The sequence below is a fragment of the Nicotiana tabacum genome, chromosome 18 (assembly GCF_000715075.1).
Source record: "Nicotiana tabacum cultivar K326 chromosome 18, ASM71507v2, whole genome shotgun sequence".
NCBI lineage: Eukaryota > Viridiplantae > Streptophyta > Magnoliopsida > Solanales > Solanaceae > Nicotiana > Nicotiana tabacum.
In genome coordinates this window covers 120135420-120207508 of record NC_134097.1, presented here as the reverse complement: position 1 = coordinate 120207508, position 72089 = coordinate 120135420, and the positions used below count along the sequence as shown (strand labels likewise).

Here is a 72089-nt window from a genome sequence, read left to right as displayed (position 1 = left end):
AACTGCCATCATTTCTTTACCCGAAAACTCTTTCATCCTTCCCGGGTAGAGAGGGGCAGTTGTTGATACCAATTTTTCCTTCATATATATTTAAATTTGCATACATACTTTAAAAATATTGTATACGCATTTACAAACATGCACAAGTATTTTGATAATTTTTCTATAATTTTAAAAGCCTTAAAAATATTTACTTCTGTATTTTTATTTATACAAATATTCAACAATTATTTCTCATATTATTTTTATGAATATTTAATCGTCTTAATTGATCATTTATGCCCATATAATGCTTAAATATTTTAATTGTATTTTTTTACAATCACATTTGTATTTTTAGGCTAAAATTGCATATTTTTGCACCAATAGCCTACATATATGCACAATTATATTATCCATATGGAAATGACTTTTCATATTTTTACAATATTAAGTAAGTATTTTAAAGCATTTTAATACACAAATTAAATTTTTATCATTTATAAATTATTTTATAAAATTAATTTACTAAATTAATTGGGTATTTAAAATCTAGACCCTAGAAAATACCCAATTTCAAGCCTAGCCTAGTCTAATTACCCCATACCCGTCCAACCCAAACCCAAATACCCAGTTAGTTAAACCCGCCCTACCTAAACATCTAATCCTGGCCATTGATCTCAGAAGATCAACGACCCTAAATCAACCTACCCTTTTTAATATATCAAAAACCCCTAACCCTACCCATTTTTTCAAACCCGCCGCCCTCATATGTTCTCGTCTCTCACCCCTCCCTAACCCTAGCGCATCACCTTTATCTTCTCCTATTCTGACCCAAAATGGATTCCCTTACATTATCGGTCTCTCTTCATCGCTGGTTACTCGTTTACGACCCTATTTAGTTGCTTCCTAATATGGCACATCAAATCTGTCCAAGCTCGAGCCAGATCTGGTTCAAAATCTTTCTTGTCTTGACTATTTCCATCTATATTCATCCCAATACCTGTGAGTACGAATATCTTCGTATTTTAGGGTTTCAAATTTTTGGTTTAAACCAGAATTGTTCAACCTCTGTTTATTTTATGAATCTTGCTAATTTTTGGTTGAATCTGTTTAGATCTTCTCAGGTATGAAACGATTTCATATTTATTTTGGTATCTCTTCTTTAAAATTTTCAGTACTTCCACCTTGATATTTCCTGATCTTTCCCTATTATTGTTCTGTATATGGCAAAAATTGACGGCTCGATTTCACGAGCATCACAGCACCTCAGGGGCTTCCGGTGATCAATTTTGAGAATTCTTGACAGTCCGACTTCGAGACAGTATAAATAATGACCGACCTCGAGGCAATGTGAATTACCGATCTCGGCGGATCAAGGTGGAGTTCCCAAGGCACGTGCGTATGGCAGGTCAAGTCTAGTAGACTAGCCCAAAAGGCGAATCAAGGCATTAATTGGTTGCACCATCTCCATATCTTTGTAATTAATGTATTTGTACTATGTTGGGATTCCCCCTCATATATAAAGAGGATCCTTGTCGTTTTGTAAGGTCCTGTTGCTCAATACTAAATATACAAGAACATTCTCTCAACTTTCTAACACATTCTCTTGATATTATTGCTTCCATTTATTGTCTTCATTCATTGATCTTCATTTATTGCTTATTATTGGCCATAAAGATATATCATTGATTTTATCGTAACTATTAGTCGTACATCATTCGCCCTCGATAGCTCCTAGTCGAGCATCAGAACCGACCTTGAGACTCCGAATCGACAAGCTTGAGGCCCCGATTGTAACCCGAATCGGTTTGGTTATCCCCTCGTTCTCAGACCCTTATCTCGTCTCTAAGTATTTCACATAGCATCAACTGCCTAACAACTAGCATAAAAAATAGATCACATATTTTTAGAATCCCATAATCAAATTTAATTGTTATTACAATTTTCACAGTAAATAGTTTGGCGCCCACCGTGGGTCTAAAAATAATTGTGATTATTTTCTTGTCGGTTTTACTACACAACGCAAGTTATCTTTCACATTTTTTCTTGCCCTAGATCTTTGATTTCAGGTCAAAATGTCTGATTCAGTAAACAATAATCACGAGAACCACAGAGAGAATGGTGTGGCTATTCCGGGTGTTGGTATGCCACCACGAAACCTTGAGAACGCACCAGGGCCAATTCTAGTGGACGCGGTCTCACGCGATGCCCAACATATCGATATAAGATCCCACACTAATAGGAGTGTGAACTAAGCAGACCAATAAGAAGCTCAAAAAACCCCGACTAGGGAAGAATGGGAGGTTAGACTTCATGTTATTTTCAAAATGTTGCAGGCACAATAGCTAGCTATTGATCAACTACAAAGTCACCAAAAATCTCCTAGCACGGTAGCAGCGGGGACAGCTCCCCCAGCCAAGCAGGTACCAGAGAGATCAAGCAACAACAAGTCAGCAGCTGATCCCGCCATCATAAAGATGCTCGAGGATTTCACAAGAAGGATCGAATAGGGCGAGAAAATGATAGAAGCCAATGACAAGAAGGTTGAGACCTACAACTCCAGGGTCGACCCAATTTCGGGCGCACCCCTAATCTTGAAAGATGTGGATTCAAAGAAGTTCGTGCAGAAGCCGTTCCTATAAAAAGCGGCCCCGAAGTCCATTCCAAAGAAGTTCAGAATGCCAAACCTTTCGAAGTATAATGGGACCTCGGACCCCAATGAGCACGTTACCGCTTACACTTGTGCAGCAAAGGGAAACAACCTGAAACACGACGAGATCGAGTCTGTTTTGCTGAAAAGGTTCAGAGAAACACTTTCTAAAGGGGCAATGATGTGGTATCACAACCTGTCCCCAAACTCTATGGACTCATTTGCCATGCTGGTAGATTCCTTCATAAAGTCACATGTCGGGGCCATCAAGGTGGCCATAAGGAAATCCGACGTCTTCAAAATCAAGCAAAGGGAGAACGAGATGCTGCGAGAATTCATGTCTTGCTTTCAAATGAACGAATGGAACTGCCACCAGTCTCCGGCGACTAGGCAGTGCATGCCTTCACTCAAGGTCTGAATGAACAAAGCTCGATGGTTTCGAAGCAGCTGAAGCAGAAACTGGTTAAATACCCCGTCATGACCTGGTCGGACATTCACAACCAATATCAATCAAAAATTAGGGTCGAGGACGACCAACTAGGAGCCCCATCGGGCTCGGTATATCCCAACAGGCTTCCGGAAAAAGAGCCGAAGCCAAATAGGGAAAGATATCAACCATATGATGAAGACAAAAGAAATGCCTCGAGGTGCAACATACCCCGCAACGATCAAAGGATAGATCGAGGCTAGAATCCTCGGGGACTTGTTAGCAAAGCCGAGTTTGATAGGTACGAAGGGCCGACGGAGGTACAAACCTCGATTATGAGTCGTTATGTGGCGATGATCGAGCACCTCGGGAGATTTGGCTCGGTGGCTGAGTATCTTGAAGCCTGTAATTTGGAGATGACATGGTCGAAGCTCTTTTGCCTATGTCGAGGGTAGCCTATTTAACCGGTTCTTTTCGAATTATATTCGAAGTAATTGAAGGCTTGTGATTTTGTAGCAACAGTCTGGCGTCCCCGAGTCGCATTAGTTTGGCTGGTACAACCTTGTTTTCGTAGTCATTTGTGTTTGGTTGAAGCCTTTTAGTCCAGAGTGAAGTGGTTTTGGCGTTTATTTCAAGGGTATGCCTTTTTAGGGGTCTTACAAGTTCGATATATAGCCTTAACTTTGAGATCGGATTTATGCCTTTAGTAAGGTCTTACAAGTTTAACATGTCTTTGATGTCTTACAGTTTTGGATACTTGGTACAAGTATGGTTCATGCCTTGCTTGAGGTCTTATAGATATTGTCACTTGGTACGAGTGTGGTTCATGCCTTGCTTGAGTTCTTACAGATATTGTCACTTGGTAGAAGTGTGGTTCATGCCTTGCTTGAGGTCTTACAGTATTGTTGTTGCCTTATGGCCTCGGGTTTTTAATAAGTGGTGATTGGCGATAGTCCCCGAGTCATCAAGGATTTCTCGGCTCGAGAGCCATTATTTGTAAACATGGTATTGCCCTTGAGGGCTTACGATTTTGGAGTTCCGACCCGGAGGTCATGCGGTTTTTTAGATTTTACCGCCTGTCCCCGAGTGTCCGGGACGCTTTCGGCTTTGGAGACGTTTTGTGACTTTGATGTTGCCTCATTGAGGACTTATGAGTTTGGAACTCCAGTCCGGAGGTCATTCAGTCTTTGAATTGTTGACACCAGTCCCCGAGTGTCTGGGACGTTTTTTGGCTCTAGAGCTGTTTTGTAAAAAAAGCCGAGCTCCTTTAAAACGCGAAATGCTTTGGAAAGTATTCTTTTGATTACTTGGCATAAGTATACATGTTTTTGCTATTAAGGGCTCGGTTACTCTATGTGGATATGGCTCGTTCGACCGTTTGGCCCGGTACATTATCTTCCTATCGAGGCCCTGTTCAGCATATCTTGGCTTCTTCGAGGAGGCGATCTTCCGGGGGGATGCCCCCCAGTATTCGAGATTAATTGAAAGGATGCCTTTAATACTTTGTTGATTCCTTCTTAGGTAGCATATAGATGTTGCCTCATTAAAAACCTTGTCGATAAAACCCTTCTTGGTATAAAACCCGATCGAAGGAAAAGAGTGCAATGTATGCTTTTTGGGACCTAAGGCCGTCGAGTTGGAAAGTGCTTTGTCCATTTCGCCCGGATACCTACACTCAGGTTGTTGTTGAATGTAATTGAAAGAAATAAAGAGACAGTCATACCTTAGCACTGGCGGTGTTTCGAGCCCTAATTTATTTCAGTCATTTGTTGTGAGGATACGGTACGGTTCTTTGCTTCGTTTAGTCGGGCATAGCTGAAGGTGTAGTTCGTTATCGCTATTTTGCTGTTCGACTACCCTTTGGCTCCTTCAAGGGTGGAGGTACTGGTGTCACATCGTGCATTGCAAACATTTCTCTTGTCGCATGTTGTTCCCCGCAGACGGTTTTAATCCCATCCTTTATTTGGAATATCATCATTTGATGGAGGGTGGATGGTGATGTTCTCACGCAGTGTATCCACGGCCTCCCAAGCAAGGCGTTGTACCTCATGTCTCCATCGATGATGTGGAATTTGGCATTTTGGATTATGCCGGCCACGTTGATCGGGATGGTGATTTCCCCTTTCGTTGTTACGCTCACCATGTTGAATCCGTTGAGGACTTGAGAGGAGGGCACGATTTGGTCAAGCAGTACGAGCTTCTCTACCACCCTCGACCTGATAATGTTGGTCGAGCTACCTGGATCCACAAGTACACATTTAATTTGAAATGTATTCACGAGGAAAGAGATTACCAATGTTTTGTGAGGCTGAGACAAGGTCTCGATATCCTCGTCGTTGAATGTGATAGCATCCTAAGGTACGTAACTCTAAGTTCGCTTTTCTCTAGTGATGGATATTTTTTTTCTTCTCATCATGGTCTCCTTCGGGGAATCGATGCCTCCCAAGATTATGTTGATGACATGTTGTGGCTCATTTGTTTCATTCTTCTTGGTTGCCTCTCTTTCCCGGAACTGATTTTTATCCCGGTCGTTGAGGAATTCTCAGAGGTGACCTTTGTTGAGCAGTCGGGCTTCTTCTTCTCAGAGCTGGTGGAAATCCTCGGTCATGTGGCCATGCGTGTTGTAAATTCACACATTACGTTATAATTTCTTTGTGAAGGGTCTGATTGCACAAGCCTTGGCCACCTGGTGTCTCTGATTTTGCTGATGGCAAACACGAAGTCTGATACATCGACGTTGAAGTTGTATTCTGACAAGCGAGGTGCCTCCGTCGGCCCTATGTACCTATCAAACCCAGCTCTGCTGACAAGTCCCCGAGGATTCTGGCCTCGGTCCATCCTCCAATCATTGCGAGGTATGTTGCGCCTCAGGGCATTTCTTCTATCTTCAGTGTATGGTTGGTATCTTTCCTTATTTGGCTTTGGCTCTTTTGTCGAAAGCCTGCTGGGATATACTGAGCCCGAGAGGGCTCCTAGTTGGTCATCCTCGACCATGATTTTTGATTGATATCGGTTGTGAATGTTCGACCAAGTCACGGCGGGATATTCAACCAGATTCTATCTCAGCTGCTTCGAAGCTACCAAGCTTCATTCATTCAGACCTTGAGTGAGGGCATGTACTGCCTAGTCGTCGGAGATTGGTGGTAGTCCTATTCGCTCCATTTGAAAGTGATATACGAACTCTCGCAGCATCTCGTTCTCCCTTTGCTTGATTTTGAAGACGTCAGATTTCCTTGTGGCCACCTTGATGGCCCCGACATGTGCCTTTATGAAAGAATCTGCCAGCATGGCAAATGAGTCTATAGAGTTAGGATCTAGGTTGTGATACCACATCATGGCCCCTTTAGAGAGTGTTTCCCCGAACTTTTTTAGTAGGACAAACTCGATCTCGTCGTCCCTTAGGTCGTTGCCCTTTACTGCACAAGTGTAGGCAGTGACGTGCTCGTTGGGGTCCGAGGTTCCATTATACTTCGGAAGGTCGGTCATTCTGAACTTCTTTGGAATGGTTTTTGGAGCAGCTTCCTACAGGAATGGCTTTTGCACAAACTTCTTTGAATCTATACCCTTCAGGACCGGGGGCGCGCTCGGAATTTGGTCGACTCTAGAATTGTAGGTCTCTACCTTCTTATCATTAGCTTTTATCTTTTTCTCGCCTGATTCGATCCTCTTTATAAGATCCTCGAGCATCCTTATGAGGGTGGGGATCGGTTGTCGACCCGTTGTTGCTTGATATCTTGGGTACCTGCCCGGATGGGGGGGTCATCCCCGATGCTACTGTGCTGGGAGTTTTCTGGTGATTTTGCAGCTGAGCAATCGCCAACTATTGTGCATGTAACATTTCAAAAATAACGTGAAGGCTAACCTCCCATTCTTCCCTAATCGGTATTTTTTGGACTTCTTGTTGCTCTTTTTGGTGTACGCTCCTGTTGGTATGGGAGCTTATATCGACGTGTTGGGCATCGCGTGAGACCGCGTCCATGGGAATTGGTTCTGGTGCATTCCCAGGGTTTCGTGGTGGTATACCAACATCTGGAACATTCACACCATTCTCTCTGTGGTCCTCAAAATTGTTGTTTTCACCTCCATTTACTGAGTTAGACATTTTGACCTGAAATCGAAGATCTTGGACAAAAAAAAGCGTGAAAGATAACTTGTGTTATGTAGCAAACCAAGCAAGAAAATAATCACTATTATTTTTAGCCCCACGGTGGGCGCTAAACTGTTTACCGTGAAAATGGTAATAATAATTAAATTTGATTATGAGGTTCTAAAAATACGTAATCTATTTTTATGCTAGTTGTTAAGCAATGGATGCTAAGTAAAATGTTAGAAATTAGGATTATGGCTTAGGGATGGTAAGATAATCGAACCAAACGATTGTAGATCGGAGGCCTCGAGCTGTTGATTATAAAACCTCGGGTTCGAGATGGATGGTTGATTCGGGGAAGTCGAGGGGGAGATAACAGTGGAGAGATATGATATGACTGTTTATGATCAATGATAAGCAATAAATGAAGTAATGAAATCAAGAGAATATGTTAGAGAGCAGAGAGAATGTTCGTGTGTTTCTTAGTATTGAGCATTGGATCCTTACAAAATGACAAGGATCCCCTTTATATATGAGAGTGAATCCCAACATAGTACAAGTGCATTAATTGCAAAGATATGGGCTGGTACAACCATTTAATGTCTTGATTCGCTTTTGGAATAGTCCACTAGGCTTTATCAGCCCTATTTACGCGCCTTGGGAACTCCCTACTCTTCCATCGTAACCGCTAAGCTGTATTGCCTCGAGGTCGAGTGTCGGTAGCCCTTCGGTGGTCAGCCTCGACCATAGCCTCAAGCTCTCAAGATGTGCCCACGAGCCATCGTAACGACAAAAGATTGGACCCTATGATTTTACCGTATACATGTTGAAAATAATTTAGTTTCAGTAGGTGTCGCATAATAGGTTTGAAATTAGGATTTTGAGTCTAATTACTTGTTGGCTTGTAACTGTATTTATAATTCCTCCCCCTCCCCCCAATTTAGGTGGATCTGCTTTTATAATTCCAAGGCCCAAGGATAAATTTAATGCTTTTATTATTTTTAAACTCAATATATAAATATTTCACAAGTAAATTTATTGGAGTGGATCTGTTTTTATAATTCCAAGGCCCAAGGATAAATTTAATGCTTTTATTATTTTTAAACTCAATATATAAATATTTCACAAGTAAATTTATTGGAATAAAAACTTACGATTTTATTATTAAAAGAAACCTAAAAAGTCAGTTGGATACGATATGGTTGGGCCGGTTTAATAGGTTTTTAAAGTAAAAATTGCAAGCGCGCCCCTTTTTAACCTGTAGCTCCTTTGTCTTTCTATTTGCACCCATACCCGTTTTTTTGTAAAAAGGCTATTTTGCCCTTCTTCATTAAAAGACTACTTTCTCTCCAAGTATACGCTAGTCCTTTACTATCTCTATCTCTCTTTCCCGTTATTCGCGTTTTTTGATTTGTTCTTTTCTGAAATAAAAGGGTTTTTGTCGTTGTTTTGATTTTTCAACTGCTATTCGTCGTTGTTCCCACATTACGATTTAATCACAGGTACATTGCATTAATTTTCTGGGTTTTATTTACGATTTTTTGGTTTTTTTTTCTGGTTTTGGTTTTGATAGTCATGTATTTATGATTAAATAGTTTCTTAGTATTTAGTTTGATAAGTGCATTAGTTTTACTTTTACGATTGTGTTTTTAGATTTTTTGAACGAGTTTTTATGTTGTTGATGAAAATTCTATAAATTCTTCAGTGATTAGACGTCCAAATTTTTAAAAATTTTGAGAGTTAAATAGATGATACTATTAAAGTGATGATAACTTAGATATGAGATGAAGTTTTTTTTCATGTTTTGGCATTATTTTTAGATTTGAATTTGTGTTTTGTTTTTTGTAAAAACTACAGCATGGGGCTGAATGTTTTGTGTTTTGTAACTGGTGAGCTGAAGTTTTGTGTTTTGTTACTGGTGAACTTCAGCTCTAGAGCCGAAGGTTTTGTTTATGTAACTGTCGAGTTTCAGCTCTAGAGCTGAAGTTTTTATTTTTATAACTGGCGAACTTCAGCTTTGGAGCTGAAGTTTTGTTTTGTAACTGTCGAACTTCAGCCTTCTTAGAGATTTAATTGAAGTTTTAACTGATCTTTTTGATAATGTCCTGATGTTATTTTTTGTATGTTTTACTTTTTTTTTATTAGATGGCACCTAAACCACCTAAAGATCCTAATGCAGCTAAAGTACACAAAGCAGCTAATGCACCTAAAGCACCTAGACTACCTATAATACCCCTAGGTCCTTATGTCCCTGCTCCTCCACCTACAAGACCAGGTCAAAGATATTTTGAGTTTCGAGATTGATTTAACTCTAAGGGTTACTGGAAGGGGAACCACGATTTGAAGAAATTAATTGCAACTTTCTTGACTCCTACACAATGGGATAAGCTTCATAATGGTACATTTCGATACATTATGGCTACGGAGAATTTCAAATGCAGCATGAAGTTGGTTCATTGTTTGTGTCTTTCTCGAATATTCACGAATGATCGAGACTCGATTAGTTTCAAGATTTTTGGTCATGATGTTTCCTTCACCCTTGAATACTTTCACATTATGTGTGGTTTGCGGATCACAACACATAATGTTAAAAACCAACTAATCGAGAGAGCAATATTCTGAAACGCTATTTTGGTAAGTCCAAGGGTGTGACTTTGAAGAATATTCGAGATTTTATGACTCGGAATGAAATTCCAAAGAATGCTGTGAATCACATACACGTATGCGAGAGCGATGATGATGTTGTGAAGCTTATGAAAATTCTTGTTGTAGAGTCTATTTTGTTTGGGAAAAAGACTGAGTCATTTGTGATGAAGGAGTATGCATCTATTGTTGAAGATGATAGGGTTTGTGCTGAATATCATTGGGGTAATGTGGCTTATGAGAAGCTCATTTACTCACTGAAACATGCATTGGACAAGCAGAACAAATTCCATGCAACTGAGTATAAACTTGGTGGATTTCCTTATCCGTTATGTGCTTGGTTCTATGAGCACTTCCCAGATATTCGGGAGAAGTATATAAGAGAGGATAAGTACCTTGATACCCTTCAGGTTCCCAGGATGTTACGTTATGTATGTGTGGGAGAGCCTAAATTTCCCGAACTTTTTGAGATGTTCAGTAATCATGAAGTAAGTTACTTTTTTTTGACTTTTTGTTAATATGTTGGCGTATTAGTTTTCTTATTCTCATAATATACTTTTTTGTATTAAACAGAAATATAGCAGCTTTAGGGTATTGGATATAATTTCTACAGAAGAGGAATTGAATTCAATGCCTTTAATTGGTTAATTACCATGCAGCAGGATTCGTTCAAAGGTACTTAACACGGGTCTTCAACTGGTGAATCACCACGTACTCTGAGTTGATCGAAAGAATCGAATCGATCTCCTGTTATTGGTGAATCACCACATAGTCGGAGTCGATCAAAAGAAGCGAATCGAACTCCTTTTATTGGCGAATCATCTCGTACCCAAAGTCGTTCTAACCATTCTACAAGTGACTTTGATGACAATGAATTACTCGACACAATATGTTCTGTAAGTTTTGATCTGAAGTTTTTTGGTTTTGTGTTTTGTAAAAGTACAACATGTTTTTGAGCTGAAGTTTTCTTCAATATCTGAATTTTTGTTGTGTGTCTATTCTAGAGATTAACGATGGAGGTTCAAAGGCATGTAGAAAAAGAAAGAAGCACAATCGTGAAAGAAGTTTTCGATAAGTTTAAAAAGGAGGAGCGAACTGCTTTTGTGGATGCGATTTTTGTAAAAGTGAAGGTAAGCTAATTTATAGAGAATTCTTTCTATTTCTGCTAATGTTATTCAGATTAATCATTGTTAATAATTTTTTTCTAGGAATATTTAGATGAGAAGTTTGAACAGTTGTTTAAGATTGTCAACAAATCAAATGGAATGGACGATGGCAATTTTGATTTGAGTAACCATCGAGAATATGATAGGGGGAACGACTGTTACGAACATCCATTGGATATTAATGTTGTTGATGATGCATCAGATAAAGTCGCATATATAAATGCCACTTGAGGAACCGGCTTTGTAGGCGATCAACATGTTCAAGAACAATTTGAAGAGGAACGTCCCAGTGCTAATAGATTGAGAAGAGATAGAAATGATGAAGCACAATTATCAACTGAGAATATTGGAAGCAAGCAAGGTGCAGATAATCAAGTTGTTGAGACTGAAGAACATAATGCTCATGATGCATTGCGTAAAGTCGCAGATGATAATGCTACACATAAGGAAGCAGCTGTTGAAGGCGATGAACATGTTCAACAACAAGGTAGAGAGGAACAATCCAGTATTTGTAGACAGAGTAAAGATGGAAATGATGAAGAGTTAACAACTGAGAAAGGTTCAGATGATCAAGTTGTTGGCACTGAAAAACATGCACCGAGTTGTGATTTGGAAAGTGATATTGGAAAAGGCAATTTGTTTGGCGATGAAGATCAAGCACATGTTTGTACTTTAGAACTGAAAGCGAGTGATGTGTCTCGCACTATTGGGAAAGACGACCGGTATGCAGGATTACTAACTATTTGCAAAGAACTTCTAGGTGATGATACACATGAAATTGTTACTACAGGTACAAAGTGTGAAGTTTATAATATTTCAATGATACCTTAGATTGGAGCTGAAGTTTTTTTTCATGTGTTTGTGTTTTTTGTAAAAACTACAGCATGTTTTTTTGCTGAATGTTTTGTTTTGTAACTGGTGAACTTCAACTCTAGAGCTGAAGTTTTTATTTTTGTAACTGTCGAACTTCAGCTCTAGAGCTGAAGTTTTTTTTTGTTACTGTTGAAGTTTTTGTTTGTGACTGTCTAACTTCAGCCTTCTTAGAGTTGAAGTTTTAACTATTTTTTTTATAATATCATGTAGTGAAATTTTCACTACAGGTATAAATTTTTTCTATGTTATATATATAGAAAAACTAGTTGATCTATTCACCCTCTTTATGAATATGCAGTGGAAGTTGAAACTAGTTGTGCTTTAATTGACACAACTCAAAAACTCTCTGATGATGCTGAATTGAATGAAGGTAGAGTTGAGAAAAACCTTCCAGAGAATACTCCAATGCTCCTCGACATTGGTTCATAATTGAATGAAGTTGTAAATGCTGATATTGACAAAGGCATACAGCCTGGGAAAACCACAGCGGAAGACAAACGTCAAGGTATTCTATAGATCATGAATTTATTATATTTGATTGAAGTATATTTTTTACAGTTTGAAATTTTACATACTTTATTTTCTTTTTTATGTTTTTGAATGATTTTTCAGAAAGACTCGAGGCAGCTCAAAAAGAATTTGGTGAGCTTATGCAGCTATATGAAAAAGGATAAATACATATATTCACACTTGTTGCCTCACAGACAGGTGTGAAGTGTGTTGGTATTATTTTATTAAATTTATTCAGTATTATTTAGTTTTTTTTTTTTGCATGAAGATACAGGATCTGTTGGAATGCAAACACATTTTGTGTCGCAACACTTAGACCAGGTAGTTATATTATGCAATTCAATTACAAGCTGTTTTTTTGCCTAATGTGTGTTTTCTATCAGTTTTATTTATGTTTATATATTCCTTGCTTTTGCAGATCTCATCTGATGCATCGGAACTTCTTCCAAAACCTAAGAGAAGGAAGATTTTCAGTTCTCCTATGTGTCACACCAGTGATATCCCCAACTTCAATTTATGTTCATTTTCACTTGGTAGTATACAAGGGACTGATTCAAAAGGTAATTCTGTTGTTGTTGTTGTTGTTCGTGAAGAGACACAAGAACGTCATGAACATCAGGGAGTTGGTCAAGCATCTGCCATGATGGCTGTAGTTTTTCCCCCTGCTGCTGAACAACAGCAGTTAGTTGTGACGGAACAGCAGGAAGAGCAAGCAAAAGGAAAACCAGATAAAAATGGGAAAAGGATTTGCATGGAGAGTATTTGGTTGAGATCTCCTTATGTAGTTTATAAATAAAAAAAAAAGTAAAGGGGGCAAGATTGGAAAGAAGGAAAGAATACAAGAAGGTGTCCCTTCCATTATGTTAATCAAGACAGTGGATTGATCCAAAGATTTACAGAGTGGTTGGAGATGGATGCCAGTGAATATGATTCCAATCGATTCAGATTAGCTGGATTTGATATTGCAAAATCATTCTTTACCGAGCTTATGGATCCTGACTCTGATCTTGCGGATGAAGTAAGTTATTAAGTTTGTTTTTTGAATTGGTTTTCAACTGTATTTCCCAAAACTTCAGCTTATTTTTTATAGTAAAGTTTTTGCACTGTAATTTGGAAAACTTCAGCTTTATTCATAGTAAAGTGCTGAAGTTTTTTAGCTTATTTGCTAAAACTTCAGCTTAACACTTCAAACTGAATATTCTTAAGTTTTTTGTCATGCTGTTTGTAGTTTTGTAATGCGTTTTTCCTAAACTTCATAGTGGTAATTTCACATGTTATCATTTGTTGTTGTTCATTTGCAGCATATTGATGTGGGCATATATTACTTGCACAAAAAATATTGCTATCACCTTCCACGTTATCCAAAATCAAGATGTGCAGTAACAGATTTACTTTTTGATCAGTATATGACTAAGTTGGATGGTATTCATCCTTCAGAAGAAACGATGAAGATAATTAACAAAAGGAAGCAAAAGAGAATGCAGGATCAAAAAAAGAGCAAATCAAAGAGAAAGAGGATATCCAAACAACAGGCTGAAGAAGAAGAAGCGGTTATTCAGCCACTTACGAACTTTAGTTGGTTTGAGGAAGAATCAACGAATGAAAAGGTGGCCAACTACGTAAAAGGCCTCAACCTTTCCTATTGTATCTCATGGGCATCTGCTAGAAAAGTATTCTTTCCATTTCTACTTAAGCCAAGGACTGGCCAGACATTTACGCACTACTTTTTTGGAATTTTGGACTTTAAAGATAAAATTATATATATGTATGATTCCATGGGCAGTGTAACATACGATCGAGTGCTTGAACATGTCAAAAATTATGCCCGGTTGATCCCACACTGTTTTAAATGCTTGGATTTTGGGGCACACAATAAATTTTATGGGGAAACTCCTGTGAAAAAATTTCAAATTATGTGGATGAAGACACCGCAACAGACTAACAAGTACGTGTTTCGCATATGTTTTACCATGCATCTTATGTTTATTATTTTTTGCCCTTGTGTTAACTATTCTTCAATTTCTTTTTCATGTGTTTTTTGTAGTATTGATTGTGGTATATTTGCTACTAAGTTTATTGATATGCGGTTGAAGAAATAAGATGTCTTCAATTTCGATCAAAGTCAGTTATTGACATTCAAGAGAGAATTGGTTGTCAATCTTTGGGCTCATGGAAAATGTTGGCTAAGACATGCTTATTGGGTGTAGCAGGGAGTTCGTGGGAAATAAAGATAGTAAAGGAGAAGTCGAAATACTTCATATGTGAAGGAGAGTGGCTAGATCAAAAACTCGAGCTCCAGGACAATTTGCTCTTTTTACTAGTTGATAAATTTAACTTTTAGGAAAAAGTGCAAATTTCCTGGGGCTCGAGTTTTTGATGTGGCCACTCTCCGTCACATATGAAGTATTCTGGACTTCTCCTTCACTATCTTTGCTTGCCACGAATTCCCAGATGCACACCAGTAAGCATGTCTTTGGCCAATATTTTCTTATTTTTTCTTATGAAAGAAGACGGTAGTTGCTAAAAAAATTATAGTACTAAACTTCGTCAACCTGTGTCAGGTGCTTGTATTGCCGCTTCTGTGAATCAGTTGAAGACATAGTGAAGGTTCATGGAATGTGATTAAGAAAACCAAGAAGAGCAACTAGGATATGACTATGGAGAATATGAAGACACTCTGTGAATTTTTTGAATAGAGAATAACTTGTAAACAAAAAACTAATTTTTTCTTTTTTTTCAAGAATGTAAGTGAAAACAAAATTGGATTTTGTGAATATACATTATTTTGTGTGAATTATGTGACTTGGATTGATTCAAATATGTTTGTGTGTTTTTCCATGAATTTCAAGTATATTTTTGTTGAAATTCAGCATGCTAAACTTGAGCATGAAGTAAATAACTTTTGTTTTTTAAGCTGAAGTTTTGGTTAAAAGTCATAACAAAAGTGTCAAATGTACGACAAAAACTTCAGCTCATCAGTAAATACACTAAATAACTTCAGTTGTTTCTGCGTAAGTTATTTGAAAAAGCTTTACGACAAAAATTATCGATTCCAGGAAAATAACTTCAGCTTATCAAGTGCTGAAGTTTTTAGAAATGTACTAGATAACTTCAGCACATTGGGCTGAAGTTATTAAAAAACCTTTACGACAAAACTATTGAATCCACGATGAAAAAATTCAGCTTATGATGTGCTGAAGTTTTTAGAAATGAACTAAATAACTTCAGCACATTGGGCTGAAGATTTTGAAAAGCTTATGACAAAAACTTCAACATGTTTTTGGTATTTTTTTAAGTTGATACTTATCTTTTTTGTATTTACTATCTACTTTTTGTCTTTTGTCGCCTATTTCATCTTTCATTTACATTGTTTGACTATATAGTAAATGATCCGAAAAGATATTTTTAAGGCTGGAGTTATTTTTTTAGTATAGAAAAACTGTGGGCTTTATTAGGGCTGAAGATACATTTATTATTGAATTTACCACATACTTATTTTTACCACCTACTTATCTTGTTTCATTCAATTTCTCTGAACGTAAAACAGTAAAAACATCTGAAAAGTTACTTTTACATTTATAGATATTAAATTGATTAGGTGAACTCTTTGTCTATATTAACAATCTCTTCACTTGAAAATTTAATAGTCATTCATAGACTTCCATCATATTTCTTTAAATATATATTCATCCTTAGTCTTTCAGCTTTTGTTAAAGAAAAATATCTGGTGCAAGCAGAAGTAGGAAGCCTAATATGGATGAAATTATGCAGAAGTGGGAGAGTTTGAAGTGTGAGTGGTACACTAACAAACCGATGGCTAATCTTATGCTTTTGTGGGATCAAATAAAGGTTGATTGGGAGAGAATCAGACCAAAGCTCTTTGCCAATGAATCATTCCAGAACAGGCTTAACCTGGAACGTAGTTGTGGAGGTTATTCAACCTCGTTCGACAAGGTTGTGCAACAGTTTGATAGTTTTCAGTTTCCTAGCTGGAACGACTATTCCAAGATGCAAAACAACCTGAAGACTCTTCTTCCTCTTATGTACAGGGTAATCGTCGAACAAAGTCAACTGCGTGATGAATTCAACAAGTTGAAGATTGATCTTCTTGGATTCAATGGTCTTTTGCCCGACTACCCTATAGTTATCTCTGATACTGATGATGATGAGATATTTAGAGAAATTGAGGAGTACTGTGATGATAATGATGATGGTGATGATTGTTAGTGTTTGTAATCCCTCTTTTATGTTTTAATGCTATGCTTTTTTGTTTACTTCAGCCCATAGAGCTGAAGTTTTTAGGTTCATTTTGTATAACTTCAGCCCAGAGAGCTGAAGTTTTGTTTGTACTTTGTTTGTTATTCTCATCTCTTTTTATATCAATGTAATTGTCATCCTCTTTATTCTTAGCTTTCTATTGCATTATCTATGTTATTTGTTGGTATTTGCTTTATATTTCTTAGTTGCAGTATGGTTCTTAGTTTTTATTAAGTTCTTTTTCTATAACTTCACCTTAGAGATGTTACAGCTTTTGTTTGTACATGTTTTTTTTGTGTGTTGTACGTGTATGTGTGTGTGTATGTGTGAGTGTGTGTGTGTGTGTGTGTGTGTGTTTGTTTAAGGATATGTATTTCACATACTGTAAGCTGATGTTTCGTAGAAGTCATTGCGTACTTTTTAAAAATGCAACCAAACATGTAAGCCTACGCAAGAAAAATGAGTGATTTGTACTTTAGCAGTATATAAAATAGTCTAAGAGCTTATTTTTTATATTCCTATGAAAAGAATCACATTTCAATTATGTCATACAATAAAGAAAGTCTAAATTCAGACAAAGGATTATTGAAGGTTGGAGTATTTTTCAATGTGTTTCTTGGAATATGGATGAGGTGCTGGAGAAGGCAAGCAAGTTGTTCTGTTATGCCCAGCTTGTTTACATCGACTGCATTTGGTAGACTTGAATGGTACTGATTCAGTCGCGGGTATATGCCTCTTCTTTTGTCTTCTTCCTTGTAAAATCTCCACATCGGGAGGTTTCGTGATCTCAGATTGTACATTTTGTGGTATATCCCATGATTTTTGATCTCCCACAGTATTCACATGTCCTTCATATGTTTTCAACCATGTTTCCCTTGAATACCAATTTGAGCAGTAATTAGATTTCTGCAAATATCTCTTATTTATAGCAGCAATTGCATGTGGACAGGGCAATTCATCAAGTTGGAATTCCAAGCAGTCACAAGTTCTCTTCTTTAAGTCCACAATGAATTCGATTCCTTCACTATTTATTCTAAACAATATTGAGTCAAGGTTGAACACCTAACAAGGAATAAAAAATTAAGAAAAACTATATTAGTATATTTTTGCTTCAAAAAGAAAAAGTATGAAATTTTTTAAATATAAGCAGTGAATCACTGCAACAGATATAAAAAGTTGAAGTTAATAAATATACTCACAAATATTTTGCAAGACAAGTCCATCTTCTTAGTCATCTCTTCTTCTGCCCATATTGATACTCTCTGAAAAGTTTCATTTGCCTTTTTTCTCCGTTCGTAAAACCACTCTCCCAAATTTTCTTGGATGAAATCTAACATTCTTAAAATAGGCATTTCTCTCCCTTTTAGTAAAATGGAATTCATTGATTCTACCATGTTTGTTGTTAGCATAGCATATCATAATGTCGTCGTGGGAACTATGATCGAGCCCATCTCTCGGGGGCTCTTCAATTATGTAATTGTATGTTTTCTTGTCAATACTTTTGAGTTCGGATATTAACTGATTAAAATCTTTACGTTTGTATGACCTTGCAGCACTTTGAAAAAGATTTATTACCGTGACTTTTGCATGTCTTTGCTTTAAATTTTTCTCAAAGTGATAGAGGCAGATACCATGGTGAGCTTCAGGAAAAACTTTTCTAATCTCATTTGCGATAGATTGGTTTATATCTGACAAGAAAACTAGTTCACGGCGGACTTGAATTACTTTTCTCATTTCCCCGAAGAACCAAATGTATGCCTCATTATTTTCTGAATCTGCTACACCAAAACATAGGGGAAAGATTTGATTATTTGCATCCTTTGATACAACAACAAATAGAACACCACGATATTTTGACTTTAAAAACGGTGCATCTACTGCAATAACGGGTCTACAGTAGGACCAACCAGCTACTGATGCCACAGGAGCAAAGAACATGTAAGCAAATCTGTACAGTGAAACACAAAAAAACAAATCATAAGGTGTGAAGTTTTTCAAATAGGAACATTTGAAACTTCAGGCTGATGGTTAGTATTGTTTTGCTTACCTATTCTGCGCATCTCTTTTAATGCTTGTGTATGTTCCTGGGTTTTTGCCCACCATCATGTGTAGGTATGAAGGAAGAATCTAGTAGTTCTCTTCAGGTATTCCCCTTATGCAAGCAACAACTTTTTGAATAGATGTCATGCCTTATGATAACCAATGTCAATTCCAAATTTCTTTTTCATTTCATTTTCTACAAACGTTGGTGTAACCTCTATCTTTTTGTCTCGAACATGTTCTATAATTTGTGCACTTATAAAATTTGATGTAGTATGTTTCTGATCTGATTTTCTTGCATCAACCGAGCATTCATGGATGTTATGTGATGACCCAAAGGGTCATCACCGTAATTCTTCCTTGTTCCATGCTTCCGAGGCCTTGAAAACCTCGCTTTTAGTTGCCTCGATATTTCGTGCGCAGTCCGGGCGCGTAGCCAGAAAGCTTTTATGTTAGAATATGTGAATTTTGTGAAAAATTGTTTTCTGAAATTAATTAAGGAAAATGAAGAAGAAAATTGATTAGAAAACTGTGGTATCGGGCTAGTATTTTGGTTTCGATGCCCAGTACGAGTCTTAAATATGTTTTAAGCACTCTCTGTAATGTTTGGCTAAAAACGGACGTCATATGACGTGTTTCGGACTTAAAATGGGAAATTTGAGTTTTTATGAAAGTTGAAAGAAAACCATGTATTTTGAGGCTTGATCCTATGTATATGATGTTATCTTGGCGATTTGACCGCACGAATAAGTACGTAAGATGTTTTAAGGTTGTGAGCATGTTCGGTTTGGAGCCCCGAGGGCTTGGGTGAGTTTCGAGTGGGGCCCGGGAGGGTCTTAGAATTTAAAAGTGCAGGTTCAGGTGTTGCAGGCCCAGCGCGGCCGCGGTCATTTCCGCACGGTCCGCACTGGCAGCCACGCGGCCGCAGTTCTTTTCTGTGCGGTCTGCGTGGTGGAGTTCTGAGGGTCGGTAGTTCAGGTCGACCAGCGTGGCCGCGCACCAAATCAGTGTGGTCCGCGTTGGGTGGGTTCAGAGAGAGCCCACTACTTCCCTCCCTTGGCGGGGCCGCGGACATTTCCGCACGGTCCGCGCTGGCAGTCACGCGATCGCGGTACATTTCTGCGGGGTCTGCGCCAGCTCCCTAGCAAAATATATAAAAATTGGGATTTTCAGTCATTTTTCCACTTTTCAAAAACCCAAAACCTAAAAGGCGATTTTCCAAACAACTTTTCTTCTTCAAAACGATTGGTAAGTGATTTCTAACTCATTTTCTTCACTTCTTAACATCTTTTAACATGATTTCAACTTCAAAACAAAGATTTTCATGGGGGAAATTGGGTGTTTTGGGTAGAACCTAGGTTTTCTACAAATTGAGGAGTTGGACCTCAATTTGAGGTCCGATTTCTAAACAAATCATATATTTGGATTCGTGGGAGAATGGGTAACCGGGTTTTGGTCCGAACCTTGAGTTTCGACCACGTGGGTCCGGGGGTGTTTTTGACCTTTTTGGGGAAAACCTTGTAAAAATTATTTTCATGTATTGGGATTGATCCATTTAGTAATTATTAATGTGATTGAGTAACTTATGACTAGATTCGAGCAGATTGGTGGTGGAATCAAGAGGTAAAGCTATACTAGAAGCATGAGTTGAGTTTGGAGCATTCGAGGTAAGTGTTTGTTCTAACTTTGGCTTGAGGGAATAGGATTAGGATGTTATTTTCTACTTGCTAATGTGGAGTACGGTGTATAGGCATGGTGACGGTTATCTATGCACCGGAGTCTAGCATGACCGTGAGTCTTAATTGCATTTAATTCGAATAATGTGGCACAATCTCCTTGTTTATTTGATGAGTTTCATATAATGTGAACGGTTGAGGTAAAATTGTGATTAGTGTACTTTTGGAGCGTTAGCTCGAACATGAATGTGTTAGTTGAGAAAGAAGGGAGTTAAAAAGAGAATGTGTTGTGAGTACTCCCTTGCCGGGATGTGTAGACTGATATATACTTTCCCTTGTCGGGATATTTTGGGCTGTTAGCTGTACCCTTGCCGGGTTAAAGGTATTGAGTTGTTATCCTCCCCTGAAGGGGTCTACTATATGAAGTCAGAACCTATAAATGATATTATGGGATCTTGTGGCACGCCGTCCACTTATATATGATATTATGGGATCGTGTGGCACATCGTCCACTTATATATGATATTATGGGATCGTGTGGCACGCCGTCCACTTATATATGATATTATGGGATCGTGTGGCACGCCGTCCAATTATATATGATATTATGGGATCGTGTGGCACGCCGTCCACTTATATATGATATTATGGGATCGTGTGGCACGCCGTCCACTTATATATGATATTATGGGATGGTGTGGCACGTCGTCCACTTATATATGATATTATGGGATCGTGTGGCATGCCGTCTACTTATATATGATATTATGGGATCGTGTGGCACGTCGTCCACTATATATATAAGTGCATATATATATTATGGAAATCGGAGTTTCTTCTGTTTATTTCCGATACTTCATTTTTATCTGTTACTCCCCGATAGCATGTCCCCTCCCAGCTTTACTTTGTATTATCTTGTTGTTGTTTCTTGCACTTGTTATATATGTTTGTACAGGTTAATGGTGGTAGGTCCTGTCTAGCCTCGTCACTACTTCGCCGGGGTTAGGCCGGGCATTTACCAGCACATGGGGTCGGTTGTGCTGATGCTACACTCTGTGCATTTTTGTGCACAGATCAGGGAGCAGCTTTCGGACCGCAGCAGTAGGACTTTTGGGAGCTATCTTCAGCCCAGGGACTCTCGAGGTAGCCTAGCTGGCGTTCGCAGGCCGAAGTCCCTTTCCATGTTTTTCGTTTGTTTATCTTGTATCAGACAAACATGATGTATTTTCCTTTCAGACATTGTTTGTAGCATTCTGTAGTTGTCCGTGAGCTAGTGACAACCAAACTCTGGGTAGCATTTTGGTTCAAACTTCCGCATTTTCGGTTTTCAGTTGTTTTAAATTTAAAGTCTTCTGCTTAGATTTTGTCTCGCTTATTATATTGTTGAAAGAAAGAAGGAAAGGTGTTTTAAACATTTGGCTTGCCTAGCTCCGATAGTAGGCGCCATCACGACACTCGATGGTGGGAAATCCGGGTCATGACGTGTTATGATATTTTATCACCCTGAATAGTGTGGAATTTTTTATTCTGCTAGCACGTACATTCCAACCACATTTGTCCACAATGCATTTCAGCTCATATCTCTTTGAACATGATCTAACAGCAGTGAATTCAACTTTCTAGTTTATCTCCAAGCTGCAGAAAAATTTAGTCATGTTTTGTTTGTTCTCAAAAATTGATCCAACTCTTACTTCGTCAGGCAACGCATTGTGCCTAAGTATTTTACATGGTGGAGATTCTTTCAGCTTTCTCCTTACTTTTTTTCTTAATTTCTGAGAAGCACAAGAACTTTCAGCAATTTCTTCAATTCTATATGATGTTATCGGTATAAGCTACATGCTTACTTCATCTTCGTTGTTACTGATCATTGGAGAAGGTAACAAAAAGCTTTGTTGGATTGTGTGTTGGTTGTCAATTTGCATTATTAGCTGTTTTTCCTTTTCTTGGTCGTCGACAAACTGGTATGAATTTATTGGAGGAGGGGGTAATTGTTGCAGCATTATATATTCTGAAGCAGCTGTAATGTTAGAAGGTTGTTGCTCGTTGTCTACTTCCATTATTGGTTGTCCTACTTCATGTTGATAATCAACAAAAGGTTTTGAATCTATCTCATATGCAAGTGATTGTTTGAATGCTGCAGATTCTGAAGATTGTATTTTTTTCGATAATGAAATGGCAATTCTTGTAGGGTGAATCAGTTGTAAGCAAATGTATACAGGTACTGAGTTCTTCATCTGAAGTTACAAGCATTCCTTTGCTTGTATTTAGTTTGATATCAAACCATACTTTTAGTGCATATCTGGTTGAATCAATATTTGCAACTTCACTAATTTTCTTCAGGAAAGTATTGAATGATATGTGCTTATTAAGTAGAACAAGTTTTGTATCATGATCCAAGTATTTGAAATCAGGAGTCAACTCCCATTGAAAGTTCTAACAATGCAAATCGAACTCATCCTGCAGATTCATGTTTAGTGGCAAGTATTAGGAAAGTGAACAGAAGATTTTTTAGGTTGTTTATGCTGAACTTTTTACAAATGAACTAAATCACTTAGGCATCTTCTGCTGAAATTTTTTGAAAAAAAATGTATGACATAATTAGTAAATGCTGCACAGAAAACTTCAGCTTATTAAGTGCAGAAGTTTTTAGAAATAAGCTTAATAACTTCATCATATCAACTAAAGTTTTTTTGAAAAAGTTGTATGACAGGGATTCATGAATTTAGGGAAAACAACTTCAGCTCATTAGGTGCTGAAGATTTTAGAAATGAACTAAAGAACTTCAACACATTAGGCTGAAGTTTTAGCAAATGAATTCAACAAACTTGAACATGTTTCAGCATTAATTGCATAGTATACAAGAGTAACCTGCACAATTAAAATAGTAATTATATTGCTTTGGGGGTATGTGTTCGTGTAATAATTACATTCCTATCACATTCATGCACGCTTTTCATTAGACAACGTTTAAAATTCCTCTTTGCCTTTTCATATACCATGCATGAGTTTTTTTCCCTATATAAGCACGATATTCCTTGTAAGTTTATTCACTCAAACACATATATTTTAGCAGACATAAAATACAAAAAGGAGAAAAATGGATGATGTCATCAGGCAAATAGTGGAAGAAATCAAGCAAGACATTTATAGAGGCTTTTGAGCTGAAACTGGATGAGCTCATACACAAGTACGACAGGGAGCTGGAAGAAATTAACAACAAGCTTGATACGCTTGTGATGTATGCAAGATTTGATAATCTTGTTGATGAAGATGCTCGTCCATCTGGTAGTGACGACGATGATGATGATGATGATGATATGGACGATTAGTTTTTCTTTTTGTTATTTATGTTTATTTTGTTATTTATATAATTTAATTTATCCTTTTTGATGTTTAATGAAATATTCAGTTTTTTTTTTAAGTTTTTTCTATTTTTTTTAATATTAATTCTATTCAAAGTCGAAACATAGCAGAGGAAATGAACTATATAACTTCAACAGGAATTAACAAAAACTAATCTGAATATTAAGAATTTTTTGGTATGAAGTTTTTTCAAAAAATCATAATAAAATACACAGTACAATATTCTCATCTTACGCATTGCCTCCATGACCTCATCGACCTCAATGTCCCTACAATAACTTAATTCATGGGGACTGTCGGCATTTCTCAATTCATCCAATACAATATCATGATCCCCTTTTTCATTTAGAAGTTTATGAAAGTAGGTCTGTCATCTCCTCTTAATCTGGTCAGCCCCCATCAATACTTTGTCGTCATTATCTTTTATGCACCTCACTTGGTCTAGATCCTGAGCCATCCTCTCTCTCACCTTAGCGAGTCTGAATAACTTCTTCTCCCCGCCTTTTTCCCTAGTTCCTCATATAGACGAGCAAAAGTTGTCGTCTTAGCCTCCGTTACTGTCAGCATACAAAATATTATATGAAAAATATTTTACATATTCCTGAAAACATAAGCATTTTTTGGTATGAAGTTTTTCCAAAAAATGATAATAAAATATATAGTGCGGGAGGAAAACTTCAGCTCCATTAGCCAAAGTTTTTACAGATTAACTAAAGAACTTCAGCACCTGTGCTGAAGTTTTTTGTGCAATATGAAATTTTATTTATGTTTTATTTTTTACCCAGTGTAGGAGGAAAACTTCAGCTCCTCCGGCTGAAGTTTTTACATATTAACTAAAAAACTTCAGCACCTATGCCGAAGTTTTTTGTGCAATATGAAATTTTAATTGATGTTTTTTTTTACCCAGTGTAATAGGAAAACTTCAGCTTCTTCTGCTGAAGTTTGTAAATATTAACTAAAAAACTTCAGCACATATACCGAAATGTTTTGTGCAATATGAAATTTTAATTGATGTTTTATTTTTTTTACCCAATGTAATAGGAAAACTTCAGCTCCTCCTGCTGAAGTTTTTAAATATTAGCTAAAAAAAATTCGGCACCTATGCCGATGTTTTTTGTGCATAGGTGTTTTAAATATTAAAATACTCATATAATATTTTAATATAATTTTTTCTTCGTTGTGTTATTTGCTAGCTCATTTTGCTGAATTTTTTAGACATGAACCAACTAACTTCAGCTTGTTTCAGCATATTTGTCGGATTAGAATGTTAGAATTCATCGTCAAATAGATTTAGAATGAAAATTCAGCATATCAGTGAAGTTCGTCAAACAACTTCAATCAATCAATTAGAAAACATGCAATTCACAAACTATTTTGAATTCTGAAGATGAATTTGAATACTTACAATGTATTTTGTAATTTTGAATTTGGAATTTGAATCTGGTTCAAATCTGGTTTGCGAGAGGCGATCTCAGGAGAGACGGACTGATGGAGGAGATACGGAGAAGATCTAGAATTTGATTCTGAGTATGCTTGATGCATCTTTTATATGTTTTGGAAGGGGTATAATGGCCATATTATTACGGATTTTTTGTTAGTTGGTTACAAAATTAATAATTTTTAAAAATAGAGTATAAGTTAAAAGGTAGCATAAAAATAGGGTACGAGTGCAAATAGCCCATTTTTAAATATGCATAGAGTCGCCAAAGTAGTTGTTTGCTATTCGCACGCCCCACCCCTATTTCTGAGGGGAAAAGACAAGACTACCTATAAAAGTAAAACTATTTACCCTCCCCTACCCATTAAAGAATTCTACCTACTAAATAATTACAACTCCTACCCATTTAATAAATAAACAACAATAACAAAATAACTACCCACACTTTTAATGCCCTACGTATAAAAACGCAGAAGCTGCTCAAAATTTCAGAAAATTAGCGCACAAACGTGGAAAAACGCAGAAGCTCTTCAAAATTTCAGAAAATTAGCGCACAAAATTGAGATTTCCACTGATCGAAGAGCAGTAAGTGTGAAAAAACAGATCGAAGATGCCGATTCGGATTTTAATTTCGCTGTTCTCTTCTGATTTTGATTTTGTTGTTGGTTTGATTTTGATTTCGGAGCTAAACTTCTGAATTTTAGCTGAAAATTCTAATCTAGGTTTGGAGATCTGGAGATCTAGAAGTTTGATTTCGCTGTTGTTTTGTTGAAATTTCGAACACTGTTGATTTCGAACACTGTTGAAATTTGCATTGTTCAGATTCAATTTTGGACATAAAAGTGATTATAACTTTAGAATCATGGGAAATATTCCAATTCTGCTGCAACATAGTGGAGAATGGGATGATAACAATAATTTCATAAATTTTCATGTTGATGCAATTCTAATAAAGACCTATTGGAAATTTGAACAACTTCTCAGAGAAATTGCAAAGCAACTGCAAAAGGACAGTAAAACAATAGTTATTCAGTATGCTATTGCTCAAGGATATCCACCAATTACAATTTGCAGCGATATGAGTGTTAGTGTTTATATGGAATTGAAAAAATCAAGTGCAGGGATGACAACACTTCCCCTGTGTGTGTCGTTTGCTAAAAACACTATAGCTGTATGCACCTCAAGTTTCGATGTTGCTCCAATTTCACCAGAAATTGCACAATTTGAAAGCACTGATATGATTACTACGTTTGATGTGCAGGAATGAGATGACGTCATTTTAGAACTTGATGATGCAAACATCATAACTGATCAATTTCATCAAAATGTTGAAAAAGGACAAATTTACGAAGACAAGAACCTGCTGGCTCTCGTTATGAAACAGTATGCTGTTAGAGAAAAATGTCAATATCGGGTTCATAAATCATGCCCAAGAAGGTTCGTCTGCATGTTTTCAAGTAAAAAAACTATGTGATACCTATATAGTATATAAGTATGCTAAATCAGTATACTATGAGAGTATGGAATTGTATTGGTTTGTCTGTGTTTTTTATCAGTGATACTGGTATAGTATATAAGTATGCTATATCAGTATACTATGCGAGTATATAACTGTATTGGTTTGTCTTTGTTATTATCAGTAAAACATAATACCAATATAGTATATATGTATGCTAAATCAGTATACTATGTGAGTATAGAATTGTGCTGCTTTGTCTATATTTTTTATCAGCAAAATATGATACTGATACAGTATATAAGTATACCAACAGAGTATACCATGTGAGTATATAATTGTACGGATTTTTGTGTGTGTTTTTTATCAATAAAACATTATACATAACTGTATTTGTATTATAAACAGGTAGATCCTTGAATGCGTGGATGAAAGATGCAGAGACTTAAAGCATCAAGCCTGCGAGAATCAAATCTTTTCAAAGTGACAGATTTCAATTATGTCCACAATTGTTTAACTGATAAGAGATTTTGTTCACAAAAGCAAGTTGTCTCAGCTTTTGTTGCAGCTGTGGTACAAAATAAACTTGTTGACCCGAAAACCATATATACACCAACTGATATCCAGAGAGACATCCAAAAAGCATATGGTATGGACTTAAGCTACATGCAAGCATGGAGATCAAAAGAAAAGGCAATGCAATTATTGAGACGATCACCAAGTGAATCATACAAGAAAATGCCAACATATCTTTATATGTTAGAGTATGCTAACCCAGGATCAGTGACACGACTACACAATGAAGGATATGGGAGCTTCTTGTATGCATTCATAGCTATATATGCATCGATTAGAGGATGGGTCTATTGTAGGCCAACAGTTGTAGTTGATGGAAGTTTTTTAAAGTCAACATATAGAGGGACTATACTCATGGCTTCCACGCAAGACGCAGAGGGTAAGAATACAATCCAATTACATTCAGTTAAAGAAACAAAAAATATTTTCAAATATTATATGATACCAGTATGGTATACAAGTATACCAACAGAGTATATAGTTGTTTTGCTACACACCTGCGCGTACCTATAACTATACTACTATATGAAATGCTAAATTAATATTTTGTGTACAATCCAATTACATTCAGTTAAAGAAACAAAAAAAAAATATTTTCAAATATTATATGATACCAGTATGGTATACAAGTATACCAACAGAGTATATAGTTGTTTTGCTACACACCTGCACCTACCTATGACTATACTACTATATGAAATGCTAAATTAATATAGTGTGTTGTAATTGATATTTTGTTCTTTGGGTTTACAGGACAAATTCTACCCCTCGCATATGCAATTGTTGATTCGGAAAACGATGCATCGTGGGAATGGTTCTTCATGCAGTTGAGAGAAACCTATGGACAAAGAGAGGGAATGTGCATTGTATCAGACATGCATGATGTTATATGGAAAGCAACTTCAATTGTCTATCCAGAAGTCCCTCATTGTGCATGTATGTTCCATCTGTGGAACAACATAAAGACAAACTTCAGGAAGAGCCAAAAACAAATCAAAGAAGTATATTTTGCTTTAGCAAGAGCATACATTGTTGAAGAATTCAACAGGCATATGGCAGAGTTAGAAGCTATTGATAGTAGAGTGAAAACATACCTGATGGATATTGGATATGATAAATAGTCCCGGGCGCATTCCAAGGCAAATAGAACCATGACCATGACATCGAATATTGCGGAATCAGTAAATGCAGCAAACAAGTACGCAAGAGACCTCCCAGTAGTGAATTTGCTTGACTTTATGACAACATTGATTCAAAAATGGAATTACACCAATCGGAAGGATGCAGTGGAATCATTTATGAAGATTGGTGCAAAGTATGAAAAAATATTGGCAGATAATACTATCTTATCACAGACGATGACGGTATGCATTTTCAAAATCATAAAAACACTGCATGTACTGTATTTTTACTTTTTTACCTTAGTGATTTCACTAAACAACTGAATATTGTTATTTAAAAAATACTATTACTTCATATAGCTAATGACTTTTCTTAATTAAAATTATACTAGGTGTTGCCATCAACTGAATTCTTACATTTAGTAATTGATGGCCAAACAAGAAATGTGGTGCGCCTACATGAAAGAAACTGCAGTTGTGGGAGGTTTCAGCTAGACGATATTCCATGTCCACATGCAATGGCAAGTTATACAAAAATTCCATATGGATTCATACAAGTATTGCTCGGATTACTACAGCATAGACTACTTGCTGAAAACATATGAGATACCAGTAAATCCATTGCCTGATGAAACAACGTGGCAAATTTCAGAACATGTCTCTTCGCAGGTGGTACTGCCACCAAAAGGAAAAATCAAACCAGGAAGACCTAAAAATAAGAGAGGCATAGGAGGCTGGGAAGGAAATACAGTTACATGTGCACTATGCGGGACAAAAGGACACAACCGGAGAACATGCCGAAATATTCCAAAGAGAGATTGATATAATGCTTCAATGTTTTTATACAACTCATATATTGTAGAATCATAGCATTTGAATAGCAAAAAATAAAATGCATTTCTTGCACTGGACATATATTTGGTATGATGATTCTTTGCGAAATTACTTTTTGGCAACAAATTTATATGGCTACTTGTATTTTCAATAAGAATCTGTTTATTTTCTATTTTAGTATATAAAAGTGGGATGCATTTACATCTAGTTGTTGCAGGAAAAAAGATGCTAAAATATATTTGTGATACCCAAGTGGTATATCTGTATACCTTATTGGTATATCTGTATACCTTATTAGTATCAAAATATGTGCAGAAATAGAAGTGGTGCACGCTTTGCAGCTCATGTCTGTATTGAACTATAACAAATTGGAAGTCATTTACATGCAGTTATTTGTGCATCATCAGGTACATTAATACAAGGTGATACCCAATGTTATATTTGTATACCTCGCTGGTATATAGTGGTATTGCACTAATATGGCTAAAACAAAATATGCGCAGAAATATAAATGGTGCACCAAATACAACGTGATACCTAAAATGCGCACACTTTGCAACTCATGTCAGTACTTACATCTAGTTGCTGCAGGAAAAAAGATGAGTCAAATATAACGTGATACCCAAATGGTATATCATTATAACTGATTGGTATATAGTTCTACTATACTAATACAGCATTTATGCTAAAACTACAGATGAACATTAAAGCTTAGACCATCATCACATTCGAAAGCAGATAATTAACTTATGTCACAACTACTTTGTATGTTGCTGGAAGTGTTCACTTCATCTACCCCTAATTTTCACTTGCTGAATCCATTAAACTTTACCCTATGGCAAAGGAATGGACCTCGGCATCCTAATAAACCAACAACTTTATGGAAGAAGCCTAAGAAAAGCCTAATAAAACAAGCTGAAATCAGAAACAAAATCAGCAAATTTTCAGCATCAAGAGACATAACTATATTGATAACCCCCATGTACTTGAAGAAATCTATTACCACATATTTTGAACCAGAATAATTAAATATGACAAAAGAAACATTAGCAGCTGGAAATATTTTATAAAGGCACAAGTTTCCTACAGTCTTGAATCAGCAGAAAGTCATTTACTACTAATAATACCATACTTCACCAAAAACTATTAAAATCCTGCAAAGTTTTCATGATACAATTAACTAAAACCAAAAAGAGACCTATACTACTTCTTGCGTTTCTTTCCACGAGTCTTTTTAGGTGCTACTGGAGCCTCAGATTCACTTGATTCGCCATGCAACTGCTTGTTCCTCCCATAGTGCCACAACAGTATACCAAACCTAGCTCGAAGACCATCCACATCAAAATTGGCAACAGGGATTGGAAGATATTCAATAATATACTCTGCAAAGCAATCAACATATACTCCACAATCTCTGAAATAAAACAAATGAATAGAATATAAAAATCAATTAGAAGTGAAAATGTTAATATGAATGAGGAAAACAAAGTAAAAAAAAAGTAGTTATTCTTACGAATTTTGCTGTGTTGGCAGATTTGTAATTAGTTCAATATCAAAAGGATCAGTCAACTTCTTTCCCATGTGCAGACCATTTTCTACTACAATGTCACTTCTTTGGTTATAAAATTCAATACTAACTAGAAATAGGGGGATCAACACAGCATAAGCTTTTGCCACTTTCTGAATAGCTTTTTTGTGCTTTCGACTACGTAGCGAGTCATATACATAAAAACATCTCTTGTGGAATGACACACACCCCAATATCCAATGCCAAATTTCTGCCAAATTAATTGGAAAAAGGACATGATCAACCTGGTGCCATGGAGTGTTGCAATGCATCCTAAATCCTTTCATGTACTCCATGATATCGTCTGATCTATCAATCAAATGATCTTGTTTCCCACCTTTTACAAATTCTGTGAAAACCCTTTGAATGATATTATTAAAAAGAGTATTTGTAGTTGTGACTTTGATTGGCATATTAATTCTATATTTCTCCTTCTTCCTAAGATAGTAGAATATAATATTCAAGTGCTGCAAAAAATAGAGGAAGAAAATATGACTGCCACTAACAATATCAATGAACTACTACAACAACAAAAATAAAAAACAGTACACATACCGAACTAGAGAGCGGCCTGCCAGAATAGTTTAAGTTATGGAAAAACGTCTTATCATCAATCTGTTCAACTTCAAAGTCAAAACAAGGCTCTAGCTTTTGATCATCAGGTAAATACACTTCCCTATTTCGTATAAAAGAAGATATGGATAAGAAATATAACAACAAACATTAAGAAAAAAATGAAAACAAAAGTACATGGAAACGAATACGCACTCTCCCAATTGCATATTTGCTTCAACAAAGTTTGAGAATGCAGTCGTAAGCTTAAAATCAACCGTCTCTGAAATGTCATTTACAAATGGAAATCTTCCTTTGATAACCTTCGAGGATCCCCCAACTGCACTAACACCAGATTGCCAATCATTCCTATATGATGACTGTTTTACAGTTGCGGGGCGCCTTTTCCGTGTTAAAACTGCAAGAGTAGTTTCAACATCTATTTGTATCTGAATAATATTTCTTGATACCGACTGATCAGGTTTAGACTTATTTACAGTACGAGTTGTCAAATCATTTCCAGATTGATTTACATTACATCTCTCTCCTTGTGTAATGGCAGCAATTAGATCAAGTTGAGAATCAGTATATTCAAAATCAGAATCCAAGTGAAGATCACCCCAGTGTCGACATGAAGCTTAAATTAGAAAATGCTAGTGAATAAATAAATATACAAAGTTAAGAAATTTAGAAAAAAAGAATGAAAAGTTATATATAGAAGACATTACCAGAAGGCAAATTCACATTACTTCCACCAACATCCACTTGACCAACACCATCAACCCGACATGCTAAACACATAAAAGCATTATCAGCATCACTACTTAAATAAAAAATAAAAACTATCAAGAACCTATCATTTACATACTAACTACAGAATTAGTAACATCAACATTGTACCCTGTGGAGCAGTATTAGACTCAATAACAACATTTGCTCGTGTCTGTACAGGGATTCCTGATGGCAGCGGAGCAGGACCTGACTTTTTAACTTCATGAGATGACTGCTTATATGTTGCTTGTTGTGTAATAGCGGTGATTTGATCAATTACAGATGCAGATAGTTCAAAGTTAGAATCCAAGCCAAAATCATGCTCATTTACGAAGGGGGCTGAAAAAAGTTTTTTAAAAAAAGAGGTTAGTCAATGCACAAATACATATAGTTAAATAAATAAAAAAATAATCAAAAATTACATATACAACATTTTACCAGAACGCAAATCATCATCCTGTTGCTTGTGCTGAAAATGAGAAACTAACAATTTTAGTCTTATGTATATTACAAGAATACTATGTGCACTAAAAGTAAAGAATGGAATAGTATCCTATAAGCATATATTGCATCTTTGAACAATATACTATAGCATTATATTATATAAAAGATGAATACCGCTGAATTTCCCTCTGGTTTCACTGACTGCCTACTAATAGCTGCAAGCACCTCCTCAAACTTGTTCTCTATAAAAAGCTTCAAAGCTTGTAACTCCTTCATTACCTCAGCATTGGTAGGTTGGGAATCACCTTCACTACTTTCAGGCATACTTTGTGTCTTTGGTAATTGAGTGCCAAAAACTTGAAAGCTATCGGGCTGGCTGGGTTGGCTGTCAGTGCACTCAACTTCAATTTCAAAGCTTAGACCACGCACATCAAATTGTTTCTTCTCATCATCAGGGGTGATGTTCTTTAGCTGCAATTATTAAGCACACTAGTTAGAAATAGAAATGATAATAAAGTATGAAAGAAAAAAGATCCATATTACCATATGATACCAATATAGTATACATGTATACCAACAAAGTATATCACTGAACTGGGATATAGTATACATAATACCAATATAGTATACATGTATACCAACAGAGTATATCACTAAATTGGGATATTGCTACAACTATGACTAAACTAGTGTACCAAAACATTAAGAGAGGCAATAAAACTATGAGAAAATTACCTGCTTGCGTTGCAAGCTACACATTTGCAAAGCAACTCGGTCATTCGGGATTTGACCCATGACTGCCCATTTCAAAATTCGTGGAAGTTTGTTGTTTCCAAGATGATCAGCAAAGTGACCATCCAAACTTGGGCAGCATTCATACAACCAAGTCTGTAAAGCCAACGGAAAGCCACCAAGTCTATAAAAAGAAGGCTTATCTTGAAACTTGTTGGAACACGAGTCAATTGTAGCTTTATAAACATCTATACCCCAGGGATAATTATTAAAATTACCAGACTCAACCAAGTCAATGTAAGACCGTGAAATAGCCTTTGTTTTGAGTTTAGAAAATAAGAAGTTGTTGACAAAATACAGAACTACTATCTTCAACGCATCATCATCCGTTTCCCATTTCTTCTTCTTAAAACAGTCTGCTAGTTGGGCAAATGTCACGGATGCAGTCCCAAAATATTTTGAAATCAACCTATTCTCTGCTATGCTCTTTATACTTGTATCACCCTTACATTTCAACCCAGTAACAAGTACAAATTCACCCAAGCCAAACTGCAACCTAGAATCATTCACTACAAACCGCATCTCATTTTTAACCTCATGATGTACTTCTCTCATAAGCAAATGGTGCATAACACGAATCTGCACAATCACTGGTGGCAGATCCAAAAAATAGCCAAAGCATGTTTTCTTAAACAGTCGAAGTTGCCGCTTTGATAAATTCGCTTTCAATTGATGAATAACATGGCAATTGGTATCCCAATCAACCTTTGGTTTATAATCTAAGTCAATAGGCACAAGGAAATCCCAACACTGCAAAACATGTTCATATAAAATAATTTTAGAAATAGAATTCACATAAAATGCAACTAAACCAACTAAAAATATCACAACTACCATACGATACCAACACGACATATAATTATACCAGCAGGGTATACGATTATACTGACTAATTTTCGGCAACTACAAATGACTATACTACTATTACATAACAGATAAGAATAAAGAGAAAAAGCAAAAAGGAATGCAGCTATAAAGTATTTTCAAGATACTGTACGATACTACTATTATTAAAGGAAAAACAAATAGCGAAGACAGCTAAAAAAAGATCCAGAAGCATATGATAGTATATAGCTATACTAACAGGGTAAATAGTTGTACGGGGTTATTCCAACAACTGTCTATAACTATAAAAACTATCACATAACACACATACACTATGTCTATAGGCACAAAACTTCTATGGGAAACATCATGCGTTCCATTGCCACTGCAACAAAACACCAGTTACGCAACAATCGGATAAAGAACATAAATGTAATATTTTAGAAGAACTATGTCAAATAGCATTGCCTCCCCCTTCCAGACTCAAGTACTATGTCAATCATGTAACTGAGTACCTGACATCTTTTTTGTAGATTACTTAGCACCAATTCAACAAATCATTTTCATTAGAAAATAAGTTAATCATGTCCTAACTTATTACTTAAGGTTAAGGGATTCTTCAGATGTTTCAAAAGGGACAATGGGTGTTATTCAGAAAACGCCCCCTACATTATCACTCTACCCCGATACCTGCCTATAATCAATGCCAATGGTGGTCACCAGCCAAGGCCGTGGGGCTTCTGCACATTGACCCCATCCACACCATGCCACCTATAAAGAAAAGCTCATCTTGCACACATAACTTACACGGTCCCATTCCTTCCATACTTGCTTCTCCCCACTACTATCAACTGGCCTAAACACTAGATCACGTACAAAATCATCTAATGCAAAGCTGAAATTCAGAAATCACACAAAACAGCTCTGGCTTCAATAAATTTGGTTGACAACAACAGCTATTGATTGACAGCACTAGTGAATCAGCGACCATTTTTTTAAACCTCAAGCAGAACATTAATTTAATCTGTCTATTTAATTCAAAAAATTAACACAACTGACTGTAACTATAATATAATACAAAAGCATAATAAGAAATCAAAAAATAACAATGTACTATACATTAAAAATCGCAAAGATCATAATTGTAAGAAAATTACCTTCTTGGGTGCGACACCAATTTTTCTCTTCTTTAACTGAGAATCATCGCTACAATCAACATCTACTGGTTGAGTCTCTGTTTCAGGCACGGATTCACGTCGGCTTCCCCCTAACTCAGAATCCTCAATAATTTTACCTTTTCCCTTATCAGTCACAGGAACATCTCCTATGACTGGTTCAGAATTTGTGTCGGGTAATGACAGGTAGGGAGTTTCATCGACTGACGCGGCATTAATATTTTTGCCTTTTCCACCCTCTAATTCTATATTTTCAGTTGTGTTTTCAACTTGACTACTGCTAGGGTTACGACTAAGTAGAGACTGAGAATCAGAAAATAAGAAAAAACTAGGCCCAGACATGACTGAGGCAACGAATTCAGCAGCTACTTATTTTGAAGAATGATATTGTCCAAAGCGCCACCATCTACGCGCACAACTCTTCCGACCCATAGAGAAAACAACAACCCATAGACATTGATTCACAAAAGTACAAAGGAAAACATAAATATTCTATGATTTTGAAAACCCACTTTCACTAAAATGTACTTTTAGAAGCAAAAAATTCACCCAAAGCAAAAATGTCACCCAAAATTAGGTACTAGACGAAGAGATAGAACGGAATCGGAAGAAAAAAATTACAACTCGAATGTGTTTCACTTTTGCGTTCTCATCGGTTGGCAATGGAGTTATGGAAAGTGTACTCTGTTAACTGATAGAGAAAGAAGGAAAACTTGGGAATAATAGGCAGAATGGGCTGGATCGAAGATAAGGGAGAGATGGGTAGATTGGGCCGGGGCCGGGTAAATAGATTGGGCCGACTAGGTAGGCAGGGTAAATAGTTTGGGGATGGGTATTAAAAGGTAAATATTTTAGGCCTAATAGGTATAAAGTGAGATTTTCTCTTTATTTAGTGCATAACTAAACTTTTTCGGAGTCCTAATTATTGTTTTGGAGTGGTTATTTGATAGCCTTTATTCCCTAGACTTAGGACCCGTTTGGCCATAGTTTTTGTCAAAATAAATTTGAGTTTTATTTGGCAAACACATGTTTGGCTATAAATTTGCCTACATTTTGGCAAAATCCCAAATCCCAAAACCAGCTCAATAGCTGGTTTTGGACCAAAATATTTATAAACACTAATAATATACGTTTTTCCAAAATAAATTTGGGAAATATTTTTTGAAAACGGATGTCCAAACACATTTTCATCTTCAAACCAAATTTCACCCTAATCAAATTTCTCAAAATAAATTTGGGAATGTATGGCCAAACGCTAACTTAGAATATGAATACTTTATTTTGATACTAGCTGATCCAAAAATAGAACCTCGTTTTTCTTTTCAGAGATAAACTACATATGACAATTTTTGTGGTCTTGATGTCATCCCCACCTTCCCCCCTCTTTACCCCTCCTCCCTAGCTCCCCGCTTTTGGTCCCCTGGTGACTCAAATTCTCAATCTTTGGGTTGGAGGTGGAGGGTGCTTACTACTTATCACTTGAGCAACCTTTTTTTGTCAATCTTAATGTCATGATTATTGAGAATTGGTAGCTTACCCAATTATAAACTTATAGAATTCGTTAATGATATTTGTATTGTATGAAAGTTTTAACTGATGCAAACCCCATACGTAACATACGGAAATGACCTCTTCGCGAATGTCATAGCTTTAAGTGCTTTAGAATTACGGATGTTTTATTTATTTATCAATAAAAAATAAATTAATGAGGATATCATATGAATATACTGCCATATTTTTTCGAGAGAAGAGATTTTGGAGACCAAAGCTGTGAGAATGTCAAAGTTATGACTTGTGAAGTAGTGTATATGGAAATATATCCATCATTTATCATGGTTGAGACCTTGTTTTTGTTAACTAAATCTGGATTATTAATATTAAAGAAGATGTATATCACACATTCATATAAGAGCTTGAAGAAACGTGAAATGGAGAGGAACTTATTCGTTTGCACTAAAAGTGTCAAAATTATAAAATTGCCACGAAACATGGCAATCGTCATAATTTTTCATGTGGGAAAGTTCTGACAGCAACAGAATGTATATATATACATTCTGTATGTTATATACAAAAATTATACAAATTTTATGCACTTTTTTGACTACCAAATATAAATAATTTCTGACGCGAGCTAAAAGTGATAATACCCCAATATAAATTGTGCGTCCTCTTTTTCTCACTGGCTTGGGATAATTTAAGAAAAGAAAATTGTTTGTGTTATAAAATAAAAGTAATGCAGTAAAATGTAAATAAAAAGAGATAGGAAGAAGGGAGAAGTGTTTTCTTCTTTCACTTTGGTGTATTTTTCCATTGCAATTATATGACCTTTTATAGGCATAAAAAGTAAAGATGATGGACATAAAGTAGGAAATTTAATCTTTAAGTTATTTACAACATGAACATCCAATCTAGCATCCAATATAATATCCAAAGTAGTATCCAATGTACAAACTATTCATAACACTCCCCCTTGGATGTCCATGTAAGATAATGTGCCTCATTAAAAACTTACAAAAAAAATATTGGGATGTACATAGTTATTTATAATATGCATTGCTTGCTGCCTCATTAAAAACCTTACCAGGAAAACTCAGTGGGACAAAACCTTGGTTAAGGAAAAGAGTGCAGCGTGTAGTTACTCCCCCTGATGAAAAATCACTTAATGTCTCGAAGACGACGCAATCCAATCTTATATATCAGCTTTTCAAATATTGAGGTTGGTAACGCCTTAGTGAACAGATCAGCCAAATTATCACTTGAACGAACTTGTTGTACATCTATTTCACCATTCTTCTGAAGATCATGAGTGAAAAAGAATTTCGGTGAAATGTGTTTTGTTCTATCTCCTTTGATATATCCTCCTTTCAATTGAGCTATGCATGCAATATTGTCTTCATACAATATTGTTGGAATATTCTCTTTCGAAGAAAGACCACATGTTTGTTGAATGTGTTGAGTTATAGATCTTAACCAAACGCATTCCCGACTTACTTCGTGAATGGCTATTATCTCTGCATGATTTGAAGAAGTAGCAACCATAGTTTGTTTTGTCGAACGCCATGATATGGATGTACCTCCACTTGTAAATAAATAGCCTATCTGAGATCGACCTTTGTGTGGATCAGACAAATATCCTGCATCTGCATAACCAATCAATGATGACTTGGATTCATTTGAATAAAATAAACCCATATCAATGGTCCCTTGGAGGTATCTGAATATATGTTTAATACTATTCCAGTGTCTTTGTGTTGGCGAAGTACTAAATCTTGCCAATAAGCTTACTGAGAAAGCTATATCTGGTCGGGAATTATTGGCAAGATACATTAATGCCCCAATTGCACTAAGATATGGTACTTCGGCACCAAGAAGCTCTTCATCATTTTCATAAGGTCGGAATGGATCTTTCTTTATATCAAGTGATCTCACAACCATCGGGGTACTCAATGGATGTGCTTTATCCATATAGAATCGCTTTAAAATCTTTTCGGTGTATGTTGATTGATGGACAAATATTCCATCTTTCATATACTCAATCTGTAGACCAAGACAAAATTTTGTCTTTCCAAGATCTTTCATTTCAAATTCTTTCTTCAAACAGTCTACTATTTTTGGAAGCTCCTTAGGAGTTCCAATGATATTTAAATCATCAACATACACGGCGATTATAACAAATTCAGATCCAGACCTTTTTATAAAGACACAAGGACAAATTGGATCATTCTTGTACCCTTCTTTCAACAGGTATTCACTCAGGCGATTGTACCACATACGACCTGATTGTTTCAATCCGTATAAAGATTTCTGAAGCTTTATTGAACAAGTTTCTCGAAAACTTTTATATGCTTCTGGCACTTTAAATCCCTTAGGTACTTTCATAAAAATTTCGTTGTCTAATGATCCATACAAATAGGCTGTAACAACATCCATTAGATGCATATCAAGTTTTTCTTGCACTGCCATATTTATGAGACACCTGAAGGTGATAGCACCCACTATATGAGAATATATCTCTATATAATCAATTCCAGGCCTTTGGGAAAACCCTTGTGCCACAAGTCGCGCTTTATATCTAACGACTTCATTTTTATCATTTTGTTTTCGCACAAAAACCCATTTATACCATACTGGCTTTATGCCTTTAGGTGTTCGAACTATAGGTCCGAAGACTTCACGTTTTCCAAGTGAAGTTAACTCTGCCTGGATAGTGTCTTTTCATTTTGGCCAATCATTTCTCTGTCTACATTCATTGACAGATTTTGGTTCAAGATCCTCATCTTGTTGCATTATTTCAACAACAACATTATAAGCAAAAATGTTATCGATAACAATATTATTTCGGTTCCATCTTTTCCCGGTTGAGACATAACTTATTGATATCTCTTCATTTTCATTATTTTCAGGTACCTGGACCTCTCCTAAGGTCTTATCATTTGTTACGTCTTGGGCTCTTCTTGAGCCACTACCTCTGTGTTATGTTCACTTTGATCACTTGCTCCTTTTCTTCTTCGAGGATTTTTATCTTTAGAACCGATTGGTCAACCACGTTTCAAGCATGGCTTAGACTTATTTGTTTTAATTAATTGTCCTGCCGGGATATCAACTCGAATTGGAGCATTAACAGCTGGAATATGTGACTTAGTCACCCTTGGTAGGTCAGTGAATGCATCTGGCAATTGATTTGCAATATTTTGTAAATGAATAATCTTTTGAACCTCTTGTTCACATTGATTTGTTCGAGGATCTAAATGAGACAGTGATAATGCATTCCAATCTATCTTCTTTTTCAGCTGCTTATTTTCTCCCCCTAATGTTGGATATACTGATTCATCAAAATGGCAATCAGAAAATCTTGCCATAAATAAATCTCCAGTCATCGACTCTAGATATTTTATAATAGAAGGAGATTCATATCCAACATATATCCCCAACCTTCTTTGAGGACCCATCTTTGTGCGTTGTGGTGGAGCAATTGGAACATATATCGCACAACCAAAGATCCTAAGATGGGAAATATTTGGCTCCTGACCAAAAGCCAATTGCAATGGGGAGACTTTATGATAACTTGTGGGTCTTATCCGCACAAGTGCTGCTTTGTGCAAAATAGCATGACCCCATACTGAAATGGGAAGTTTTGTTCTCATAAGCATTGATCTAGCGATTAATTGGAGGCGTTTGATCAATGATTCTGCTAGACCATTTTGTGTATGAACATGAGCAACCGGATGCTCAATTGTTATCCTAGTTGAAATACAATAATCATTAAAGGCTTGAGATGTAAACTCACCAACATTATCAAGACGAATTGTCTTAATTGCATAATCTGGAAATTGTGCTCTTAGCTTTATTATTTGAGCCAACAATCTCGCAAATGTCATATTGCGAGTTGATAGTAAGCACACATGTGACCATCTTGTAGATGCATCTACCAAAACCATATAATATTTGAATAGTCCACATGGAGGGTGAATGAGCCCACATATATTACCTTGTATACGTTCCAGAAATGCAGGGGATTCCATCCTAACTTTAATAGTTGATGATCTAATAAATAATTTTCCTTGAGAACATGCAGCACAAGAGAATTCCTTAAATTGAAGAATCTTCTGATTCTTCATTGCATGTCCATGTGAATTCTCAATTATTTTACGCATCATATTAGAACCAGGATGGCCCAACCGGTCATGCCAAATAATAAATTATCTTGATTAGTAAACTTCTCGTTTACTATGGCATGTGTTTCAATCCTGCTAATACTTGTGTAGTATAAGCCGGAGGAAAGAACATGTAACATTTCAAGCACATATTTCTTACCGGACATTATTGTAGTAATATAAAGATATTCAATCTTTTCATCATTTGTAGTCTCAATATGATAGCCATTTTGGCGAATATCTTTTTAACTTAATAAGTTTCTTTGAGATTTACTACAATATAGTGCTTCATCAATAGCCAAATTTGTTCCTCCTGGTAGTAATAAATTGGCTCTTCCAGAACCTTCAATTAATTTTGAACTACCGGATATTGTATTAATATTCGCTTCTTTCATTACCAAATAAGAGAAATATCTCTTATCTTTTAAAATAGTGTGTGTTGTAGCACTATCGGGAAGACATATATCATCTTTATTAATCTTGAGTCCAACTGAAGACTGGGAATTTTCATATTCTTAATAAAATATGGCTCAACTTAGCGGGAGTTAAGAATAAAATTAGAGCTTCGTGCTGATAACGTGTTATAAAATAAAAGTAATGCAGTAAAATGTAAATAAGAAGAGATAGAAAGAAGGGAGAAGTGTTTTCTTCTTTCACTTTGGTGTATTTTTCCATTGCAATTACATGACCTTTTATAGGCATAAAAAGTAAAGATGATAGACATAAAGTAGAAAATTTAATCTTTAAGTTATTCATAACATGAGCATCCAATGTATCATCCAATGTAGTATCCAAAATAGTATCCAATGTACAAACTATTCATAACAGTTTGCTCTTTTGAAAATTTAACTTTTTTTTTATCTAAGTAAATGAATTACGTTCAATATGGTTGTCCAATGTGAGAAAGCATCCGAGAGTTATTTAGTGGTCAATAAAGTATGCGATATTTTAAAGACCGGGTTCAAATCCCAATTTAATTTATTTCTTCTAATATGCCTGAGCTTTGGTGGGCAAATCGGTTATGTGGTAACCTTGTTGATAGGAGGTATAGTAGTAGTTACTCAATGAAATATTTGAGATGCGAAAACTGGCCTGAATAGTAGCAACATGAATGAAAGAATGTCAATATGATTTTTCATAAGTGGACGTGTTCGTTTGAACACAATACATGACTGTTCATGAATGGGTTTCATCTTTGATTTGTAGAAAACATGACCAGCTAATTAATATTATATTATTAATTAATTAATTAATTAATTAATTAAATCTTCTTCAAGAAAGCGAAATGTTCCTCGCAACCCCTCTATAAAAGAAGCATAATTAGCATCTTAATCACACATTATAGTTAAACTACAATCAACATGCCTATATTGGGAGAAGTACAAAGCCAAGTCTTAATAAATCAAGTACTTAACAAACACTTCCGTACACATTTTTGGTGAAGATATTGACTGGGGGGGAGGGAGGGAGCGCTTATAGGACCTCGATTTTTGCTACCAGAACCAAAGTTTAAATGGACATAATACATCTAAGGTATTAGAAATTTAGTACTCCAGTTCTTTGTTGAATCATTCCAATTAAATGGATATTAGTGAAAAATTGGTGATATGAGTGGTATGACTGATTTTTGTAACTAATAATGCTGCCGAGAGGCGAGAAGTTCGTGTAAATCAAATAACTCTATGAATTGAAAATGTGAATGCATAATTAATTAAAGAATATGAAAGGGTAGAATATTAGTACTTAAGTTGGTGTAATATCCTCAAATTATACATCATTGGCTCTTAAAAATTGTGGATGTTTTTCTTAATATATTATAAAAATGAGCTTAAAACTTTAGCTGGAACAATAAAAAAATTATTAGTGAAAAAAACTCAAAGAAAAGCAAAACGGAAAAGGGTCAATTGTGTTCCTCTGCTTTGGTTTATTGTATAAGCTAGTCCCCGTTATACTTTCCGGCTAATAAAATCCCTACTGTTAGGTAAAGTTACACCCAATCTTGTGGACTAACCCGCCCCGACCCGACCCCTAACCCGTTGGATCCCCCAACTCTAAATTAAAAGGGAACACCCGATAAACCAATGCAACCCTAAAACCACCGCTGAAAAATCAATAGCATTCAAATCTAGAGTTCTTCTGTTTTCTTCTTAAACTTTTGTGTTAGGACTGTTTAGGTCGTCGAAAAGGCGTACAATATCGGAGAATAGTTGTTCATCGAAGAAGATGTACCATTGTGGAGAAGTTGCCAATCATTTCACTTTGAAAACTCTCCTAAACCCAGGAAGGAGATTCTACAAGCACCCTAAAACTGAGGTAATTTTTCCCCCTTCCATATGTGTTAATATCTATTGTTTCAGCACTTCTTTAAATTTGTTTGCGTTTCGTTTAGAATGAGGGCTGTGGTTTTTGGCAATAGCAAGATGAAGAATTCTCCGATGCTGCGTTAATTGCAATTAACAATGTACTATTAGAAGCTGCAAATCGAGAAATTAAAATGTTGAATATAAATATGGAAGCTCTTAAAGTTGATAGAGATGGCTTGAAGGAAAGGGTTAAAGTATTAGAGGCAATGAAGAATTCTGAAGTTAAAAAAGTTATGAAATTGAAAGACAAAGTGTTGAAGATGAAGATGTTCATCATAATTTTCAGTGCCCTAATGGTTGGATTTGCTTCCTCGTTTATGAAGTGAATTACTTTGTACAATTTTGCAACTTTAATATTTTCATTTAGTATCAATGGCAACTGTTAGTTAACTGAATTTTTTTGCTAAAGTAATGTTTGTAATGTATGAATTCCAGCCATTTATCATTTCAAATGACTATTAGTAGTTCAATCTTTCCAGTAGAATGTGTTACGTTAGTAACATATGTGATGTTGGTTCCAGTAGAATGTGTTATCTTTCCATTAGAATTTGTCATTTTTCCAGTAGAATTTATCAGAGCAGGCTGCAGTTAATCTATGTACATTACCAACTGATCAAAGAAAGAAGTCACGACTGATTAAAAAGGGCTAATTAAATGCATAAATTACCAACTGATTATACACTAATTAACTGCTTAATTTACCAACTGATTGCACACTAATTAACTGTCGTAATTACCAATTGATAACTGACTAATTAAGAGAAACAACAACATAAATTACCAAATGATAAAATACCTTTAAGTGAACAAACAGAAGCAGCTTACCAAGTCTGAAGTTTGACATTTACATCAAATTAGAATAGTTGATGCTATACTATAACTGCAAAAACCTACACAACTAAGTCATAACATGACATTCTCTAAATTCACACAACCAAAAAATTACCAAGTACTGTCATAATGCAGTAATTACATACCAATTTAAACCAACACAAACTAAAATAAAGTGACATGGGACATATTGTCAAATCCCCTTTCTTGGTATTAATTTTTGGATTTTCTGTGTACGTTGCTTCTCCAACTGATCTCCAGTCATTGCAGCCTTTCCCTTCCATGTCAAGTTTGCTGGAGAGTAAGGAAGATCAGTTGGTTCACAAACACCAGTGTGATCCCCCTTGAGGCTGATTTTCCTATTTCCAATTGGCTTTAGGATCTGCTGCCTTTGATGCAATCTGGTGTCTGATTCTGATATAACCTTTGGCTATATTGCTAGGTCAGGATCATGTTTAACAGTTGGATTGACAAAGTTTGGAAGTGAGCTCACTGTTGGAGTAGGCATAAAGACAAAGTCACTGAATTGATTATTCTGAGACTTGAGGAGCATCTACGTCTTCAGCTTCTATTTGTGATTGTATCACATCTTCATCCTCACTGTGTTCATCAATCAAAGTTCTCTTCTTATTTGCTTCTTTGATGTTTCACCTACTTCAGATGATTGTTTGCCCTTTAGAGTTTTTTTCCCTTTTAGTGGCTATTTATACAAAAAAAAAAAAAATAGCAAGTTAGAGATGCATCAGTGTAAAGTATTATTTACCTTTTTGCATCCTCTTGCACTGTGGTTTGGCTCCCTACAATTTCCACAAGTCATAACTCTACCCTTCCTTGACAAACTCCACTCACCTAGCCTCTTACTTGCCTCATCTTTTTGTCTAACCCTTTTAACCTTTGGCCTCCGGCCAGCTTTACTAATTTTGGTGGTTCCATAGCTTGAGATGGTTCAATTTTCCAGAATTTCTCACCAGGAACAGGTTGTATCGTAGGCCAATAAGTTAGAAGATAGGCCTCCTTGCTATATCACCAATGAATCTCCCTCAAAGGGTCTTCCTTCAAGTGTATTGATGCCCTTATTGCATGAGGACATGAGATTCCAAAAAGGTCCCATGCCTTGCATGTGCACTTTTCACCTCCATCTTCACAATATGCTTATCTCCTTGCTCTGACACTTCATAACCATCATCACCATTAGCTTCCACCTCACATTTTTGAGCTATTTTCATAAAATTTCTATACAGTTGCAAACACTTAGAACTGTACTCATGTTTCTATAACCTCACACCCTCTTCATTCTTTCTCAACCTATTCATTACCTTGATCCTTATGTCCTCAAACATCTTAATTATGGGCTTGTACCTAGCTTCCAGAATCCAAGAATTAAAAGACTCAGTGAAATTGTTGTCCACTGATGGATTCTTGCAGACAGTATCAAAATATGCCCTACACCAACTTTGTGGAGGATACTTTAACAATGCTGTCACAGCAGCTTCATCCAGATGCCCCATACTCTTCAACTGGTCTTTGAATTCTTCATCATAGGTGGACGATGCACTCTACCAGAATAACTTCTTCAGTTCCAGCCCTCTATAATTAATGACCCAGTTTGCCTCAACATGTCTAGCACAATATCTCTGCTTTGCATCTGGAAGGACTGTTTTAATGGCCTCAAGTAATCCCTGCAAATAAGTACATAAATTAAAATAAAATATGTACATCAAAAGAATTAAAAGATAGAGAGAAAGATAATAATTGTACCTTCTGCATATCTGACATGAAGTTACTCCTTCACCCATATTCAGCTCCAATGAATTCTTCAAAAGCTCCATAAACCATGTCCGGCTTCTTTTTGTTTCTTTGTCAACTACAGCCCAAGCTATATGATAGAATTGGTTCATATTGTCTTGCCCAACAACAACCAATATTTGCCCTTTAGCCTTCCGTTTCAAGAAAGTACCATCCAATCCAATAAATGGTCTTAGTCCCTGCTTATATCCCAACTATAATGCATGGAAACAAATGTACATCTTAAGAAATTTTCTTTTGCCTTGAAGTAGTGCCTCTTTGGATAAATTTATGACAACATCAATTCCAGGATTACTATCTCTTAAAGCATTTGCATATGCTTCCAGTTTGTTGTATTCATCAGTGAAGCTACCTTCAAGCTTCTCTAGGATCATTCTTTTAGCCCTTTTACACTTTCCATGACTAGTATTAAGCTGAAATAAATCCTGCAAATCAGCCCTCATCTATTTCACCTTATACTTAGGATTATCCTTCAACTTCCTTTTGAAGTAGTGTGCTATGGTAGTATGGTCAACACTAGTGTTATCATAAGCTGGATTACATGTGTGTTCTGGATCTAATGTCTTCACCCTACAACTTTGACTACCCTTATCCTTGGATATTAGACAAACAAATGGGCATTCATCTTCACATTTATACCTCAACCTAATATTGTCACTTTTTAAAAGCTCTAACTCCTTCTAGTTAACCAATGAATACAATTTCATGAACTTTCTAGCTTCTAGTATATCCTTGAAAGACATACCCTTATGTATCTCCTTGTACTTATTAAGTTGTTCAGTAACTTCTTTTCTCTTTTTAGTTGGAAACATTTCTAACTCTTCAGAATCACATTCTACATGTTCATCCTCAGATTCATCATTAGAGTCACAACTACTACAATCAATACCAGCTAATGCTACAGTTGCATATGACTCAGTATGGTCAACAATGTTGGTGACAAGAACAAAAAACTCACATTCATCTACAACATACATATTTATGACTTTATACTCATCACAAACCAAACTTAAAAGCTGCTTAATTCCAACATCTCCTTCAATTTCATAATATTTTCCAGATGGGCCAGCAACTATTAATTGTTATACCCCAACACACATAATTTACATATATATATATATATATATATATATATATATACACACACTAAATATTTATAAAGGACAAGAGGTCAGAGTCATAACCTCTCCAATGGTGGACTAAATTCCTTGAATAGATAAGTTCATGCTCAGTGATCCAGTCACCACCATAGTTGAATACAATGTCCAAAAGAACCATCTTTAATCTACAAACATTCAGGACAGAATATATTAGACGGCAGAAACTAATACATTGAATAAATTAAAAAATATAAAAAAACAGAGACAGAAGGGTCCCCCCCCTAAATAAAAAAAACTAAGGAACAGAAACATAGAGTAACATGGTAGTGGTCCCTCTTTAATAAAAAATGTAGACCTTTACAATAAAATACTGAACATCTGTGGTCCAATGTACTATGTCACATTCTTTAGAGATATGGGGACCTAGTCCAATCGTACTCAAAACTAAAAAAAATTGAAAGCAAAAACACAACAACCTATAAAGTCAGCAACCCTAAATCGTATTCAACTTCTGTGGTAGGAAACATACCATAGAAATCACATGCATGAGAAGACAAGGCATAAAATCAACATTGGACCAAAAAAAAAAGACTAAAGTCAAAAAAGACTATAACCAAAAAAAAAAGGCTAAACCCTAACTGAAAACGCAATATTTAAGGACCACCAACAGAAATCACATGCATGAGAAGACAAGGCATAAAATATCAACTAAAACCAAATATAACAATAGAATAAAGTCACAATCCCATAAGTACACAAAACCCTAGACAACGACCAATTTTTTAAGCCATTCTAGTATGATATACTACCCGAAACAGAGATAAACACCGGTTAAGAACTAATTTTAGGATGTAAATCATACCCTTGAAAGATTATAGCCTTCAATCCCTCTGATTTTTACTAAAGCTAGAGAGAGAAGTAGGTCGAGCAACCTCTCTTTTTTGGTTTATGTTTTGTCTTTCTAAAATGAATTTGAGAGAGGGTATTAGTTTATCGGGTGTTCCCTTTCAATTTAGAGTGGGGGGATCCGACGGGTTATGGATCAGGGCGGGTTAGTCCACAAGAATGGGTGTGTTTTTAAGTCCTAATTTGCCACGTGTCCCATTCTGTCAAAAATGGGACATATGTGTAACTTTGCCTAACGGTAGAGATTTTATTAGCTAGAAAGTATAACGGGGGACTCAATAAACCAAAGCAGAGGAACACAATTGACCCTTTTCCGAAAGCAAAACATGTTCAACCATTGAAACATAAGAAATACTAGAAGAACGAAAAGAACATATTTTTTTAGTCTGTTCCAAAATAAATGACATATTTCTAAATTTGGAAATAATTTAACTTTAAACTCTTTATTTTACCTTTTATACCCTTAATGATAAACTTTTATAACCACACAAATGTTATGGCCCCACAAAATTTTTACCCCTTAAGCTTTTAAGACAACAAGTTTCAAAAGTTTTTTTTCCTTAAACTCCGTGCCGAATTAAACTAATTCATCTAAATTGAATGGGAGGGAGTAATAAATATGGACAGACACTGTTAATAGGACCCACACGGTTTTTTTAATTTTTCAAATTGGCATGCGTGACCAAGGTTTTCCGCAATAGCTGTGTCAATGGCTCTGTTCCATTAATTAACTGATGGAATTTTGGAATCTTGGAAACAGATCTCTACTGCGCTAAGAGTAACAGTGGAAAACAAAGAGATAAGAGAGTTATGGCGTATGCTGCTGTGACCTTAACTCTAGGACTGCTAATGCAATCCAATCCCTGTTTAAATCTTCCCCAAGAAAAGATTGAATCTCTTCACAGAAAAGTAAAAGAACAGATTCAATCCTTTCGCCAAAAAGTCGGTTCACTGCAAGCGCTTCTGTACAGCTTGATAACAAATTCGGTGGTCCAAAATTTTGATTTACCACACCATTCTGTACAGCTTGATAACAACATGGTTGGGCATGAAAAATGAATTAGAGGATATGAAGAGTACTCTCATGGAAACATCATCCGACGAAACACAAGTTGTGGCAATTGTAGGTATGGGGGGCATCGGCAAGACAACTTTTGCTAGAAGAATTTATGATGATCTGGAAATTAAATCACATTTTGACATTCTAGCATGGGTTACTATGTCAAAGGAATACGGTGTTAGAAAAATGCTGCTGCAGCTTCTTCATTGTATTCCATCAACCGAAGCCGTAAGCCGTGAAGCAACGGATGATGGCGAGCTAGCAGACAAATTGAAACAAAAGCTGTGGAAGCGCAGGTACCTAGTTGTCATCGACGATATATGGAGCACCAAGGCTTGGGATGATATAAGTCAATGGTTTCCAGATTCCAAAGGAAGTCATGCCCTACTTACAACAAGGTGTGGTAATGTGGCCAGTTATGCTGCATCAGGTAAGCCTCCTCATCACATGTCTCCTCTGAGTGCAAAAGAAAGTTGGGAACTATTGCAATCGAAAGTAGAGCTCTCCCCAGAATTATTGGAAGTTGGAAAGAAAATTGCAGATAATTGTCACGGAGTGCCTTTGGCTGTTACTGTAGTTGCTGGGCTTCTATCTAAATGCAACAATGCACTAGACAGATGGGAGCAAGTTGCAGAAGATGTAAAATCAGCAATATTTAAAGATCCTGGTCAACAATGTGAAAAGGTTCTTGCTTTAAGTTACTATTATCTACCTCAACACCTAAAGGGTTGCTTTCTGTATTTTGGGATTTTTTCCCAAGATGATGAGATTAACGTGACAACATTAATCAACCTATGGGTTGCAGAGGGGATTTTAAAGGAAGTTGATTATAAAAGTTTGGAAGACGTAGCTGAGGAATATTTACAAGAACTTATAGACAGAAATTGGGTTCTAGTAGGCCAGCAGAATTTTTGTGGAGATGTGGAAACATGTAGGATACATGATCTCTTGCATGAGTTATGCTTGAGACAAGCTCGAAGTGAGAACTTCCTACCTGTTATAGACGATAAACCACCATATCGAGCCTCACGTGTCCCCCAATCATTCATGCAGGTCTGCGTGATGATTGTTCGGTCAATTGGTGGTTTTCATCGCTTAAACTCTCATAGCTATGATCAAAAGGTAATTCGCACTATTGTCTATCAAGGTGAACATGCATATTATGCGCCTCGTAACAAATATCTTTTAGTAGTTGATAACGAAAGAGGGATGAGGGAAATATCAGAATTCAAGAATTCCAAAATGATCAGAGTATTGGCCTTGAGAAAATTATGCTTTCATAATGACATTCCAGCTTCATTATTTGATTTGGTGAATCTAAGGTATCTATCCTTGTCCATTGACAGTCCTAAATTTCTCCCTCTTCTCAAACTTCAAAGACTGCAAGTTTTGACTGTTGAAATAGAAAACTTTGCGAGCAATATGATACCTTTACAAATTTGGAGGATGCCACAGTTAAGGAGTGTTCACTTTATAAAAACAAGATGGCGATGTCCTCCGAATATGGCCAACGCTGAAGGGAAACAAGTAATTTTGGAACACCTACATACTCTAAGTGGTGTTGGTCCAGCATGGTGTAAAAATGAAATCTTTGCACTAATGCCTAACTTGAACAAGTTGGAGATTGTGTTAGACAGGAGTGTTGATGATCAACACCGCGATTTGTGGATAGCTATTTCATATTTACCTCTAGTTGAGACACTTAGAATTAAAGCTGGGTGGTGGGATTTTGATGAACGTTGTGTCATACTAATTATATGCCAACTTTTATATCAATAGGAATAAGTTTCACAAAGAAAGACAACAACAACAACAACAACTACCTAGTGTAATTTCACAAGCGGGGTCTGGGGAGGGTAATATGTACGCAAACCTTACCTCTACCCCGAGGGGCAGAGAGACTGTTTCTAGGAGACCCTCGGCTCAAAGAGGCAACAAGAGACACTATATTAATACTATCAATAGACTGTTGGGTATTTTGGGCTTAGGAGCGTGTCCGGATTGTGTTTTGGAGGTTTGTAGCTCATTTAGGCTTGAAATAGCAACAACAACAACAACGACCCAGTATAATCCCACACGTGGGGTTTGGGGAGGGTAATACGTACGCAGACCTTACCCCTACCCCGAAGGATAGAGAGGCTATTTCCATGAGACCCTCGACTCAAAAAAGCAATAGGAGATGATATATTAGTACCATAAAAATGCATAATAAAAATAACAACAATATATAAGAGATATGAAATACAGAATACGAAATACGAAATAGATGGCTGGTATAGTACAACTAGAAGGTAAAGCCTTGCATCAATAGACGACCAATGACATTCCTAGTCTAACTCCTAACTGGATACTCTCACTCTATTGTGCTGTAGAAATATTCACCATAAAAAACAAAGTAACAGCAATATAAGAGATATAAGAAATACGAGAAAGATGTAAGTTATTAATACACAGAAGATAAAGTCCATCATCAGTAGTAGATCAATAGCATCCTAAGACTAATTCCTAACTGGCTAGTCTCACTCTAGTGCGTTGTAAAAAAGACATTACAATTTCCCTAACCTACAACCTTAATGCTCGATCTCCACAATTCCCTATTTAGGGCCATGTCCTCAGTAACCCTATGTCGCGCCATATCCTGCCTGATCACCTCTCCCCAATACTTCTTAGGTCTCCCTCTACCTCTCCTCGTACCCACCACCGCCAGTCGTTCACACCTTCTCACCGGTGCATCAGTGTTCCTCCTCTGAATGTGCCCGAACCATCTGAGTCTTGCTTCCCGCATCTTGTCCTCCATGGGGGCCACACCCACCTTCTCTCGAATATCTTCATTTCTAATCTTATCCTTCCTTGTATGCCCGCACATCCACCTCAACATCCTCATCTCTGCAACTTTCATCCTCTGGATGTGTGAGATCTTCACCGGCCAACACTCGGTCCCATACAACATAGCAGGCCTAACCACTGCCCTATAAAATTTACCTTTTAGTAACAGTGACACTTTCTTGTCACACAGGACTCCCATCGCTAACCTCCATTTCATCCACCCCACCCCTATACGGTGTGTGACATCCTCGTCGATTTCCCCGGACCCCTGAATAAACGACCCCAGGTACTTGAAACTACCCCTCTTAGGGATGACTTGAGAATCAAGCCTCACTTCCACTCCCGCTTACGTCGGCTCTGCCCCAAATTTGCACTCAAAGTATTCCGTCTTCGTCCTGCTCAACCTGAAACCTTTGGACTCAAGAGTATGTCTCCAAACCTCTAACCTCTCGCTGACGTCGCGTCGTATCTCGTCGATTAGGACTATGTCATCAGCAAATAGCATGCACCATGACACCCCCTGAATATGATGCGTTATAGCATCCATCACCAGGGCAAATAGGAAAGGGCTGAACGCAGACCCTTGATGCAACCCCGTAATAACCGGAAAATAATCTGAATCGCCTCCTGCTGTCCTAACCCGAGTCTTAGCTCCATCATACATGTCCTTAATCGCTTTAATGTAGGCAACCGGGACCCCTTTAGCCTCTAAGCATCTCCAAAAGACCTCCCTAGGAACCCTGTCGTACGCTTTCTCTAGATCGATAAACACCATGTGGAGATCCTTCTTCTTATCCCTGTATTGTTCCACCGTCCTCCTAATAAGGTGGATAGCTTCTGTGGTAGATCGCCCCGGCATGAACCCGAACTGGTTGTCTGAAATAGACACTGTCCTTCGCACTCTCATTTCTACCACTCTCTCCCAGACTTTCATGGTATAACTTAGTAATTTAATACCCCTATAGTTGTTACAGATCTGGATATCGCCTTTGTTCTTATACAACGGGCCCATTGTACTTCACCTCCACTCTTCGGGCATCCTATTAGTCTTGGATATAACATTAAATAACTTAGTAAGCCATTCCAAGCCTGCTCTACCCACACACCTCCAAAGCTCAACCGGAATTTCATCTGGTCCGGTAGCTCTGCCCCTTCTCATCTTACGCATTGCCTCCATGACCTCATCGACCTCAATGTCCCGACAATCACTTAGTTCATGGGGGCTGTCGGCGTTCCTCAATTCACCTAGTACAATATCCTGATCCCCTTCCTCATTTAGAAGTTTATGAAAGTAGGTCTGCCATCTCCTCTTTATCTGGTCATCCCCCAATAAAACTTTGCCGTCCTCATCTTTTATGCACCTCACTTGGTCCAAATCCCGAGCCGTCCTCTCTCTCACCTTAGCGAGTCGGAGTAACTTCTTCTCCCCGCCTTTGTTCCCTAGTTCCTCATACAAACGAGCAAAAGCTGCCGTCTTTGCCTCCGTCACTGCCATCTTTGCCTCCTTCCTAGCTACCTTATATCTCGCAATGTTCGCTCTCTTCTCCTCCTCTCCAGTGCTCCCCACTAACCGCAGGTAAGCCACCTTCTTCGCTTCCACTTTACCTTGTACAACTGCATTCCACCACCAGTCTCCTTTGTGGCCACAGGTGCGGCCTGAAGATACCCCTAACACCTCTCTCGCCGCCTTCCTTATATAGTCAGCCGTCGTCGACCACATAGTGTTTGCGTCCCCACTACTTCTCCAAGCTCCCATTGCCGACAACCTTCCTTCCAACTCCTGGGCTTTAACCTTAGTCAAGGCGCCCCACCTAATCCTCGGGCGGCCTCGTACTGACCTCTGTTTCCTTCTTATCATAATACTAACGTCCATCACCAAGAGCCTATGTTGCGTTGCAAGGGTCTCACCTGGGATAACTTTGCAATCCTCGCACAACCTTCTGTCGCATCTCCTAAGGAGGAGATAGTCAATTTGAGTCTTCGCCACCGAACTTTGGTAAGTAACCAAATGCTCCTCTCGCTTCGGAAAACTCGAGTTTGCAATCACTAGATCGAATGCCTTGGCAAAATCCAGCAGTGAGATGCCCCCTCCGTTCCGTTCCCCGAAACCAAAGCCGCCATGCACCTCAGTATAACCACCTGCAGACGACCCAATATGACCATTGAAATCCCCTCCTATGAATAACCTCTCTGAAGGCGGAATACTACGAACAATGTCATCCAACCCTTCCCAAAAACGCCTTTTAATCTCCTCATCACAACCTACTTGCGGTGCGTACGCGCTAACGACGTTTAAAGTACACTCACCCACCACCAATTTAATAGTCATTAGTCTATCATTCACACGCCTGACCTCTACCACCGACTCCCTAAGATGGCTATCTACTAGGATACCCACTCCATTCTTACCCCTCACGACTCCAAAGTACCACAACTTATACCCATCCGCTTTTCTCGCCCTCGATCCGACCCACCTAGTCTCCTGGACACACGCTATATTAATCTTCCTCTTCTGAAGAATCTTCGCCAACTCTATAGACTTACTCGTTAGCGAACCTATGTTCCATGACCCGATTCTCAACCTATAGGCTCCCTTGCCCCCTCTACCTCCCCTGCCTCCCGACCCACCCCCTGACCCCGAGCCCACTCTTTACCCCACACTCTGCCCCACCTGAGGACATGCCTTTAATCTATCATCCCAGACTGCCGCCACTACACCTACGACAGATCTACAAAAGACTCGCTAGTGCACCACGGACAACGAATCAAACTAGAAGGAAACAAGTGACTACCTGTACACCTATTGAATGATTTAACTATTGTGAACTAAAGTAACATCAATTTAGCTAACACCAAAAGGAAAACAGTAGAACGGGAGGTACCAATTCCCGAGAACTAAACCTGTGTTGATTTACAGCCCTCGATATACTTGCAAGCTCACGCACTGCTTCCCACCGCCCTTTGCTGACGCTCGTCCAGGTTGCTCTCCTTTGCTAGTGCTCGTGCGCCCAACTTGTCTCCAACCACTTCGAGAATTCCCCTGAAAACACAGAAAATACCACGACCCAAAGACCAACAAGGGCTATCACCGCTACCACTGGTGTAGCACCGAAAGTAACTAGCAGCCGAAATTAACTGAAGAAAAACAACAAGCAAGCTTCTGAAATAGGCGAGGAGATCCGGCAACATAACAGCAACAAACCGGTGACCAAACGAGAGCAACTCGATAGCAATGGACAACAATTCAATCCGCCAAATTCCAGAAATTCTTAAGCTAAAATCAGAAATCAAATTAGCAAAGAAACAAAATCGAAAATCTTCCCTTATTTCTGGTTTTTCTTGTTTATTCTTTCAGCCCTTTCTAAAATTTCAAATCTAGATTTTTATTCCAGATCTGTCAGGTTCTAGTGAGGGGGTGAGAGGAAGAAGTCAGCGGCAGCTTCCTCAAAGGGGAGGAATCGGGGAAGAAGATAACAATTTTGGGAGAAAGCAGCGGCCCCAGAAAGAAAGAAAGAAAACAAAAATAAAAGACAAGATCTGAAAGTGAAAAATCAGAAACATATCTGTGCTTTAAACTTACAATGATACGGCATTAGCGAAAACAATGAGAAATCAGAAAATGCGCGTTAAACTTACAGTGAATTTCGCCGATCCCGATCCGAAAGCAATAGCTCGTGCTTGTGAGGAAGAAAGTTGAAAGAATAGAATGCCGGTGAAAGGTAAATAAGCTTAATCAAAATTTCCAAAGTTCTTAACTCTGTAAATAAGCTTAATCACAAAGAAAGAGATGGAAATAAATTTCAATACGCGTGAAGATTGTACTTTAACTCTGTAATTTGATGGTCAATATGTTAATATATGTATTTCTTTTATTTTAATAGCTTATTGCCGCCAATGTCATCATTTACTGAAGAGAAATTCCAGCTGACGGAGGAAGGCAGTTGCACCGATATTTCATCACACTTCATTTAGAGCTCTCAATTTTTCTTGAGCAAGGTGTTAAGAAATTAACATACTTATGCATTTGATTGTGTTTTTATTTCTTGCTTTTCGTTTTCAAATGCGGAAATAATGTTTGAACAAAAATATCACTACTTAACACACTACGATGGAGTTTGAAAAGTCCGTACAGTGAAATATGAACTTCTGATCAATATTAGAACAAAATATGTGTGTCATGAACTCCGGATTTAATTATTTCTATATTTCAGTTTTTTCAGCAGCGAACAGCACAGAAATTATAGTCCATGTAATTTAGAAAATCGAAAATCAATTGGTTTGCTTCACCTGTTTTCTTTCGCTCGCCGGCGCGACGGAACTGAAAAACCAACGTTGCAACGTGACGGTAAACTCCGGTAGCGTTCAACACTCTCTAGAAAGAACTTCCTCGATGGCTCGACGGAACCCTGACTTCAATGCTTCTGCATTCCAAATTGTGAATAAATGATTGGTATGGTTGAACTTTGAGGAGCTTGCTGTGGAGATAGGTTTTCGGTTCGTGAACCGAATGTCTCACCTGGCGACTCCAGACTTGAGTCCCGGAACCACAGTCATTCAACGGGATTCGAAATGCCAAGGCTCGAAGACCTCTGGGACATGGAACACGAGTAAAGAGATGATGATGGTTATGGTTTCTCGTTCAAATTCTGCGCAATGGTGGGATTAGTTACTGAAAGTACAAGGGGTTGAATTGTTGATTTTTCTTCTCTGTGTTATAAGCTGTTGACTAATTTACCAGTTAGTCGATTAGATATAAGAGCAGAATAGTAATAACTCAGAAATAAAGTACAACAATTAAAGACACCAGGATTTTCAGTATTTGAAGTTTCTCGATTACAAGATGGTTGATGTAGCGTTACACCAACAACTTTGTCACTATATGTCACTTCTCTCTTTTTCTTCTCTCACTAATTACACAGCAGATCTAAAGAGAACTACAATGCTAGTTTGGACAAGAACAAAAAGAGTGATAGTGGTTCGTTCAAAGGATGTCTGCTTCAAGCCTGGAACAGATGTATATATACTTCGTGAGACCTTCTTGACTTTTGATTGACATGAATCTTGAGAGATTACAAACCCAAGGGAGTTGATCTTTGAAATGAATTATTAATTGGTTCTTTCCAAGAATAAGGTCAAGTTTTCCTTAATCTTACTTGACTTGTGGCCTTGACAACTTTTCTTCCGCTGGGCAGATCTTTCCGTTACTTGAGTGATCAACGATGGATCCCTTGATTTCGGCTTTAACGATCTCCAGTGGAGAGTTTTGCAATCTTGTCTTCCTTTGATTTGGGACCTTCCTATAATAGCTTCCGTCAATCATCTATATTGATTGATTCTTCTTTTGAATCTCCGCTTCTTCTTCCTTTTTCATCTCTAATCATTGATGCTTGTCCTTTCCTTTGCTTCTAGTGCTCTCGTTGATAGACTGTTTCCTTAATCCATACTTGAATGATAGGGCATCTTAATTCCTTTGTTTTATCCCTTGGGATCCTGCACCAATAGTGATATACTCCCTCCGTTTCAATTTATGTGAACCCATTTGACTGGGCACGGAGTTTAAGAGAAGATTGAATACTTTTGATCTTGTGGTATAAAATGAGGTATATATATATATTGTGTGGCTATAAATCATTGTGTAAAGGTAAATTATTTCCAAATAAGGAAAGGGGTCATTCTTTTTTATACAGACTAAAAAGGAAATAGATTCACATAAATTGAAACAGAGGGAGTATTATTTTTCATCATTGAAACTTATACTTTACAATTATATAGTGCGAATTTTTTTTATTTTGTGTCTCACACGATTGACAATATTGGTGTTTTTGTCTCACAATTTTGTCAACCCAAAAGTGTAAGATATGAGTCCATAAATTTGTGAGCTAAAAAGAAGGGATTTTTTTCTTCCTATTATCCTATATAATATTTGAAACTTATTTAGCAAACTAGTACTAACTTTGTATATTACCCTCCTTAAATAAGGATTGCTTACAATTTATATACAATCCACTATTAGTGCCTTAAATTAGGGGATTCAATTACACCATTTTCCTTTTTTTCTCCTCTCCTATTTCCTTATTCTCTGTCATCTATATCCATATACAATTCATTATTAGTGCCTTAAATTAGGGTTTCATTATTCTTGTCATCTCTCTATGTACAAACATTGTGTCTGGTGCCTTAGATCCACTTGTTTTTGTTCAGGTCTACACATTAATACGGTAGAATCTTTTACTGCTACAACCACAAAATTTCTTTCCTCTAAATTAAAAACCACACATCCTCAACCACAAAATTTCTTCTTCTAATGTCACAAATTCTACCTTCTCCTAAGAAGCATATATTTTTTCTAAGACAAATATATCCTTGTACCAAAATTTATATTTTTCAAATTAATTTAAGCTCCTTTTCCTTCTTTTATTTTTACCATGTTTTTCTTCTATTTCTATTTCCAATGATTTTTTTTTAAAATGCAAGACAAGTCTTTTTGTCATTACGGAGGCATTGAATAATAAAGTTAGAGATGAAATTACTGAGAAATATTATAATGTATGAATAACTTTATTTATTATTTCATGGTAGATTTTTGATGAATAATTATTTATGGAGTAGATTTTAAATTTATACTGAATAATGTATTTTGACTATCTAAATCATGTGAAAAACAAGCAATTATACCAGATACTCAATATTATTGCTTTGGTGTAACTATATGTAATATTGATTAAAATTTTAATGTATATATTTTTACTTTTTGTTTATATTAATTAAAATAGAAATAAAAAATTAATTAAATTCTCTTATAATAACTATTTAAATTAAATTTTTCTCTTTTAAATAATTATAAATTGAACCTTGCTAGTATCCTTATTTGTAATTTGATACTCAAAAATACCTTTTAGAAAAATTGGTCAAAAACAAACTAATGAATTGGCCAAACACAAACTGTTATTCTCTAAAAGTATTTTTTCGAAAAAAATTTATGACAAAGGGCATATTTTCAAAACGAGCAGTTTTTGGCACATGACCAAATGGGCTCGCATGAAATTCATGTCCAAAAATCATTTCAACTTCCAAATAATCTTATCTAAATTTCAACTTTAAATATTCACTTTTCAACTTCAACCAAATATCATCCAAACGACTATTAATAATTTAAAGTACACATTCTTTTTATTCCTTCTCACTTTTTTCTATTAGATCACGTCACATAATGATATAAATATATACGACCAAAGGTTGTGGTGGGATGACAAGTACTCCTCTATCCTTAGCCATAAGTCTTAAGTTCAAGCCCGTGAAATGAAATCGCCTTTGGTAAGGAATGTTTAAACTCCAACAGTGAAACTTTCCAATGCGAATCAGGATAGTCCCAAAACAACACCAAGTGGCTCTAGATCATCAATTGCATTGAGCCGTCCCTGCTTAAAACTTTAGCTGGAACAATCAAATTATATTTTGTGAAAAAGAAAAAACCTAAAAAAAAAAAAAAGCAAACATGTTCAACTAGAAGAATGAAAAGAAAAAGGTAATATAGTTGGTCAGACATTGTTAAAAGGCTTACGTGGTTTTCCACATTAACCCCATGATGGGATATTGGAATCTGGGAAATCATGCAATTGGACATCATAAAAGACGACAACCATTTTATTTCTTTAAGTTAAATTAAACTAAAGAGGGCTGGCCTTGCTCCTCTATTCAGACTTGCATAGGAATATGAGACGCTCCATTTGAAAGTCAAGCCTTTTTTCCATTTGTCATCATTTTTAACAGATCTCTGTTGCTCTCTAAGCTAAGAATAACAGTGAAAAAACAAAGAGAGAGAGAGAGAGCGCTATGGCTTATGCTGCTGTGACCTCTCTTATGTCAACTCTTGGATTGCTACTGCAATCCAATTCCCGTTTAAATCTTCCCAACGAAGAGCAAACTGAATCTCTTCACAAAAGAGTAAAAGAACAGATTCAATCCTTTCGCCAAAAAGTCGGTTCACTGCAAGCGCTTCTTGAAACATTGGAGAAGAATATCAATGATCCTAAGACAATTGAACATTGTGAAGTCAAGATCAAAGATGCAGCACATGATGCAGAATATCGAATTGAATCAGTATTGGAAAAATTTTACAAGGCTCAAAATGAAAAAATTAGTAGAGAAGCTTATGAGGAGTTTTGCAAGAGGTTGCAAAAAGCATCTGAGTCCATAGATTCCAATTCCAGAAAGTTAACTGAAAGTATGAAGAGTGGTTTGCAGGCAACTAGTTCACTTATCCAAAGTTTTGATTTACCAGAACATTCTCCACAACTTGGCAATAGCATGGTTGGACATGAAAATGAACTGGAGGATGTGAAGTGTAAACTCATGAAAATCTCATCCGATGAAAGAGAAACTATGGCAATCACAGGTATGGGGGGCATAGGCAAGACAACCTTTGCTAGAAAAATTTATGATGATCCAGAAATTAAATCACATTTTGACATTCTAGCATGGGTTACTGTGTCAAAGGAATACTGTGTTAGAAAGATGTTGCTGCAGCTTCTTCATTGTATTCCATCAACGGAAGAAGTACGCCGTGAAGCAAGGGATGATGGTGAGCTAGCAGGCAAATTGAAACAGAGGCTGTGGAAACGCAGGTACCTAGTTGTCATCGACGATATATGGAGCAGCAAAGCTTGGGATGATATAAGTCTATGGTTTCCAGATTGCAAAGGAAGTCATATCCTACTTACCACAAGGTGCGGGAATGTGGCCAGTTATGCTGCTCCAGGTAAGACTCCTCATCACATGTCTTCTCTAAGTCCGGAGAAAAGTTGGGAACTATTGCAATCGAAGCTTCTTGAGAAAGTAGAGCTCTCTCCAGAATTAGTAAAAATTGGAAAGAAAATTGCAGAAAATTGTCATGGAATGCCTTTGACTATTACTGTAGTTGCTGGAATTCTATCTAAATGCAACAATGCATTAGAAGGATGGAAGCGAGTAGCACATGATGTAAAATCAGCAATATTTAAAGATCTTGGTAGACAATGCGAAAAGGTCCTTGGGTTAAGTTACTACTATCTTCCTCAACACCTAAAGGCTTGCTTTCTATATTTTGGAATTTTTCCCGAAGATGAAGAAGTTGATGTGAGAAGATTAGTGGAGCTATGGGTTGCACGGGGATTTTTAAAGGAAGCTGATAATAAAAGTTTGGAGGACATAGCTGGAGAATGTTTGCAAGAACTTATAGATAGAAATCTGGTTCTTGTAAGCGGGCAGAGTTTTTGGGGAGAAGTGGAAACATGTAAGATCCATGACCTCTTACATGAGTTATGCTTAAGACAAGCTCGAAGTGAGAACTTCCTACCTGTTACAAAAAGTAAACCACTGAATCGAGTCACGTGTGTCTCCCGATCATCTGTACAGGATTGTCTAATGATTGTTCGCTCAATTAGCGATTTTTATTGGTTAAACTCTCTTCGCCGTGATCAAAAGAAAATACGCACTATTGTCTATAAAGGTGAACGCAAACGTGCGGAGAGAGAAAGATTCGAATTCAAGATCTTCAAAATGATCAGAGTATTGGACTTGAGAAAGTTATACTTTGATAATGGTATTCCAACTTCAGTATTTGATTTAGTGCACCTAAGGTATCTATCCTTGTACATTGAAAAACATGAATATATCCCTCTTTCCAAACTTCAAAATTTGCAAATTTTGATTGTTGAAATAGGAAAGAATTGGGCAGATAAGATGCCTATAGAAATTTGGAGGATGCCACAGTTAAGGACTGTACGCTTTGTCAAGACAGGATGGCAATGTCCTCCCAATATGCCAATAGGTGAAAGGGAGCATACGGTTTTACAACACCTACATACTTTAACTGGTGTTGGTGCTGCATGGTGTAAAAAAGAAATCTTTGCATTAATGCCTAACTTGAAGAACCTGGAAATTGTGTTAGGCGGAGTTACTCGCGATTTGTGGAAACGTATTTCCTGTTTGCCTCTAATTGAGGTACTTAGAATTATAGTTGGAAAAATTGATTATAGTGCCTTTTCCCTGTACAGATCAAAAGCACATGCCGATTTTTTGAAATATCGAAGCACTTTTCCACCAACCCTTAGAAGGTTGACATTAGGTGGGACATGTCTTCCTTGGGAGGCTATGGACATAGTTGGCATGTTGCCTAACCTCGAGATACTGGAACTGGAAGACGATGCCTGCGGAGTTAAACCTAAGACCGCGTGGAAACCCTCCGAAGAAGGGTTTCCTCAATTAAAGTTCTTGTCACTATGTCATATGCTTTGTTTCACAGAGTGGAAGGCTACAGAAGATCATTTTCCTGTCTTGGAGAGACTATTTATATCTCATTGTCCGCGGCTAGAAGAGATCCCACAAGAATTTGCAAATATTTTTACACTTCAATTGATCGAGTTACATGACTGCTGTATTCACCTGGCCATATCAGCACAGCAGATTGAACAAGAGCAAGAAGCCACTTATGGAAGCCAAGTGACAAATGTCCATACATACAATTGTGGACAAGGTAAGATCATCCATGTTTGATCGTGCTTTGACAAATAGAACATATCACCAAGCTTTTTAGTGAGTGTTAAATATTTCTTTCTTCTGGAGTTTTGATTTGATCAACTTCATCACTAATGTGTTAAAATAGCTATCGACTGAATTGAAGGAAGAGGAAAAAAGGGAGAGGAGAGGGGGCAAATTTTAAAATGAATAAAACCTCTGAACATATTTTGATGAAAAAACTACACTAAAGCCTTCTAATCCTTTCATTTCTCTTGTGGCCGTTTCAACGACAATAACAACAACAAACCCAGTGTGATCCCACAAGTAGGGTCTGGGGAGGATAGTGTCTATACAGCCTTACCCTTACCTTGTGAGGGTAGAGATATCTTGTGGCTGTTTCATACGGTAAAATTTGATGCACATTGCTTAGTCTCCTGCACTCCTCTCTTCTCTTTAACTTGACAATTCGAGTACAGTAGAAGTTTTTTAATATGGTTGAGGAAATATTAGTACAATGTTTTTTTAAATTTGACATTTCGAAACACTTGAGTTATTTGAATTGCACTGAATTCTTAGAGTAACTTTGTTACATTTGGCATACCACTTATACACCAACTTTTATAACAATAATATCATTGGGAATGATTTAACACAGAAAGAGCTAGAAATATATTGGTTTTGAACTTATTTATTACTAGTATTTTTTATATGCGTGAAGATTATAATTTAACTGTAATTTGATGGTTAAGATGCTAATATATTGGTTTTGAACTTATTTATTACTAGTATTTTTTATATGCGTGAAGATTATAATTTAACTGTAATTTGATGGTTAAGATGCTAATATTTGTACTTCTTTTCTTTTTAATAGCTTACTGCTTCCAATGTCAACATGTACTGAAGAGAAATTCCTGCTGACTGAGGGAGGTAGTTGCAACCATACTTCATCAAACTTCGTTTAGAGCTTTCTATTTTCCTTGAGCATGGTGTTAAGAAATTAAGATCCTTATGCATTTGGTTGTGTTTTTATTTCTTGCTTTTCATTTTCAGTCGTCATTTTTTAATGCGAAAATAATATTTGAACAAAAAATACCCCTACTTAACACACTAATATATTCAGAATAAAATATGTCAGAGGAAAATGTGTGTCATGAAATCCAGATTTAATTATTTCTATATTCCAGTTTTTTTCAGCAGTGAATAGCACAAAAATTATAGTAAAGGTAATTTTAGAAAATTGAGAGCATTCAAATCAAATTTGGTTGCTTCACCTGTTTTCTTTCTCTCGCCGGCGACGGAAGCGAAAGTTGCGACGTGACGGCAAACTCCTGTAGCGCTCAACAATCTCTGGAAAGAACTTTCCCGATGGATCGACGGAACCCTAACTTCAATGCTTCTGCATTCAAAATTGTGAAAATTAATTGGTATGGTTGGACTTGTGTCACGAGTACAGAGGTCAGAGATGATGATAGTTATGGTTTCTTATTCAAATTCAGTGCAACTCTTTTGAGTGTTTTCACATGTACTCCCTCCTTTCATTTTCTCCAGTTTAAACTTTAAACTTCAGGAGCAATTTTGGGAGTTCGAACTAATAAAAATTTAAATTCCACGAATTGTTTTCGGAGACATCTGAAACTTCAAAATAATTCATGGTATTTTAATTCAAAAAGCTTTTAAATTAGTGACTAATGTTTGATAGCAAGAAATGGCTATTTGCCCATTTTTCCGCCTATTTATATATATAATATAAGTAATGTTATTATCGATTTTCTTTTCCTAAAGTTCAAGAAAACAAAAAAAAGAAGCTTAATTTATTTGTAAAAAGGCTTAAATTACAAATAATTAAATCATAATATCCCCTCCGTTCACTTTTAGTTGTCTAATTTTGACTTTGCACTCCCTTTAAAAAAATAAATGAAAGTACGTATTTTACAATTTTACTCATAATAATGATAGCATTTTCAAAAGTCTTGAAACATGATTTGGGGAATGAGTAGTTAATAATACAGGTAAAAGAAGGAGAAAAATTATCTTTCTCTTGATTTAGTATAGTGGATAAGTAAAAGTGAAAATATATTTTTGGTATAATAAACAAGTAAAAGTAAACGAGGGAGTATATTCCAAGAACTTACGAGTTTACTAAAAACTTATGAATTGCATTTAAGTGGTTGAGATATGTTCATCCTAAATAGGTTTCAAGTTCAACCATGTATCAATTTGTTTTTTTTTAAAAAGCCTTTTGATAGAGTTATTCCCTCTTTAATGACCTTATACTATGTGAGTCTAAATTAATCGAGTTAGTAATTTCAGATGCAAGATGATTTTTTTAAGGGGGAAGTGGGGGGGGGGGGATCTTCTCTAAACAGTGATATCACAATTATTTTGTTCCCAAATTATATTCATCTTGCTCTCTTTTTTCTTTCAAATTGAAGTCCTTAAAACATTTTAATCAGCAAATTTTGACAAAGTACCTACCAACTAGACAAATATAGCTATTAATATCCTAATAGTTAAAAATCATGATTAAGGGAGAACATGCTTATGCCAAATAGTTTACGGTCATTTGATGTTTTCTTTGTCTCTCTTTTCCCCTCGTAAGAAGAGAAGATAATCAAAATCCTACTTCGTTCATCAACTTAATAATGTTGTTTCATCAAGTAATTAATATTATAACTCATTTGAAGTTACTTTTGTAAATTATATAGTTACTACTCGAGATTGAAGACTACATATTTTTTACGGGTAAAACCGAGGCTAATGAGCACCCAGATTTCCTAGTGAGGCAAACGAAGCAAGAAAGTAACTACAAGGAATCGAAATCGAAGCTAGGAGTCTCACGTATCGAGTGTCACACCTCCTTTTTATCTACACCCCGCAAAGGGCGTAAAGGGAGTTTTTAAAGGACAATCGAAACGGGATTTATTATTTAATTCAGAGTCGTCACTTGGGAGATTTATGGTGTCCCAAGTCACCGGTTGAATCCCGAATCGAGGAAAAGATTAACTCTGTATTACAGTCCGCGAACCAGAAATCCAAACAAGGAATTCTGTTAACCCGGGAGAAGGTGTTAGGCATTCCCGAGTTCTGTGGTTCTAGCACGCTCGCTCAACTGTCACATTCGGCTTATTCATCTGACTTTAACAATTATGAGCTTATATGCAAGTTTTAACTATTTACCGCTTTTATTATTATCATTATTATTTTAACAGAGAATTGCAACGTTGTGAAGACGTATCTCGAACCACGTCACATCAATGTACCAGTGGTTGTCGACACATTTCGACTCCGTTGGGATTTGGATTTGGGTCACATAAATGTGCACCCGAATTTGAGAAAGTAATGTTATTTAAAGTACGCGCCTAAAGAGATTAACGCGTGGTTATTTTGGGAAAAAGGCCGTGAAGTTCGCTAAGCGGCCGATCCCGAGTTCTAAGTAATTAATACATACCTTTGTGAGGGCCCCGCAATTTATGCGTTTTACTAGGCGAGGCTCATCTCGTTTATTTTTAAAGGATAATCCTAAAGTGACTACATTTTTCTAGTAAGTTCGTCTCTAAAATAAAAGAGAAAAAGTCCTAATTAGTTACATGTTTATAAGCTCGTGCCTCTTATTAGTTATTAGATTAAGACAAATGCAAACGGAAAATTGCAACCGAGCTTGCTCAAAGGGAGATTGTATCATTCCTTGTTCTATTAGTTAATAATACTTAAGTTGAGATTATGAATTGAACACGAGATTGACACACAGTAATATAAAAACAAACTAACTATTCTTTGATTAATTTAAACTAATATTATTAGATGAATGGGTTATTAGAAGAACCAAATGTAATACCAAGCCATTTTTGAACTCTTTTTACAACTGTCGAAAATACCTCAGTATTTGAAAATTGACGTTAGGCTAACATTATTCAAGAACCATTTCGTTAGCTTTGAACCTATATGATGATACCTTCAATTCATTTGAATTCAAAAAGAAAACTTGGAAAAACGGTAGCTCACATGGTCCAGATACAGTCCAGTTAGGTACATTTACACGAACCAGTCTTATTACAGAAAACTAAACATTATACATATGCAACCCTATGACTCATTAATCAGTCAACTACATATTTAGACAAAGAAAAGAAAACTCTATTCGAGCACAAATCTAAACAGGAGGAATTCAACAGGAACAAAGTCTGGTCAACACTTCATTTCGCTTCAAGCCAAGAGTGTACAAATGTGTACCTGGAAGGAATACAATGGGGAAGAAGAAGAGAGGAAGGTCAGCAGCAGCAGTAGCAAACATCAGTTGCAACAACAATGCAACAAAAGATAACCAACAACGACTCAGGAAACCAGTTAAAATTCCCAGCAATACCAACAGCAACACAAACACTCAGTAACTGACCCCAAAACAGCTTGATAGCAACCAAATATCAATCAAAACACAAGCAGAAACACCCCTAGAATTCAATAATAAAAAAAAACTCAAAAATACAATTCCACAGTTAAAGCTGAAGCTCCTTTCAGTTTCAATGGGATAGCACTAGTTGAACTAGACTAACTCTTAAAACTCTCTTCCAGTTTTTCAGAATGTTCAACACACTTAAGATTTCCAGAATGTTCTCCCTCCTCCCTTTTTAACTGTGTCCAACTCCTCTCCTTTATAGCCAAACTTTTTAACCCTTTAGCTCTTAGGAGCATTCAACTAATTAAGAGAGTGTTTCTGCCCATGATATTCCCTGACAACCACTACTACATATTTTTCTCTTTTTTAATCCAAGGTTATGGGTGACTTAACTTATTTAATCAACTTCTCATGCCATTAAGCCTTGTTCCCCACTATTACTAAACAATTCATTAGTTTATTGGTACTTTAGTACCCTACTGTCAGCCATTCAAACTAAAGCATTTTTCAAGTTTTGACACCCCAAATTACCCATGTGATGCCCTGAACAACTATTCTACCTTAAACCCCTGCGACCACATCAGCTATAACCAATTCTTAAATAAGAAACCTAATCACTGATTAATCTAAACTAATCCTTAATTAATGACTGAAAACAAATGAATTGACTCTAAACCAATAAACACATCAGTTATAACCAATTCAAACTTATCAGAATCAGTTAACGAATCAAGCTAGAAACTTAGTTTAGATCAAATATCATCAGAATGAAACCAATGATTCCGGGCAACATATATTGAACTATTAAGTTCTGATTGATTCTCACAGATACAATGAATAAGCTAACCAATTCTAACCTAAACAAGAACAAATGAACACTGAACGAAACAAACTGAACTCATATGAAAAAACATGGTGAATAACAATGAGAAAGGGAAATTGGAACAATTTGAAACAAATGATACCAACAGACTTATTTCAACACAAAATTAAAACAGAAAAGAAACAAGAGGGTAAACCTACTGGAATGAACCAAAAATTAAACTATTATCATGCTAATCTAACATTCAAGCATAACAGACTAATCGACGACACTTATTCAATCGATTACACAAATTATAACATATAACAATCGACAACAAACAGAAGCAATGACAAAATTGGACCAAATAAAAGGTCTGATGGAGAAAGAAAAGAGTAATTGATAAAAGACGAATTTGAACTCATCTTAAACAAACAAACAACAAAACATGAAAAACAAATAGAGAAACAGAAGAAATACATCCGAACTCAGACCTATCTCTCACTCGCTCTGCTCGTAACTCCGAATTGAGCCTTTTGGGGTTAAAACGGACTTTAATCGATGTTCTTAACTGAGAACACTCGACTAAAGTCGATTAGAACCCCCAATTTTTCCTCGAACTGCCTCTAGGTTTGGTGTTAGGGTTTGTTTGTTCGATTTTTGATTTGAATAGTTTCGATGAGATTCAAACAAAACTGGGGTGTGATTTGGGACTGGGGAGGTCTAGTGGTCAACGGGTGTAAGTCTGGGGGCGATTGGGTAAACTAGGTTTTTTGGTCGGATTTTTCGATCTAAGATTCGAAGAGCTCTGTCATGATTCGAGGTTAAAGGGGTATGGATTCGGAAAGAGGAAGGCATGGAGGTTCAGCAGTGTTATTTACGTGGCTAGCAGTGTCGTTGCCGCCGGGTTTCAGGCGAAGGTGTGGGGTGGCAGCTCTAGGGTTTCGAGGGGTCGTTTGGTTTGTGGTTTGGGAGACGAAGAAGAAGGGTCGGGAAATGAGAGGGGGTAAGGGGTTTAGGAGTTGGTATATTGAGATGGTGAGATTAATGTGGTCCGTTGGATCAATGAAGATTGACGGTCCAAATTAGATCAGGGGGGCAAACTGGGCTGGTGATTGGACCGGGTAAAGGGGTGAAATTTGGGCCTGGTTTTGGTCAAAATAAAATGGCCCAGTTCCGATTTCTTTGGATTTTTCATTTCTTCCTTTTCTTTTAACTTCTTTTTAATTCCTAATTACCAAAAATTAAATTCCAAAAAATCTTAAATTAAATTATAGAACTTAAATTAACTTGTTAAAAACACAAATTAACTTCTATTACAACTATTAACACAATTAAACATCAATTACAAACAAAATCACACAATTGGACTAAAATACATATTTTTTGTGATTTTCGTTCTTTCCTGGTTGTAAAATTAAATCCTAAATGCACAAGCAACACCTATTTTTGTATCTTCTTAATTAAAGTAGAAATAGATACGTACGGACAAAAATACAAATAAATCACAAACAACACAAAACTATTTTGTTTTGAATTTTTGGGAGTAGTTCTCGTAGGGCAAAAATCACGTGCTCACAGCTGCCCCTCTTTGTCCGGAAACACGAAGAGTTTTCGTGCAAAGATAAAGTGAGCATATACGAGCGATTTTTGCCCGTTCGGCTACTCCGTGTGAAATATTTTTTAAAGATTTGACCGAACCTCTGCTTCAAAGGTTTCCTACATATCCCTGGCTAAAGGGGAATCGGATCAATGTAGTTCGGGAAGTTTCGGTAGCTGGGACTACCATGAAGCTGTAATTTTGCTGTTACTACTGCTGCATGCTGTTACTACTACTTTCCGACCTCCTTATTACACCGTGCTAAAAGAAGACAAGAAGCTAGACTAAACTAGGGATTACAATATCTTATCTATCTTCAAACTTGCTCTTGTAGCCTCCCTTCTGATTTCTGCAGCGGAATTTATGCTGGGGATATTTTGTTGTAACCCTCCGCTTTACTGACTCTTGACTTGAAATTGAGTGTAGTCCTCTGTGCTACAGGCGGGCTCCTGACTTCAAACTTGAAATTTATTCCTCTGTTCTACAGGCGGGCTCCTGACTTCGTTTTGAAATGTACTCCTCTATTCTACAGGCGGGCTCCTGACTCCAACTTGACTTTAAAAGATAATACGGCCTCCATTCTCCAGGCGGGCTCCTGACTTCAACAGCAACTATTTCTCCAGAATATAACACTTTCATTCTCCGGGCGCTCAACAATTTCTTAAAAACATAACACCTCCATTCTCCAGGCGGGCTCTTGACTTCAACAACTTCTTAAAAAATATAACACCTCCATTTTTCAGGCGGGCTCCTGACTTCGACTACAACTCAAAAAATATAACACCTCCATTCTCCAGGCGGGTTCCTGACCTCAACAATTTCTTAAAAACATAACACCTCCATTCTCCAGGCGGACTCCTGACTTCAACAACTTCTTAAAAATATAACACCTTTATTCTCCAGGCGGGCTCCTGACTTCGACTACAACTTAAAAAATATAACACCTCCATTTTTCAGACGGGCTCCTGACTTCGACTACAACTCAAAAATATAACACCTCTATTCTCCAGGCGGGTTCCTGACTTCAACTTCAACTTGAAATGACAACAACCTCCATTCTACAGGCGGGCTCCTGACTTCAACTTCAACTGGAAATGACAACAACCTCCATTCTCCAGGCGAGCTCCTAACTTCAGCTACAACTCAAAATGTAATACCTCCATTCTCCAGGCGGGCTCCTGACTTCACTACTTCCCAAAACATAATACCTCCATTCTCCAGGCGGGCTCCTGACTTCAACTACTTCTTAAAAATATAGCACCTCCATTCTCCAGGCGGGCTCCTGCCTTCAATGACTTCTAAGAAATGCGTTTCATTGCTGTTGCTCCTTCCTACCTCCTGAACCATTTTCCTTCTAACTTGAAATTATCTTCTTTCAGAACTGCTTCCCTCAAAACTGGTGTTTCATTCCTCTGAAAACTGCTGGGGATAACACCGGTGTTTTATTCAAAAATATGTTATTTTCCTCCTTCAAAGACTACTTCCCTTAAAGCTGGTGCTTTCCTTCCACTGGAACTACTTCCCTTAACACTTGTGTTATCTTCCTTCCGAAATTGCTTCCTTTAAAACTTGTTTGGCCTTCTTCCGAAAACTGCTGGGGATACCATTTTTCCCCAAACTTGTGTTATCTTGCTTCTTCCCCAAGTGGGTACCGGACTTCCAAAAAAATTTCAAAATGAAAGAAAATTTTCTGCCTCAATTTGACAATCTTTCTTGTATCATGATGTCTTATCATCATCTATAACATTTCCTGTCCCAAAGCTTGCTGGGGATGAGATTATTTGTTGGGGATGATATTCCTGTTGGCGATCATATTCCTGCTGGGGATGGTTTTCCCCCTCTTCTTTCCCTGCTCCGTGTTGTCCGACCCTCTTGGAACTTGGTCGATAATCTGCCAGGGATGCTCTTGTTTCTTGACGATTCTTTATTCACCAATTGTTGCTTCCCACTTTTCTCCATACTCTCCCCGAAATCCCAGACCAATCCATCATTTGGTCTTGCAACGAACGTCTTTCTCGTTCCATTGCATTATCTTTGGCCCATCCTATCCATATTGTGTTTTTGCACCATCTTGGCAACTGGTAATAAGCTCTGAAAATCCTTTTCAAAAACAAACTGTTGGGGAGATAAAGTCTTTAAAAATAAAAAATGATGAATTCAAGAAAATAAGAGAAGAATAGTTTTCTGAAAAATGTTGGGGAGAAGAAAAAAAAAAGAAAAGAACTTATCTGAATGGTACAACCGATCCCAATGATCACGTCGTGCATTTTGGATTAACCAACCCAGTCTATTTATATCAATCAATCTTTCTGATGGCCTTACTTTGTTGGGGATATGTAAGCGCCCAATTCTTTTGTCGACTCAACATCTTTGCACTGCTTGATGCCTCGACGGATCCTTTCTGTCAATCTTATCTTGTTTGCCTCTTTTGACCTCTTGTCGCCTCATAGTGCCCTTCGAGGGGTTTTCACTAATAAGACTCTCTCATTTCCCTCAACTCCCATCGCCTTATGGTGCCTGTGAAGGTTTTCACCGATAAGACTCTCTCATTTTATTTCTCTCAACTTCCGTCGCCTTATGGTGCCTGTGGAGGTTTTCACCGATAAGACTCTCTCATTTTATTTTATTTTTTTCAGCTGGGGATTGGAGTGCTACCGATATGACTCTCGCTGCTGGGGATTCTTTCGGCTATCAATTCATTTCCAGCTTATGATCCTCTTCTCTGCTGGGGATCAAAGTGTTATTCCCGACTTCCATTTGTATGACTTGGCACTTCTCGGATACTGATCGGGAGGTCTTTTTTGGACATCAATATGGGTTTTTGTGTATGGCTAAAAGAAAAGGGGTATCAAAAGGTTCAAAATAATTTTGATGGGTAAAATATTACAACTCTTGGAATCAAACTTCCTTCCCAAAATTACAAACACAACTTTTGCCCCAGTTTCTTGCTTGGGGATTTTTATTTTTGTTACACTATAACCGAGTCGTGAGGCACCTACGTATCCTTTTTGAGGAATCAGGTCAAA

General features: G+C 36.8%; 6 protein-coding genes and 2 long non-coding RNA genes across 9 annotated transcripts; 5 read left to right on the top strand and 3 right to left on the bottom strand.

The window, feature by feature from the left end:
• Nucleotides 1-17177: 17177 nt before the first annotated feature.
• Nucleotides 17178-18698, bottom strand: LOC142172670 (uncharacterized). Its single transcript, XM_075236338.1, has 3 exons — nt 18643-18698; nt 18171-18543; nt 17178-17657 (listed from the first exon to the last, which is right to left on the bottom strand). The coding sequence occupies exons 1-3, from the start codon at nt 18696-18698 to the stop codon at nt 17178-17180; spliced, it is 909 nt and encodes a 302-aa protein (XP_075092439.1).
• An 8305-nt stretch (nt 18699-27003) lies between these two features.
• LOC142172669 (uncharacterized) lies at nt 27004-28265 on the top strand. Its single transcript, XM_075236337.1, has 2 exons — nt 27004-27523; nt 27898-28265. Exons 1-2 carry the CDS (start codon nt 27004-27006, stop codon nt 28263-28265), a joined length of 888 nt encoding a protein of 295 aa, XP_075092438.1.
• A 30-nt stretch (nt 28266-28295) lies between these two features.
• LOC142172668 (uncharacterized) lies at nt 28296-29814 on the top strand. Its single transcript, XM_075236336.1, has 4 exons — nt 28296-28508; nt 28658-28790; nt 29415-29506; nt 29797-29814. The coding sequence occupies exons 1-4, from the start codon at nt 28296-28298 to the stop codon at nt 29812-29814; spliced, it is 456 nt and encodes a 151-aa protein (XP_075092437.1).
• Nucleotides 29815-30302: 488 nt separating this feature from the next.
• LOC107828877 (uncharacterized) lies at nt 30303-35567 on the bottom strand. Its single transcript, XM_075236335.1, has 12 exons — nt 35208-35567; nt 35110-35114; nt 34858-34945; nt 33169-33975; nt 32608-32904; nt 32428-32458; nt 32119-32328; nt 31947-32009; nt 31435-31855; nt 31222-31342; nt 30613-31133; nt 30303-30513 (listed from the first exon to the last, which is right to left on the bottom strand). The coding sequence occupies exons 1-12, from the start codon at nt 35565-35567 to the stop codon at nt 30303-30305; spliced, it is 3135 nt and encodes a 1044-aa protein (XP_075092436.1).
• A 7194-nt stretch (nt 35568-42761) lies between these two features.
• Nucleotides 42762-43720, top strand: LOC107830724 (uncharacterized). The gene is made up of 2 exons (XR_001658202.2): nt 42762-43192; nt 43269-43720. It is a non-coding gene; the product is annotated as an uncharacterized LOC107830724 (long non-coding RNA).
• A 5234-nt stretch (nt 43721-48954) lies between these two features.
• LOC107830720 (putative late blight resistance protein homolog R1B-17) lies at nt 48955-50724 on the top strand. The gene has a single exon (XM_016658352.1). It carries the CDS (start codon nt 48955-48957, stop codon nt 50722-50724), a length of 1770 nt encoding a protein of 589 aa, XP_016513838.1.
• Nucleotides 50725-58888: 8164 nt separating this feature from the next.
• On the bottom strand, nt 58889-63951 carry LOC107830723 (uncharacterized). 2 transcript variants are annotated; one of them, XR_001658199.2, is made up of 2 exons: nt 63540-63951; nt 58889-59199 (listed from the first exon to the last, which is right to left on the bottom strand). It is a non-coding gene; the product is annotated as an uncharacterized LOC107830723 (long non-coding RNA). The 2 variants fall into 2 exon arrangements; XR_001658201.2 differs by having other exon boundaries at nt 58889-59189.
• Nucleotides 59246-63297, top strand: LOC107830722 (putative late blight resistance protein homolog R1A-10). Its single transcript, XM_016658353.2, has 2 exons — nt 59246-62284; nt 63140-63297. Exons 1-2 carry the CDS (start codon nt 59605-59607, stop codon nt 63184-63186), a joined length of 2727 nt encoding a protein of 908 aa, XP_016513839.2. The 5' UTR covers nt 59246-59604; the 3' UTR covers nt 63187-63297.
• Nucleotides 63952-72089: the final 8138 nt, after the last annotated feature.

Bases quoted from the DNA above. Each gene is read 5' to 3' on its own strand.
- LOC142172668 (XM_075236336.1), top strand. From the start codon at position 28,296: ATGACCATGACATCGAATATTGCGGAATCAGTAAATGCAGCAAACAAG. The intron at 28,509-28,657 runs GTATGCATTTTC...AAATTATACTAG, and splicing joins TCTTATCACAGACGATGACG to GTGTTGCCATCAACTGAATT. The intron at 28,791-29,414 runs GTTATACAAAAA...AAATATGTGCAG, and splicing joins ATGTCCACATGCAATGGCAA to AAATAGAAGTGGTGCACGCT.
- LOC107830722 (XM_016658353.2), top strand. From the start codon at position 59,605: ATGGCTTATGCTGCTGTGACCTCTCTTATGTCAACTCTTGGATTGCTA. The intron at 62,285-63,139 runs GTAAGATCATCC...TCTTTTTAATAG, and splicing joins TACATACAATTGTGGACAAG to CTTACTGCTTCCAATGTCAA.
- LOC107830720 (XM_016658352.1), top strand. From the start codon at position 48,955: ATGAAGAGTACTCTCATGGAAACATCATCCGACGAAACACAAGTTGTG.
- LOC107828877 (XM_075236335.1), bottom strand. From the start codon at position 35,567: ATGTCTGGGCCTAGTTTTTTCTTATTTTCTGATTCTCAGTCTCTACTT. The intron at 33,976-34,857 runs GTAAGTTATGTG...CATGTTTTGCAG, and splicing joins TATGGAAGGAATGGGACCGT to TGTTGGGATTTCCTTGTGCC. The intron at 32,010-32,118 runs GTACAATGTTGA...TTATGTGTTTAG, and splicing joins GTCTAATACTGCTCCACAGG to CATGTCGGGTTGATGGTGTT.
- LOC142172670 (XM_075236338.1), bottom strand. From the start codon at position 18,698: ATGGTGGGCAAAAACCCAGGAACATACACAAGCATTAAAAGAGATGCG. The intron at 18,544-18,642 runs GTAAGCAAAACA...TTCACTGTACAG, and splicing joins AAAAGAGATGCGCAGAATAG to ATTTGCTTACATGTTCTTTG. The intron at 17,658-18,170 runs GTAATAAATCTT...ATTCCTTGTTAG, and splicing joins AAAGACATGCAAAAGTCACG to GTGTTCAACCTTGACTCAAT.
- LOC142172669 (XM_075236337.1), top strand. From the start codon at position 27,004: ATGCAGAGACTTAAAGCATCAAGCCTGCGAGAATCAAATCTTTTCAAA. The intron at 27,524-27,897 runs GTAAGAATACAA...TTGGGTTTACAG, and splicing joins TTCCACGCAAGACGCAGAGG to GACAAATTCTACCCCTCGCA.